This window comes from Phalangium opilio, unplaced genomic scaffold, assembly GCF_054372755.1.
Source record: "Phalangium opilio isolate 3A_F unplaced genomic scaffold, DU_Popi_V2 ptg000042l_1, whole genome shotgun sequence".
Lineage (NCBI taxonomy): Eukaryota > Metazoa > Arthropoda > Arachnida > Opiliones > Phalangiidae > Phalangium > Phalangium opilio.
Window position 1 is genome coordinate 8,694,785 of NW_028324166.1, and position 72,089 is coordinate 8,766,873.

The 72,089-nt window shown below is 36.0% G+C and overlaps 4 protein-coding genes and 1 long non-coding RNA gene across 9 annotated transcripts; all 5 read right to left on the reverse strand.

Annotated features, from left to right (window-relative positions):
* Positions 1–2,725: 2,725 nt before the first annotated feature.
* Positions 2,726–8,928, reverse strand: LOC149678999 (uncharacterized). The gene is made up of 6 exons (XM_089836962.1): positions 8,853–8,928; positions 7,780–7,849; positions 7,632–7,686; positions 6,809–6,831; positions 6,660–6,753; positions 2,726–2,962 (listed from the first exon to the last, which is right to left on the reverse strand). The coding sequence occupies exons 1-6, from the start codon at positions 8,926–8,928 to the stop codon at positions 2,819–2,821; spliced, it is 462 nt and encodes a 153-aa protein (XP_089693088.1). The 3' UTR covers positions 2,726–2,818.
* A 5,310-nt stretch (positions 8,929–14,238) lies between these two features.
* LOC149679000 (uncharacterized) lies at positions 14,239–15,146 on the reverse strand. Its single transcript, XM_089837220.1, has 4 exons — positions 15,040–15,146; positions 14,853–14,980; positions 14,697–14,797; positions 14,239–14,634 (listed from the first exon to the last, which is right to left on the reverse strand). The coding sequence occupies exons 1-4, from the start codon at positions 15,124–15,126 to the stop codon at positions 14,450–14,452; spliced, it is 501 nt and encodes a 166-aa protein (XP_089693346.1). The 5' UTR covers positions 15,127–15,146; the 3' UTR covers positions 14,239–14,449.
* Positions 15,147–25,719: 10,573 nt separating this feature from the next.
* LOC149679001 (uncharacterized) lies at positions 25,720–56,725 on the reverse strand. Of its 5 annotated transcripts, none has more exons than XM_089836830.1 (9): positions 56,432–56,725; positions 56,248–56,284; positions 51,336–51,379; positions 51,155–51,258; positions 49,875–49,980; positions 49,145–49,460; positions 32,600–32,814; positions 32,242–32,525; positions 25,720–25,942 (listed from the first exon to the last, which is right to left on the reverse strand). In XM_089836830.1, the coding sequence occupies exons 3-9, from the start codon at positions 51,366–51,368 to the stop codon at positions 25,720–25,722; spliced, it is 1,281 nt and encodes a 426-aa protein (XP_089692956.1). In that variant the 5' UTR covers positions 51,369–51,379; positions 56,248–56,284; positions 56,432–56,725. The 5 variants fall into 5 exon arrangements, with proteins under 5 accessions (XP_089692956.1, XP_089692957.1, XP_089692953.1 ...); XM_089836831.1 differs by having other exon boundaries at positions 51,331–51,379; XM_089836827.1 differs by having other exon boundaries at positions 51,315–51,379.
* On the reverse strand, positions 43,678–45,452 carry LOC149679002 (uncharacterized). The gene is made up of 2 exons (XR_016366192.1): positions 44,229–45,452; positions 43,678–44,154 (listed from the first exon to the last, which is right to left on the reverse strand). It is a non-coding gene; the product is annotated as an uncharacterized LOC149679002 (long non-coding RNA).
* A 12,759-nt stretch (positions 56,726–69,484) lies between the features above and the next one.
* Positions 69,485–71,468, reverse strand: LOC149679003 (speckle-type POZ protein-like). Its single transcript, XM_089836833.1, has 2 exons — positions 71,308–71,468; positions 69,485–70,600 (listed from the first exon to the last, which is right to left on the reverse strand). The coding sequence occupies exon 2, from the start codon at positions 70,552–70,554 to the stop codon at positions 69,610–69,612; it is 945 nt and encodes a 314-aa protein (XP_089692959.1). The 5' UTR covers positions 70,555–70,600; positions 71,308–71,468; the 3' UTR covers positions 69,485–69,609.
* Between the last annotated feature and the right edge of the window lie 621 nt (positions 71,469–72,089).

A 72,089-nucleotide genomic window follows, 5' to 3' on the forward strand; every position in this document is an offset into this window, starting at 1 on the left:
TGCATGAAATTTGTGAGACTACAAATCCGCGTTATTGAAGCCTTGGCATGAGCTGCCGACAGGCCATAGTGGAAGTACAACTCTCGCATATCATTATAATGTAACACTTTAGGGTCAAATTCTGAGTCGTAAATAAAGTTTGTCACTACATCGAGTCTCTTTACGGCGAAACCAAGACAATTCATTGTGAACTTGGTCAGCTCGGGCTCGTGCAGAGCGAGCCCAGTTCTAGAAAAGCCGAGCCGAAAACGGAGTGGGACAATAAATAAACAAGCGAGCTTTTCTGAGTCGAGCCAAAAGACATTGATGCACTGTAATAGTGTCCTAATTTTTCTTCACACCAATAGTGTTCCGTTGCATTTTTACTTAAAATAAAGCGTGGGGAAAATTAGCTTTCTCTCGCCTCAAACCACCGAAATATAACCATTTTGTCCCTTTTTACGGAACGATCTTTAGTAGCCCACTGCATTAATAAACAATGATAGCATTTCGAGTCGTTTTCAAGTCCTACGTATAGGTAGTAGCAATTTTACTTTAAACATATATTTGTTATTCGAGCCAGCTCCTCAGCGGTAGAGGACAATACAAACTAGGTTAGTAATGGATAAATATACAAATGAGACCTTGAATACCGTTTTGTGTTACGACTGAGAGAATTTGAAAATAAATACCCTCAGCCGTAACAAGCGGAAATCTGGTCGCTTGGAGTTGTATGACATGGCTAAAAGCCAATAAACACCATAGAAGGAAATAAAAAAAAACTAGTCGCAGTGCATCGAATGAAAATAATTCCAACACAACAAACGGAAAGCTGGTATTTTGAAAGAATCAAATGACCATCCTCGATATTTTTGCGTACTTGCAAAAACGGATTTATGTAAGAAGAACGTTGAACGTAGCAAATTCACTACCCATCTTCACATACTTTATTGTGAAACTTCGTCTGCTTATATATTGACTCCACCCACTAATTCTGTATATAGCGACTTCTAGAGATCGAAAATGTTATTCTTATCTCTATTTTCTGTTTCCGAAATTGCGTATGGTATGCGAGGATGGTACTAGAGGCTATAGCTACGATCCGACGTTCTTAGTTCATAAATCCGTTTTTGGTACTAGCACAAGGAGATAATCAACATCAAAGAGATATCTCTCCAGCCTACGAATGAGGGTATTGTGTCAGGTTCTCGCTGACGAACGTCTCATCTCGAGTGTTCATAAAAGTTAATCCAAGGCGAGTCTGAACGTATTTACTGTAGAGTAAACCGCAGTTAAACAGCCAAACCTTTTCTCTCTAAACATATTTTCTCCACCCCAACTAAAGCTTGCCACGGAAAGATGGATCCCCTAAAAAAATTTCGCCCCTCTCCCTAAAAGGCACGAGACTCCAATTTTTGGATTGGAGGTTTGTTCCGCACTTGATGAGTTACTCGTCCAATAGGTTTCATTTCTTAAATGGTTTTTATAATATGGATTTCCAATTTTGCTTTATCTCTAATCTCGTTAGCTAAGGCTTCAAATTTATCCATTATGTTTAAATAAATACAGTCTTTAAAAAAAATATTAGCACGCTACACGATACGCCTTCGCTGTAAAAAACGTAAACATCGCCCACATGGATCAACCCTCCATGCTTGAACTTACTCAGACTAAAATTAGACCCGCCTGTTTTACTTCACTCTCCAATGCTGTGGAGCGCCGCTTCAAAAGCTCGTACTCGGTCTTGGCTGAGGTTTTAGAATTTTCTCTTCATTCACCCGCGCTCCGTTGGAAACAAATAAATCTCAACGTCACAACTTTCAGAACTAGAGGCTACGGTAAAAGGTCTGAGATAAGACCTTGATGTTAGATTATTCTCCTTGTGGTACTAGAGAATATCCCGGTAATGTACTCCATGATTTATTTTCCTATATAGTTGGAATGATTTTGAAATTACTTTGATTCATTACAGTGTTCAAACCCTTTTCGAAACCGGTTTAATTCTACGAACAATGTGGATGGCTTGTTGGAAAAACAGTGTATGTTTTGACACGGATGCAATTCCACAGAGACCACTTACGGTGTCGAATTTTTGTAACGTAATTAACGTGCTTTACTATGGATACACCATCGCTTCACTTGTTTGCTTTTTCGAGTTTTTTAAGATAAAATGCATTACCAAACCATCGCGTTACATAACTGACAAAGGAAATGGTCGTGTTGTAACATGTCGCTAGACGTGGCACTAACGTTGTTTTAAAAAAGGAAATATTAAGTTCAAGTATTTCCTTGTCAGCTTAAAGCGTGATCATACGTCTCATACACAACGCTTTTCTGAAATCTCAATTCAACAAACATTACGATTACGGTTACTCAATATAAATAGCTACGTGTGTTGGCTTGATTTAAACAAAATAAATTATCGTACGCAAATGAAGACCTATTTTTCTGGTATATCAAAGTCACTCCCTCGACATCCAACCCCAACAAATATGAAATTTGTCTAAATATTTTTTTTAAGTAGATGTGTCTTGAATACATTTCAAGCGTCTAGATTCCTAAAAGGTTATAATCTGAAACTAAGTGCGATGGCACAGATATCTGTTACAAATGTTTACAACATCGTTTTTATCACGGATATGATGTGATCCTAATGTGTTTCTGAAAAAGGCACCTGATGTGAAAAGAAAATGACTCTCAACTGTTATAGCTGAAGTGAAGCAAACATAATTGATCATTTCGGATCACAATTCAGATATGCGTGTTCGGTTTAAAGCACTAATCATAAAAGATTGAGATATATTTTTCTTGTCTTCTATGAAGCGAAGTTTTTTTTTGTTCAAAATTCCAAGTCGTTCGATATCCCTCGTAGTTTGAAGTAACCGAGAAAAATCCAGTGATCTAGGAACTTGTAAATGGCTGGGATAGACATACCTAGACAAATGCCTAAATTGCCACCGATGAGTCCAAAAATCTCCATCGTCTATTAATAATAAAGTCATATAATTATGTAGAAACCGAAATCTGCAACTGTTGCAGTGTAAAATTTATAGTTATCTTTGCAAAACCAGAAGTACATAGCTCTTTTTTTATAAGCACATTTATTAGTTTTTCTAACGAAACTTCCATCTCTAAGCAATTATGTGGAGCATTGCATAACTCTTATGAAAAATGGGATGTCACAAAAACCATTCTATGAAAGTGTTCGATTAGAGTTTGATTGACTTTTATATTAATTTGTGATCAGCTTTTAGATCATATTTATATCAAATTATTATCTGCTCCTGAATCTCACAAAAACTCTTTTATGATCTAATTTGATTAAAACAAATTGGATCCTGAACTTATTAAACGTGTGAACAAAATTCCTTGATAAAAATACTTTGATCACATCGCAATAATCAATCACTTTAAGATTAAATATTTCCATTTTGACCCTACAATTTCGTAAGAAGAGTTGAAGGAAATCTTGTGCTAGAACGTTTTATTTTTCTTTATATAATGATAATAATGAATAATTCAATCTGAATAATATTAAAGAAGATACGAAAAATTAAGTTTTCTTATTGACCCAACGTTTTTGGCCTCTCTGAAAAGGACCCCGAACCATGGTCAACCCCTATCAGATGTATCGGCCAGGTGGTACTAGTCATCATATAATCATAATGGTGTTCTCCCATTGAACTGAGTTCCCATTGTACTGAAATTCCATTCAACCAAAATTTCCCGAAATATTATCGAAACAAGCGGAATTACGGATTTCGTATCAATTTGATTTTTTAAAATCCCTTTGCTCCGAATGCAGAGTGTCTGATTTCGAATCAATGAAAGATATGCACCAACCATAATTTCCATTGATATGATACGAATGCTAGTGCTGTTCACAGGATTATGACAACTTGTATGAATTTCTTCCAGTTGAGGATGGTCAATGTTTAGGGCGAGGGCAGGAACGGAGGTAAACGAAATATTAGTGTCCGAACGATAGCTCGTTCTGTATTTGAGCTGAATCAGGTTAGGTTAGGATATGCTAGTTTTGCTTATACCAGGCTAATCTAGATTACGCGTTGCTTGTTTAGGCTTAAGGCCAGGATAGGTTAAGTCGATGTAATTACTGATTTTGCTACAAAGAGAGTTAGCTTAAATTATAAAGTTTGTTTCTCCAATTTTCTTTCCAAAATCAATAACTTTCCGCAAGTTCCCGCCTACCCTCGGCCCCTTTAGAGGCCGCGCCGGCCACGGACGCCTTAACGATACTTCCCCAATAATTTGACGCCTTATCCGATTTTTCCAAAATATTGTTGTTATTCTATGCTAAAATAATCTAGGTTTGATTAGGTTTGGTTATTTTATGCTAAAATAATCTAGGTTATATTAGGTTTGGTTATTCTATGCTGAAATAATCTAGGTTTGGTTATTCTATGCTGAAATAATCTAGGTTTGGCTATTCTATGCTGAAATAATCTAGGTTAGATTAGGTTTGGTTATTCTATGCTGAAATAATCTAGGTTAGATTAGGTTTGGTTATTCTATGCTGAAATAATCTAGGTTTGGCTATTCTATGCTGAAATAATCTAGGTTAGATTAGGTTTGGTTATTCTATGCTGAAATAATCTAGGTTAGATTAGGTTTGGTTATTCTATGCTGAAATAATCTAGGTTTGGCTATTCTATGCTGAAATAATCTAGGTTAGATTAGGTTTGGTTATTCTATGCTGAAATAATCTAGGTTAGATTAGGTTTGGTTATTCTATGCTGAAATAATCTAGGTTAGATTAGGTTTGGTTATTCTATGCTGAAATAATCTAGGTTAGATTAGGTTTGGTTATTCTATGCTGAAATAATCTAGGTTAGATTAGGTTTGGTTATTCTATGCTGAAATAATCTAGGTTAGATTAGGTTTGGTTATTCTATGCTGAAATAATCTAGGTTAGATTAGGTTTGGTTATTCTATTAAAGGTCACGTGAGAGGGTGGCTATCTATGGCGGCATACATGAAATAGAGAATGCGGTTTATGTAAACAGAGAGAAATGATGTAAGATGTAAATACCGATTATCACTGTTACGGTATGGAAACAAACGGTGCTTATTCTAAACCATTTTACCTCAATAACGACGAAATTCCAATAATTTGAAGAAGAGTAACCAAGTGATAACGTTTTACGCCATTGGACTTCAAAAGTTCAAATATTATGCATTATTTGTTCACACCCAAATGGCGTTTAAAAAAGCGGAAATAACTGCTTCAATTTGTCCCTAATATTTTTTTTCTCTTTTGAGCTTCCATCACCCTCTTCTTGTTACAACTTGTGGAAGTCTCGGTTTGTACGTGCAAAGGTACGACTGTTAAGTCTTGGACTGTTCACTACTTCGTTCGTGATTTCGTTGCCTACGGGATGAGAATTAAGGCCAGTTCTCCGTAGGGTTTTCAGACTGTATTTCTGACATTTTAGTTCGCCTTTAATATCCGCTAGGCGCGCTCTTAGCTATCCCTTCGGTGACGCGACGCTACGATTTGAATTTTTTTCCCGCCGAGCCGACGCGCTACAGGCAGACTGACTTGAAGCAACCAGGGAGCACAAATCCAAAGGAGAGTCAAAGTTAGAAGGGGGAAGGTACTTTATAACGGCCGGGCACCATGGTTCTCACGCGCACCTACCTCGCGCACACGTGATCCTTTGAGAGGGAAATTCAAAAAGGGTATACCCGAAAATACGGTTAGAGAGAAAGAGAGAGGGGGAATTAGCACGCACGCGGCACGAGTATCGGAGTGTCGCCGAAAAACTTAAGCCTCGGCCGTAATAACGTAAACAAACTTCTCTGTTTTTTTTCTCTCTCGCTTGCGCCGATTGCGCATGTGCGCCACGCTCCTAGAGAGCCAGTGGCACTGGTAACGTTTTTTAAAGGGGGCTGACGGAGAATTTGGTCTCTCCGGCTCTCCTCTATTTTTGTGCTCACTGCTATCCTCTTCTCACCCGTTTTGACTGCCTTCCCCCAACATATCTGTGTTAACTATAAAGAGACGAATAGAATATAAAACCTCTCTGGTAAAACAGTTTTAAAAAAAGGTGGGGGGTCTTTCAAAAAGAAATTTCGGTTGGCGTTCGTTTCCTAGAAAGCTATTCGGCTTTTGTTCTCTCGCTGTGTACGATTGTCGATTCACTAGTAAAATTATTATATTAAAATTTCGTGTTATTTAAATCAGAATACATCTACATGTCTGCAATATAGTTCTGCAAGATAAAATCTAAGAACATTAATAAAATTCTTAAAACCTCAATGAACCAAAGCAAATTTAAATTTATGAATGACCCCTTTAAGGAAGGATAGCAAAGAGTGCCAGCACGCGAGGAAATATATCAAAGAACGATTCTTCCCGATAGGTTAAAGTCCCCCACCTTCAGCCAAGCTTGAACTGGCCTTAATTCTTATCCCGTAGGCAACGATGATTTGATAGAGGTAGGAATGGTGCCATTTGAAATATTCATTATTTTATTTGGTCTTTTGAAAGAAAACTAAAACGTTCTACAGCAAGGCTTATCTTTATTTAAAAGATAAAGACAAGTGTTGTTTTTGTGTTGACACAATGTTTAAAAACTGATGCCACTGAATTATATCTGAGAAATATACTACGTACTTCCGGTGTTAGTTATTTTATCATCTTTGAAAAATGTTCTTACACCGTATTTGGGCTGATGATTGTAAATTAAAGATCTATACGTAAGTAAATACATATGAACAATAACCTTGTCGTCTGTGTTCGTAAAATTGAAGCTGCCAAATAGGAGGAATCAGTCACGAGAAGTAAACTTCTAAAAAGAAAACTTACCAACTTTCACTGAAACATTGCAACTGAGGAAAATTTAAATATTTTAATTTTAGCTAACTCTTTCTCTTATACGACCTATTACACCAGCCAATAATCATCTCCAACTAGTTAAAAAAACTGGTCAAATTGATCAAATCGAAATCGTTTCGGTGATCGAACGCAATAAGAAATAATCCAATGTCATTTGTGCTTTCCCATTTTATGCAATTCATGCTTATAGAATTATCTCTTGAGCCATTGCATTATGTAATCTTATGGTGTCCAAAACAGTCTTGGTTGTGCACAATCAATAGAAGGGTTTTTGGTTCGCTTAGCATTGTGCAAAGACTAGATTATTATGGTTTCATTTTCAGTTGTACCCTCAGTGCCCATTACATGTAGTCTCGTTGATTTAAAATTTTTTAATCCATATTTACTATTGCAGCATTGATAAAGTCGTGTGTGACGCTAAATACGTCATCAATATATATTTTGAAAATAGTTAGCTAAAAATTAAATTAACAGAAATGACGTTCCTGCCATTCTGGCTAATTTTCTACACAGCAACTGCAAGAACGAATAAGAGCTAATATATGAGGGTGAATGTGGTGCTAGCCCTATAGCGGCAAGCTTAGCCAGCTGTGTTATTGAAAAATCATATTTCACGGTTCCAACGGAGTCATCCTTTGCTTTAATAAATTCGAACTGCGTGTCAATTGATTAGGCTGACCAACTAGTTGCGAATAAAAAATGGCTGCTGTAAAGGCTTTTAAATTTTAAAATCGCGCTCATTCAAAAACGGTCATTCATTGTTGAAATTTATGAGTATTGCCAAAACCATTACCGCTTGTGGTAGTCCCAAGTCGTACCGATTTGATCGAATATTGTACATTTCCAGGCTATTCGCAAGGACAAAAACATTGGTAATCATGTGAAAATGATGAAAATGGTGTAGAAAGAATGCAATAGAAACATAAACCATGCAAACTTACTCGCATCTATTGGGACATTCTTCAAAGCAAGAGTCGAGATATTTAGTGTCAGAATCGTTATAGCAATGGGCTGGATAAAAAATTTTTGCTATCACGTCTTACGAGTCTAACTCTAAATTATTTTCGTGTAAACTAATTATGTGAGTGGCATATAGTGTATCCCTTGTGTAATATTCTATAAACAGCGTTGTTTATGGGAAATTATTTAAACTCCTTCTAGAGCTTATTAGATTATTGAGAGGATAAAATTTGCTCTAGAATCATGCTAGTGTCGCTGATTAGTCAAGCTAAATTTTGTTTTAGTAAATACCCTTCAACTTCAGGTTCTCTCTGAGACAAGTACTGTACCAGGAATGGAAGGGGTTGGAATGGCTTAAGGGGCTCCCGGTGTTCCCTTGATGGTGGAAACATGGCGAGGCCTTTTTTTTTTTTTTTTTTTGAAAAGTGTAGCTCCTCGGCCATGTCTGCTTAGCCATCTCCTGAAGGCGGTAAATGTCTAGTTGTTTCAAACTAGGGACCGATAGGATAGAGGGTGGAGTTAGCGGAAGAATTTTCACTTTTTTGGCAGCCAACGAAAATATTTAAGCGGGAAATAAACGTATTTCGTCAGTCTATGTTGTCGCTAACATAAAATAAGCCACGCCAGATGTTTCCAAGATCATTTCACGCCTATTATGATTTGACCTTAGCCATTCCAATTGCCCTCCATTCATTCCTGCTAGTACTGATTCAAACAAAGTTTCTAGACTTTCTGCCCAGTCTTTGTTCACCAAAGTTCTGATAACACTGGGAGAAAACTACGTTTACTTAAAACATTAATAGAGCAATTACACGTAGGCTCTTTCATAATTATGGCGTCGTTTACTGTTTTTCCTTTTTCTGGGAATAATTGGAAATAATATTACTAAATAAAATATTCGACATTGTAATCTATATTTTCCCCTTTTCTGGCATTATTCTATTAGAAGTGAAATATAAGAATATCTTTTAAGGAAACGCTTTGAGAAGTGTGAAACAAAATTAGTTCTTAGTTATAACATGACTTAAAGCTTGAGAAAGCGAGAAATTCTTACAGTAATCACCGATGCATTTTTGAGTACTTTCAGTAAGAATTTGAAATCTAGCTGGTACGCATTTGCAACGCTCCATGAGTCGGCGTTGCCGACACTTCACCAAGCAATTCTACACGTTTATATTGTAGAAATAATCAAGACTACGTCGTTTAAGTTGTAGAAATTCAACGCTTACGTATTTCCCTAAAGGTTTGGTAAAGTTACTTTCGGCCCAAGCTTTAGAATAATTTCTACAAGCCGTTCTGTACGGTGGTTCCAACAAGAAAATTTGACTCTACACTGTTAAAAATAAAGGTATTTTGAAGGTACTATAAAATACCTCCGCGACCTTTTTAGTACCCATGAACGTATTTTATTAGTTGTCTCACAGTGCGGGTATTAAATGATTTCGAAAAAGGTATTTTGGAAATATAAGGTATATAATGAAACCTTTTAGAGTTTCTGCGCTTCTGCTGGTATGTTATCGTACCCTGGAAGTAGAAAAGGACTTAATAGACTCCTTTAGAGGGAGTTTTTAGTTCCGGCGTGCTGATTATAATTAACACTACTAAAGTAAAATACATGATATAATACTTCAAGCCCAAATTCTCTAACACAAACTGTTTACTTCACCAGTAGCACTAGTAATGACAGCGTAGAAGAAATCTCTGTAGGAATATTATTAATAACCATAAAGAATAGGTTCGGTAGGGTAGAATAGGGTAGTGGTTTTCTACCCGAGATTTCAATTTCAATCTCAAGTTTCCTAGCTAGTGGTTTTACTTAAATATATAATTACATATAATTAACATTAATTATTTTCTTTGACAGCTATGTACACTAGCATACGTTACATCATTTAAAGGCAATACAATTATGATATAAGGCTTACATAGTTAATATAAAGGTTTGAATCCGAGCTTACGCCTTCAGTCGCCATTCAGAAAATATCCATGTATATGTGACCCTGAATTACCTTTACACTATAACAGTATCACACCTTCCTTAACAAGGGGAAGCTAAATATAGTATCGGGAAATGTAGAGTGGTTTATCCCTTGCTTACTATGCGAACTCTCACGACCCCGCAAGCCTATGGCGCAGACACTTAAAGGCGAGATGGAAGGCAAAATTTTACCCTCATCCCGTAAGCCCACAACACAGACACTAAAAGTTGAGATGGAAGGAAAATATTACTCTCGTGTCTTTCAGTCTCATTTGCATCGAAGTGGTGTATTGCTTACCATGTCTGAAAATGATTCAAGCCCGCGGTAATAAAGGAAAGTTTACCAGTTTCAAATGTGGCGCAAATATTTTTGATGGCGCGAAAGTATAATTTAGACCTGTTTGTGGGTTTTATTTGACACCTTATTCGGTAGCACAAAATACCTTTAGAAGTATATTATCGAACCTTTTTGAGTGTTAACAGGTACCCTTTTCGGTAATAAGGAGTACCTTTCACAATTTGAAAGTTTTATTCCGACCTTTGTTGAGGTTTAAATGATACCCATTACGGGATTACAAAATACCTTGTAGTCCTCAAAAGTACCTTCTTCAAGAGGTATTTCATAGTACCCTTACACAACGGTATTTTGTAGTACCTATATAGGTACGTCTGGGGATGCATTGAAAAATACCTTTAAAGGTACTAGACAGTACGGTTATTTTTTACAGTGTATAGAAACAAAGTACCCTGTATTAAAAATTTTGAACCATTATAAGTAGTTGCAAGACAACATAATGCCATTCGCCCTGCAAGGCACTATAACATCGCATTTTGGTTTTTATCTACATGGGTCTAACTTCGATGTAGTTATAGGCTGCTCTTTCGTCTGTCAATCTTTATGTAGGCCTAGGGTTCGAAAATTACGGTAATTTTGGAAAATGGTAAATTACGCCGTAATTTACCGCGTAAATTACCGTTCGCGGTAATTTACGAAAACTCAAAAATTAAATTATATTGATCGTTTTTAAGCTAAATAATGAAAAATATCAATTGAACACAGCTATTATTTTTATAGCATAGTATCGTACATTATTTAAACACCGAGTTTTGATGTTTGCAGCTCCATGCAAATACTTTTGAACAGCAAGCACTTGCTTCTTCTTACCAATTTTGCGAATTTTTGCTATTTCACGATTTTAGAACAAAATTCTAGAGAAGGGCCGAAACCAGTTTAAACCGATACCGATATATCGGTTTAGTCAAATTTCGGTACCGATATTGGTCTTGGCCCATCTCTAGAAAATAGAAATTTCTAACAACTACAGCTTTCCAGCTGACGTAAACGAACTCAACAAAGAGAATAGACGAGAAAATCAATTTTCATTTCATTAATCAAATTTTTCCCTCGCTTGCCGTCCCTTACAAAAATCTTCTTAAGAACTCTTAAGAAAATTCCTTGGGAAATTTCTTTGGAAATCCTTAAGGCGTTCTTTAGGAAATTGGGGAATATTGGCCTCTTTTTCTTCGGAAATTACTTTGGAAATATCTTTGGAATTTTCTTGGGAAATATCTTTGGAATTTTCTTGGGAAATATCTTTGGAATTTTCTTGGGAAATATCTTTGGAATTTTCTTGGGAAATATCTTTGGAATTTTCTTGGGAAATATCTTTGGAATTTTCTCTGGAAATATCTTTGGAATTTTCATGGGAAATATCTTTGGAATTTTCATGGGAAATATCTTTGGAATTTTCTTGGGAAATATCTTTGGAATTTTCTTGGGAAATATCTTTGGAATTTTCTTGGGATATATCTTTGGAATTTTCTTGGGATATATCTTTGGAATTTTCTTGGGAAATGTCTTTGGAATTTACTTGGGAAATGTCTTTGCAATTTACTTGGGAAATGTCTTCGGAATTTTCTTGGGAAAAATCTTTGCAATTTCCTTGGAAAATATCTATGGAATTTTCTTGGGGAACATATAGAGAAGGTTATTGGGTAAATTAATTTGGCCACTAGAAACGAGGATAGTTCTCACATGCAGAACCATATCCCACTACTGGGAGTGCAGTTCTTATATGCTGAACAACACCCCTTATAGCGAGGGAAGTTCTCGCATGCAGTGTGAAATTGCTTATAAAGTCAGACATTTAATCGACTTAAAAACATCCGTAAACGGCAGAAAGTTTTAACCTTGTGCAATTGTATGGGGTACTAAGTGGGTTTTGGAGGCTTTAATGGCCAAGCAGTAGATACAAACGTTGTTGCTAAATTTAATAATGTATATTCACTGAGAGTTTTTCGAGTATCAGAGACGCGTTTAACCTAATTTTCTCTACAATATTTTAAAAAAAATATTTATTTTGGACTCTAATTACGCTCGAAATAAAGATAAAACATGCCATAAGAGAATTAAGCAAAAATTCCGACTGACAGCTTTGATTCCCTGTAAATCTAAACATAACGATTTTAATTAATCTTATTTTACTTTTAATCTATTTTATCCTTTACATAAACACCTCACGGATTATTAAAGGCAAAAAAATAAAAAAATAGGTAAATATACATTCCATTTCAGCGCTTGCTGAGCCTTAGCTACGGGACCAGCCTTCGTGAAACGTTTTTAAATTTTTTAACCATCAAGTTAATGTCTATCTAGGAAAACTTAAGCTAAACAATTTGGGTAAAAATGTTTTAAGATAATTATATGTAAAGCATAATTGCAATATATCTGGCCCTTTGAAATTCATCTCTAAAATTCTTAACTAATTTCGTTGTAAAATAAACCCTAGACCTTCTTTGGAAATATACCTCTTGAATTCCAAACGAATTTCTTTGGAAAATAAACCCTAGATCTTCTTTGGAATTTTATCTCTAGAATTCTTATCGAATTTCTTTGGAAAATAAACCCTAGAGCTTTTTTGGACATTTATCTCAATAATTCCTAACGAATTTCTTTGGAAAACAACCCCAAGCCATTCTTTGGAAATTTAGGTCTAGAATTCCTAAAGAATGTCTTTAGAAAAACACCCCAAGCCATTCTTTGGAAATTTAGCTCTAGAATTCCTAAAGAATTTCTTTAGAAAATAATCCCTAGACCTTCTTTGGAAATTTATCTCTAGAATTCCTAAAGAGTTTCTTTAGAAAATAATCCCAAGACATTCTTAAGAAATTTATCTCTAGAATTCCTAAAGAATTTCTTTGGAAAATAATCCCAAGACATTCTAAGGAAATTTATCTCTAGAATTCCTTAAGAATTTCTTTAGAAAATAAACTTTATACCTTCTTTGGAAATTTATCTTTGGAATTCCTAAAGAATTTCTTTGGAAAATAATCCCAAGACATTCTTAGGAAATTTATCTCTAGAATTCCTAAAGAATGTCTTCAGAAAATCATCCCAAGACATTCTTTGGAAATTTATCTCTAGAATTCCAAAAGAATTTCTTCAGAAAATAATCTCAAGACATTCTTTGGAAATTTATCTCAAGAATTCTTTAGGAAATTCCAAGGAAGTCTTTGGAAATAGTTTCTTTAGAAAATGATCCCAAGGGCTCCGTAGGGTTCCAAAGAAATTCCTTTAGAACTCTTAAGAAGATTTTTGTAAGGGGTTCGACCTTTTATGACTTACTCATGTCCGCTCATGTCTCATGGGAAGAAATGTGTGCATGCACGGGTAGAGCAAAATATGGAGCTTTTAGACCGTTTTCCAAGTGAAAGAAATGAAAATTCGGTGGTAAATTACCATCGTGGTAATTACCGTTTTCGTAATTTACCCGAGAAAATCGTAAATTACAGTTACCGTGGTAATTTACCGATTTAGAACCCTATGTAGGCCTCGATGCTGTGGCGTCTTAGCCATTGGACTAGATGAAAACCGTGATTAAGATATATTCACTTAACTATGATGAGAAGTGTACCACAGTGCCCAAGTGCCTGTTAAGGCGGCCTAGCGTCTAGGAACACAAAAACCTAAGTTCCTTTAGAAACGGATAAAAATGTTTTTGTTTCCAAGGCCGTCGTTTCAGCTTTAATAAGTCATTGGTACAATTATATCCATTTTTCCGGGTTTTTGTGGAGTTGAGCAAACCTTTCTCACATAAATCGAAGCTAGTACACTACGTGCTTCAAAGCGCGAGCTCCAGTAGAGCTGCCGGTTTTACTGTTAAGTTGTAAACGAGATTTCTCTGACACTAAAGTATGTTCACACTGACACGGGAATCGGTTGAGAACTGGTTCGCCCAACATGTTTTGAAACCCTCTTCATTAGCAGTTTGAAGCGAATTAAACTGCGTCGGTTCACACTTTAAAACGCTTCTCTTTGTGCTGTTTGCCTTGGCTTTGGCCGATGAAGATACCCTTAAGACTAGTCTCATTCCCAGATGAAATAACCCTGGAAACTTGAAACTAGCCTTCAATACGCATTAAGTTGGTTCGTGAAGCAACTTCAAGAAAAAGCGTTTGTAATTAGTATAAGTTTTGTTCACACTTAACTTTGGAAGCGTTTTGAATAGCTTCGAACCGGTTTCCCATGTAAGTGTGAACATGGCTTGGATGTGGAACCTGTTAATACCCGGTTACACGAATACTTTATGCGTAGGGTCGGCGCGGTAGTGATATTTATATTCCATCCGATAATACATGAAAATATATGAAGTTCAACGTTTGATCCGATATTTTTAGAAAACTATACATACCCTAGTTCCAGAAAGTTCGTACAAGTTTCCAGGAGAAACCCGAATTTTGAGTTCCGTTTCCAATGGAATAGCGAAGGGACTGTGTATGTAAATTGTGCCTTGACGCGGCCTTTCATCACCACCAAGGGTTTCATTTTCGCTGAATTGTATCGAGAAGTAGTAGTCAACTATGATGAAAAACTTTGAAAATATTTGTAATTAAATTGAACTTCTCCAAAATTTAACTTACGCATTTGTCTAACTCCTTTAACACGCCTTAATGGAGAAAAATGCCACTGACTGTTGATGGTATAACAAGACAAGAAACCTCTGTGAGACCACGTAGCATTCCTAAAGGAACATTGTCAAATCATATTCCGTTATAAGACCGTTTTTATTAAGTTACTTGTGTATATCGTTTTCTTCGTAACCAGCGTAGCCAGTGACATTCGCGAAATTAAATAAGAAATCTGGTGTAATACGAACATAATGAAGCTCTTGCGTGGTTAAATTTTGAAAAACACCGTATAAATCCTACGTATGTGTATATTGTAAAGGGTTTAGTGGTTTTTTTGAAGTGTGAGAAATCTTACGGAAAAGTCATTCTTTTCACAAGTATCCTTGTAACGCGGCAAATTGCACAATTTGGATTTCATTATTCTGATATAAAAAATATTCATTTAACAAAAGAGAAACGGTAAGAACAAAAGTGAAAACCACGAAATGCAGTCTTTCGATATTAAACAATTGAATGTCAGGATTTCAACCATCATTTACTAGATACTGGATATGCTTCAAAATTAGCACAGCAGTTTTTATTAACGAGCTAAATTCGTGAAGCAATAATTGATGAAACAGAATTGCCAGCAAAATAGACACAAAGGTAACTGGCTATACTTATTCCACACCTACTCAAGGCTAAATCGAATACAATACAGACAAATGCCAAAAACCTAATTAGATATCACGTTGCCAATATCATTTATAAGAGTCATTTATAGCATCATTATCAAATTTAGTATATAGCATAATTTATGGACAATTGTGCTTTTCGCCCTTTCATTAGAAATATGTCGTTACTCACGGATGATTGTAACAAACTGAAACAGCTGGTAGAAACACTTCGTCTGGGAACACGACTTCCACATTGACTACCATAGGATAGTCCATATACTGATAGTAAAAATCGACAGTTTGCTTAGCGAAGAATACTAAACAAAATACACAGAGAGATAGATAAACTGTTCTTCTTGCCTAAGGACATTGAAAAATAATTAAGTAATAATTTGGTCTTGTTCTCAATAGAACAATTTTAGTTATATTAATCACATATTTTCGGTGCTCGAGCAATATTTAATTAATTTATAATTACAATGTTTAGAAGTTTATGAAATCCATGTGATTTTTCTGTTTTTCGTAATTTCTTTTTAGATTCTTCTTTTTCAATTGCACCGCGGTAATTCTGGTTAGAGTTATAATGTAAGAACCGACGATAACGTCTGGGCGCGTAATCACTAGGTGAATCGTAATACATTGAGGACTTGAGTAACAACCTAAAGTTAATTCATCAAATCAAAGAACTTAAATGTCTTAGTTTTGATCAGTTACCTGCTGAATCTGATAAGATTCTGTAGCGTTTAAGAATCCAGGCTTCTTATTAATAACTCATAACCAACGTTCCACGCACCAAAAAGTATAGAGCCAGATGTTTTACAGTTTTAACTTCGTTCTATTTCGTTCTCATGGGTTAGAAACATCTGCTTCCGTGACAATCAAATTGACTTTTTTTCGATAAATACATTTTCTTCTGACAATTTTGAACTTTCACATTCGGTTCCGGAAAAATTTGGATTATGCCAGGCTTATTTGGTAGATTCCGAGACTGGCTTTATTTTGATAACAAAGTTCGGCTGCACGTGTTAACATCGTGGCGTAAACGGATTTTCTGATAATAAAATTACCTTTGACAGTTGCTAGTACACTAAATGTGATATTTTCTAGAAATTTATAACACTTGTGGTAAAATTTTGATTCTACGACTAAATTTGGTGAATTGAAGTTGACTGAGAAAAACGTGAATTACTTGCACCTGCAATAGCAATCGAAGTTTTATACATTGCGAATTTGGTAAGATAGAATAAAATTAGGAGTACGTGAATACACAACATTTAATCTGCTTATGTGTTTATAATAAAACCGTCTTCGTGAACAAAGATAAGAAAAAGTAAAAGCTAAGTGAACAAATTTGAATGACTGAAGTCCCAGACATAGAAATTTTTCAGTTTTGAGATATGATTATAAAACAAAATTTATTTTAAAAAATTGCTTATAAAAGTTTTTTCGCAAAGCTCCTATTTCCTCAAAATATTTTACCATGAAATTTGGCATTTGTAAGAGGACATTCATTTTACATTCACTTTTGGATTTTAAAAGTGTCAGCATGAAAAATATTAATTTTCATTCGTTTGTGGGTATTTATTGATCTCACATTTGCTCTCCTGCCTAGATCTAGCAGACACAATTCCAAGAACCGACTAAACAATTCAGTCAATGAGCGTCAAGTGAATCGGAGTGACGTAAAGTCGAAATGCACTATATTTTCTTGATGAGGCAATGTACTCTTGTTTTGGTGTTCCTGTGAAACGGCGAGGGTTTTCGCGGGCGCGTAAATTGACATTTGACTCCGCGTTTGGGGGAATGAATTTTTGGGACATAGAAAAAGACATGAGACTCCTGAAACAGTAAACAACGTACTCTTTGTATGTAGTATTATTATTGTAATATGAATGTGTATATTCTCGTGAACTATATGTATAGTTTTTTATATGCACAATAAACATCCTATTCATTCATCCTATTTATTCATTCATTCATTCATTCAATATTACAATTGCTGATAAGGGATATTTAGAGAGGGAATTTAAGAAAGTCGCGGAACGAAAGTACAGACTGTTAAAAAAGTCTTTGCGCGTTGCGTTTTTCGCACATATTTTACTATATTTCAAAAACTATTCAAGCTAGCGCTCTGGAATAAAGTGCGTTATAAAAGTTTTGCATTCCTCTTTCATATTTTACCCGTTCCACAGTTGTCCTTTGCATACTTATACCGGAAACCGGAAATGTCAAAATTATCAACTTTGAAAATATTGGATTCTCGAGGATATAAATGCGATTTTCGGATTTCTTGGGGTCGATTCATATTTGAAAAGTGTTAACCAAATTCAATTCGGATGAATAGGTCACGAGTAATCAGCCTTTATTCAAAATCTGGCAAACTTGGTTAGAGTGGCGATAATTCATAATCGAGTATCGAATCTTTGTCGTAATAATGCTTGTTAGATGTTATGGCACCTTATGCGAATATATATGATTGGTCTTGTGGCGCAATACTTTTAAACAAATCAGACGTTCATTAAAGGGATGGTGAAGTGGAAAATAAAGAAATTTTTTATTGATTTTTCCATTAGACAGCGAAACATCCAAGAAATAACACCGAACGATTTTTAAACTACGATTAGTTTGAAATTTCACGAATAATTTTAAATAAGGACCTCCGACCAATCGCGTAGCGCCCTGCCTTTTTATCAACAATTTTCTCTTGGCACGCTCAGTGTTGAATAAATTTATCACGAGACTTGAAAAAATTTGCGTCATGTGACAATTGTGGCGCGAGACATGGAGTGTGTCACGAGAATTTTGTTAACAAAAAGGCACGGCGTGACGCGATTGGTCGGAGTTCCTTTTTTGAAACTATTCTTAAAATCTTAGCCTAATTTGAATATTAAAATCAATGGGAGGTATTTCCTGAATTTTTCATTATGCATACTGGTCTCATGATTAGTAGAAGAATCAATAAAAAATCACTTTATTTTCCACTTCCCACTCCCTTTAAGAGAAAACTCGCGTCTTTTGAAGAGGAGAAGCGGTTTGAAAATATTGTTATTTGGGCCATGATATCATAATATTTAGAACTCACATTAATTACGTTTGGGTCTTCAGCCCAACTCATTGCAGCCCAGTGAAAATCTCATTCATGATGGCATATGCGCTGCACGAGATCCCTTCAAATAGATAAATTCGACTATCCTATACATGAAACAACTTCAGAGGAGAAGGGCTTCTATGCTAGGAATGTTCGCTACGCGATTGAGCTTCTCTAAACGGAGCCTGAAGTTGGGCTATAGCAAATGTGAGGCCATTGAAAGATTTTTATTTTAGAAGCAGAAATAGGGAACAGAGTAATCTGGGCGCGCGTCAAAGTCCCGGGCCCCCTTCCTCGGGACGGTGGGATATAAAAGAAGAGGGTGGTCATATAGTGACAAAGGTAGAAAGGAATTACGTATTTTTCGCCGATCCCGTCAGCAACGTCCGCAAAACGTAGTTTAAGTGAGCAATCAGAAAATTCAAACTTTTCATCACACGTTAGAGGGAGGGCTCTATACTGGGCTATGAGTCGGACTGAATTAAACACTAACCGTTCTCCAATCCTACTTCTAAAATTAAATCTATCTCTATTGAGGCTTAATAATATAGCTGACCGCAACTAAAACATGGGCAAAGGCGTATTTCACAACTGACGTTCAAAGCTACCGATGAAAAAACCTAAAAATTTAATTTTAAAACAAAAATGAATGCCGGTAACAATGATCACAACTGAAAATAACAGCTAACAGCTAAAACGAAACCGAACGGTAAACACTTGAAGTTGGTCTCTCTGCGCTGCTGGTCTGCTACTCGTTTCGTTTATTTTCTATGGCAAAAATACTAACTTTGGAAGGTATTGGGATATTAGGCCATTTTGTGATTTAAGATTCTTATTGTATAGGAAAGGAAACTAGCCTTTTTTTAAGAAATTTTGGATAACCACTGCCATCTCAAATTAGAGAAGGCAGTGGGATAACTATTAATATCATCATTGATAACTAGTTAAACGTTGAAAAATATTTATAAAATTTGTAGGAAAATTTTCAAATAACAAGACTTCCTTCGAGTTTCAAATTGAAGAATGCTCGTGTGCTTTATTGAACTATTTTATACAAACAAGACAGTCACTTTCAGCTTGAATTGCTGCTTGATATTTTATAGGACATACCCGAGCACTTAAAGCAAGGATGAAGAGGAAAATAAAGTGATTTTTTTATCGATTCTTCTTCTAATTATAAGACCATTTTGCATAGTGAAACATCCAGGAAATACCGTCTGCGTTCTTGAACAATTTATTACAAACAAGACTGTCACTTTCAGTTTCAATTGTATTTTACTTAACCTCTCTTAGCCCTTAAACAGATTTTTAATCTTTTATTAAATGACAGACATAAACGCTAAATCGGATTCAAGTCGGGCGAGAGAGCGGTTTAATCTTAGCGTCAATTCCTTCGACCTCCAGAAATCTTGCAACGAGTCGGGACGTATGGGCTGGGCAATTGTCCTGCTGAGCCTGAAACCACACACTAAAACAATGTTTTAAGTTAGTCAAGAATAATTATCAGGTTATACCGGTCACGTCATGGGCTGGTTAGTCATACGGAGAAAAAAATACCAGCGAACAGGGCGGATCTCTATTTTTTAACATTACAATGCTTTACCTCCTAATTTCATTAGAGTTTATTTCTGTCTTTTAGAATACGACTAGCTGTTACCCGCGGCGTCGCTCGCGTGTAATAAGAACTACCATCAAAATGATACAAAGAATGTGTAGATTTTACTGATGACTAATATTTTTGTAGCATCCTAGGAGCGAAGGCACTCGGCGTTGCCGGTCAGCCCGTCAGGACATTTTATATTACTTTTCACGCGGACATTATCCCATAAAGAAGGGTTTTTTAGTTTTTGGCCGCCATTTTAAAAGATGGCAACAAATCGAACCCAAAAGAGCATTTAGTCTGTCTATAGGTTAAAGGAAACCCGTGTACTAAATATCTGTGAAATCGGTTGAAACGCGCGGATTTTGTTGCATAGAGAAGATTTTTTACATTTCTGGGCGCCATTTTTTAAGATGGCGGCGGATTGCAAAAATCTTTCTTAGTACGCGCCTACTTCTTATGAGTAACGTTCCTGCAAATTTTCAGCCTTCTAGGGCAAGCGGTTTGGGCTGGGCGTTGATTATCTGTCAGTCTGTCAGTCAGTCAGTCAGTCAGTCAGTCAGGACTTTGATTTATATAGATATAGATTAACAATGTGTTTAATGGGAGGGTGAAATGGAAAATCAAATAATTTTTAATCGATTCTTCTACCATTCTGCGTAGTGAAACATCCAGGATATATCTCCGAATGATTTTGAAATTCCAATTAGGTTCAGCTATTATGGATAATTTGAAATAATGACCTCCGACCCATCGCGTAACGCCCTGCCTTCCTATTGACAAAATTCACGTGGCACGCTCCATGCCGAATGAAATTTATCGCGAGATTTAATAAAAGTTGCTTGCGATGTGACTATCGTGGCGCGAGATATAGAGCGTGCAACGGAAATTTTGTTAACGGGAAGGCAGGGCGTTAAGCTATTAGTCAGTGGTGCTTATTTCAAATTATCTTTAAAATCTGAACCTAATTTGAATTTTAAAATCATTCGGAGTCTTTATTTCCTGAATGTTTCACTGTGCCACTGTGCATATAATGGTCTTATAATAAGAAAAATCTATCAAAAAATCACTTTATTTTCCTCTTCATCCTTCCTTTAACGACTTGGGGATGTCCAATAAAATATCAAGCAACAATTGAAACTGAAAGTGACTGTCTTTTTTGTAAACAATAGTTCCATAAAGCACACGAACATTCTTCAATTTGAAACTCAGAGGAAGTCTTGTTATTTAACAATTTTCGTCCAAATTTTATAAATATATTTCAACTTTTAACTAAATATTAAAAATTATCCAAAGTTTCGTTAAACAGGGTCGTTTTCTTTCCTACACAATAAAAGTCTTAAAACACAAAATGGCCTAATATCCCAATACCTCCCAAAGCTAGTAATCTTGCCATAGAAACTAAACGAAAGGAGTAGCAGACCAGCAGCGCAGAGAGACCAACTTCAAGTGTTTACCGTTCGGGTTCTTTTTTTAGGTGTTAGCTGTTATTTTCAGTTGTGATCATTCTTACCGGCATTCATTTTTTCATTTAATTTTTAGGCTTTTCCATTTGAACGTCAGTTGTGAAATACGCCTTTGACCATGCTTTGGTTGCGGTCGGCTATATTATTAAGCCTCAATAGAGATAGATTTAATTTTAGAAGTAGGATTGGAGAACGGTTAGTGTTTAATTCAGTCCGACTCAGCCCAGTATAGAGCCCTCCCCTCTAACGTGTGATGAAAAGTTTGAATTTTCTGATTGCTCACTTAAACTACGTTTTGCTGACGTTGCTGACGGGATCGGCGAAAAATACGTAATTCTTTTTTACCTTTGTCACTATATGACCAGCCTCTTCTTTCATATCCCACCGTCCCGAGGAAGGGGGTCCGGGACTTTGACGCGCGCCCAGATTACTCTGTTCCCTATTTCTGCTTCTAAAATAAAAATCTTTCAATGGCCTCACATTTGCGCTAAACGCGGGAGGCTATAGCCCAACTTCAGGCTCCGTTTAGAGAAGCTCAATCGAGTAGCGAACATTCCTAGCATAGAAGCCCTTCTCCTCTGAAGTTGTTTCATGTATAGGATAGTCGAATTTGTCTATTTGAAGGGATCTCGTGCAGCGCATATGCCATCATGAATGAGATTTTCACTAGGCTGCGATGAATCGGGCTTAAGACCCAGACGTAATTAATATGAGTTCTAAATATTATGATATCATGGCCCAAATAACAATATTTTTAAACCGCTTCTCCTCTTCAAAAGACGCGAGTTTTCTCTTAAAGGGAGTGGGAAGTGGAAAATAAAGTGATTTTTTATTGATTCTTCTACTAATCATGAGACCAGTATGCATAATGAAAAATTCAGGAAATACCTCCCATTGATTTTAATATTCAAATTAGGCTAAGATTTTAAGAATAGTTTCAAAAAAGGAACTCCGACCAATCGCGTCACGCCGTGCCTTTTTGTTAACAAAATTCTCGTGACACACTCCATGTCTCGCGCCACAATTGTCACATGACGCAAATTTTTTCAAGTCTCGTGATAAATTTATTCAACACTGAGCGTGCCAAGAGAAAATTGTTGATAAAAAGGCAGGGCGCTACGCGATTGGTCGGAGGTCCTTATTTAAAATTATTCGTGAAATTTCAAACTAATCGTAGTTTAAAAATCGTTCGGTGTTATTTCTTGGATGTTTCGCTGTCTAATGGAAAAATCAATAAAAAATTTCTTTATTTTCCACTTCACCATCCCTTTAATGAACGTCTGATTTGTTTAAAAGTATTGCGCCACAAGACCAATCATATATATTCGCATAAGGTGCCATAACATCTAACAAGCATTATTACGACAAAGATTCGATACTCGATTATGAATTATCGCCACTCTAACCAAGTTTGCCAGATTTTGAATAAAGGCTGATTACTCGTGACCTATTCATCCGAATTGAATTTGGTTAACACTTTTCAAATATGAATCGACCCCAAGAAATCCGAAAATCGCATTTATATCCTCGAGAATCCAATATTTTCAAAGTTGATAATTTTGACATTTCCGGTTTCCGGTATAAGTATGCAAAGGACAACTGTGGAACGGGTAAAATATGAAAGAGGAATGCAAAACTTTTATAACGCACTTTATTCCAGAGCGCTAGCTTGAATAGTTTTTGAAATATAGTAAAATATGTGCGAAAAACGCAACGCGCAAAGACTTTTTTAACAGTCTGTACTTTCGTTCCGCGACTTTCTTAAATTCCCTCTCTAAATATCCCTTATCAGCAATTGTAATATTGAATGAATGAATGAATGAATAAATAGGATGAATGAATAGGATGTTTATTGTGCATATAAAAAACTATACATATAGTTCACGAGAATATACACATTCATATTACAATAATAATACTACATACAAAGAGTACGTTGTTTACTGTTTCAGGAGTCTCATGTCTTTTTCTATGTCCCAAAAATTCATTCCCCCAAACGCGGAGTCAAATGTCAATTTACGCGCCCGCGAAAACCCTCGCCGTTTCACAGGAACACCAAAACAAGAGTACATTGCCTCATCAAGAAAATATAGTGCATTTCGACTTTACGTCACTCCGATTCACTTGACGCTCATTGACTGAATTGTTTAGTCGGTTCTTGGAATTGTGTCTGCTAGATCTAGGCAGGAGAGCAAATGTGAGATCAATAAATACCCACAAACGAGATCAGAAATGAAAAGAAATAAAGGTATTATCACGATTTAGTACGATAAAACCAGGAATACATAGATTTCTTCTTCTTGGGATCTTTAAGAGGCCATAGACCCCATACTAATTACTGATTGAATGTAAGGGGAAGGGCTTAAACATTTGTCTAACAGCCCGCGCTGCGTTTCATTGGCTGTTCACATGTATAAGAACAAAAACAAATTAAGAAAACCACAGGAACAAAATGACACCTAATCAATCAAACAACAAAATAAATCCTCTCGCAACAACGCTAAATAACTCATACGCTTATACAAAAAACTTCTGTTGTCAATGTATATCTAGCCATTAAAAACAAAAATAATAGTAAAAAAGTAGCTCAAACAAATAAGTTAGATATTTACTTAAGGCGAACCCCAACTTTAATTCCAAAAATTAAAACTTCAAAAATATCTACAACCCTACGTTCAGCGCACGCAAAGAAAATTTGTTTACATTAGGGTTTGGCGCTCATAGGTCGAGGGAATCGCGGCGCAGGTCGTTAGCTATGTCAATATCACGTGGTTTGAAAGTTCAAATACATGATGCATGACGTCAGGGGTGACGATTTCCACACCTCCTCCCCTTTAAGTCAAGTAGAAAGACCCAGAAAATGACCAGTTAAAGATTCCAACTTTCCAAGTAGAAAAATCTATGTATTCCTGGTAGTATTTATATAAATCCATGATGAAACCTTTCTCTTGAATATATGGAATCGGTTATTTAATACAATTCTCATCAGCCTACATGACAGTTAATTGAAGAATAACTTTCTGTTTTTGTTCAAGAAAAGAAAAGTCGGCTGACTGTGGGGCGGCTAGGACATTTTGACTCGGCACAGGACTCCACATGACCATGAGTAGACACATACCAGTCGTTGGAAAGTCGGGTAGACTGCAAACCGACAAGTCGACCGGACTTCGTTGTGCTGCTAGTCATGAACCTAAAACATCGTGAAGGAAACTTGAAAATGCAAAGACTAATTTAGCAAAGCTTTATTTAAATGCACTATTTCAAATGTTCCATCGAAATGTTAGAAAACCTTAAAATGTAAAACAGTATATTTAAATAACACTCCATTGCAAAAGCACTTGATTTAATAGCAGAAGCCAGTGGTTTACAGAAAGAAATCTAGATCAGGTACGGCTGAACATGATCAATGTCCATGAATTACCCTTCGAATAATACTTTCTACTATTCTACTTTCTACTTAACTAATATTATCCTCATATTTCCCTTATTTTCTGATTCATTTTCATGTTGATACTAGTTGATTTTCAGAGATTATCTACGTGAAGCACATCTACACTTCGAGCACTTTGATAACCTTTAGGTAGGAAGTTTCAAGTGCGGCTTGCGCCGGTGTTTTTGTCGTTTTTCCAGGCATCCAGTTCCGCGAATGACAACGCTATCACTGATTCGACGGAAGGAGGGGCTTGGAATTGACCTTCAATATGTCTTTCTTCGTTTTACCCAATGCCAAGGCTTAGTGCTAAGGAGCTACTTTATACATGATATATTATTAAATTGTGGTTATCAAAATATTTTACGCGACATTTGAATTTTTTTTAAATAGGTGTTTTATATAACTGTTTACCGTTAGTTTCTATTACATATTTATTTATTTCAAATAGTATTATCAGTGTCGCTAGCAGAGCATTATTAAACACCAATTAATGTAGCGGAGTTTAGTGCTTTATCAATTTGTGATGTCGTTTTAAGTGGCGATCTTCTCGGCTTGAGATTTCTTTAAGAAACATGTTGAGTATGTACATGGTTTACAATAATGTAACGAATAAAGCTTAAAACCTTTCCTTTCATTGTTATCCTAAATTCAAAGCCAAACAACGACAAAATTATAATGACGTAATGAAGTTGCTGAGTTTCATTCAAAACTGAAACGGTGCCACTATTATTGTACGAGTACAGTTCGTATACAATCCCTAGAAATAACGCCACGGTTTTCATGTATTTTGCATTAAAAACGATGTAAAATTTTCCAAATCCATTCCACAAGAAATCCAAAAACTGAGAATAATATTCCATAAAAGTACACATTGAAAATTGGAGACAGAAATCGCAGGCTCAATCCTTTAGCGTCTTGTACATATTCTTTTTCCGTGTGAAGAACTTTTCGAAAAGCGAAGGAAATCGCTCTCTTTCTGATGTCCATTTGTCGAGTTTCCATTATTCGAGCAAAGCTGTTAACAAGAATAATGCTTATTACAAACCAACGAATATTTTAATATTCAAATTATCTGCATACAAAAATCTGACTTTACCTAATAATATACGCAACATTAAAAGAGGAAAAAAGAATTCCTTAGAAAAATATACGAAAACGTTTAATTATTAATAAGAAAATAGAGATGATTTTAGCAGTCAACAGATTGATGGTTTAGTTAGTTAGCTATGTTATCAACTATCATTTCTGGATTATCGCTAAATTGAAAGCATTTTTAAATAAAAAGAATTAGGCTTGTACTTTAAAAGTGTATAATCTCTTTACTCTTATTAATCAAAACGCGTCTTGGATTTAACCAAGACCTAAAAACTATCGATAAGAAGAAGGTTAATCACTTGAATGATGTTATTGAAACTTTTTTTTAATTAAAACTTACATGCTTAAGAAAGTAATGTTCCATCACCCTATTCCATTGAATAAACTTATTTTACTGGTAGTAAATTTTTTCCCTCTCAATAATTTAAAAAGTTTACTTATCTCGGGTTTTCGAGCATAATTCCATTCCCCGAAAACATTTTATAGTTACATGAATAAGTTTTTGAAAGAGTACGTGTATGACATTTCGTCGTATCAGGTTGCTAACATATCCCTGTTCATGTTCTGAACGGTCCATAATGAGACCTATTCTGTGCAAATTTGATCAATATCAGCAAATTTAATAGGAACGTTTAATTTTCAGTGTTAATTAAAATTAATAATGTAATAGACCATTTATTTGATTTAACTATAAGGGAAATACACGGGGGTAAAACTTTATATCTCGCTGTTTTATTTCTGAACTTGAGACACTGAGAGTTTTAAACTGTCAGCTGGACTTAGCGGAGGCAGTCTAAAAAATCTTGCAATATCGCCCGCGTTCACCGAATCGCGTGATCTAGGTGGCCGTGACTGGACTATGCCACTCAGTCTGTAAAATTTCATAGAGAAAGATAATGCATTAACGGTTTTTAAAAGGAATTTATTCATTAACATTTTCGGACGTCACGCATACTAAGCCCCTCCCATCTCTGAACATGTAGTTAAACTAGGCAATGGACATAATATATATATATATATATATATATATATATATATATATATATATATATATATTATTCGTGTTAATGAATAAATTCATGGTTATGTTTGTCGCTGCGAAGCTAACTATAGTGAACTGTAGTATACCTAGAAGCACCATAAAATGCTGGTAGCGCTCTCTATGCAGAAACCTATTATTTCAATGTCGCTAGTTAAAAAGTATGGCAATATCCACTGTAAAACGAGCATGGAAGCAGCCTATTTTAGTTAAAAAAACTGCTTTGTTTCAGTTTGTTCTCACGTGTTATAAGGTATTTTACCTTGTAACATCATTTATAAGTTTTATATTTGGTAGAATAGTTTTGAAGTTATTGAAATTTGGTAGAATAGTTTTGAAGTAATAGAAATTTGGAAGAATAGAAGTTGAATTTTTCGAATTAGTAGGTAATTTTCCTATTCCGAGTCGAGGGATGGCTCTCAAAAACACTACTATATGGTGAGGAATTCGTTGAAAAGTTCTATTCACACAGCCTTAACGAACAGCCGAACGCACGATCAGGTGACGAGGCCAGCAATAGAAAAATGTTATTTGTACCAAGGAGTATGTATCCTCCTTTATCGTAAATTCGTAATGGGTTAACGTTTTAACTGGTTTTGGCAGAAACTAACAGTCGCCGCCCTATCGTTTTGCGTAGTTTCAGGGCGATTTTTTAACACGAAATCTTTCAAAAACTAAGTATTGTAATTATAAAATGTTTTCGGGCAATGGAATTGTAATTTTTTTTGAAGTAATGGCTGTTCAATAATTACTTTCAAATCATTAAAACAATAAATTGCATTAAGAATATTTTGGTTCTTTTAAATTCACATTTGGTTTGATAATTGCTACGTTTATTTATAGCATGCAATTTGGGCTTAAAATTCCCTGGCTGTTATTTAAATATGGTATTCATTATAATTTTTCGTCAAGTAAAAAAAATTTGTTTTTCTCGTTTAAAACTAATAGTTGCATATTTTAAAGTGTTTTATTCGTAACTTTGCAAGGAAAATGGTTTATGACACCAGGAAGGTTTTTCAAAATAATTAGTGACTAGCTGTTACCCGCGGCGTCGCTCGCGTATAATAAGAACTTCCATCAAAATGATACAAAGAATGGGCAGATTTTACTGACGACCAATTTTTTTGTAGCACCCTAGGAGCCAAGGCACTCGGCGTTGCCCGTCAGCCCGTCTGAACATTTTTTTACTACTTTTCATGCGGACATTATTCCATAAAGAAGGGTTTTTAAATTTCTGGCCGCCATTTTAAAAGATGGCAACAAATCGAGCCCAAAAGAGCATTCAGCCCGTCTATAGGTTAAAGGAAAGCAGTGTACTAAATATTTGCGAAATCGGTTGAAACGCGCGGACGTTGCTGCATAGAAAAGATTTTTATACATTTCTGGGCGCCATTTTTACCTCTCCGAGTGACGTATGTCACGGAGAGGTATTACACCGGACGTGCGTGTGTGTGTGTCTGTGTGTGTGTCTGTCACGCCCCACGTGACCGCGTTCGCAGTTTGCGTATCGGAGCAAACGTGTTCCCAATTTCCGGACTGCATTGACAGTTCACGGAAATTTGGGTTTGTCTCCTCTGGCTATTCTACTTGAGTTCCAACACCACCAGCTTTGGTTTTCGTCCACTCCACATGGACACTAGTCTGTACTTCTAGCTTCCAAGCACAACCATCTTCTGTTCTTCGTCAATTTCACCTTGACACCAGCTTCTATGCACCACCATCTTCTGTTCTTCGTCAATTCCACATTGACACCAGCTTCTATGCACCACCATCTTCAGGTCTTTTGTCCATTCCACATGGACGCCAGTCAGTACATTCTGGCTTCTTTTCCTCCGTCATCGTTTGGTTTCAAGATATACGCGGCGATCGGCTAGGGTTACGAGAAACGTCTAGCCTCCCAATGGCAGGGCTTCCACCATCGGTTCACGCGAATGCGTTTTTATTTAGTTTTAAGATATACGCGGCGAGCGGCTAGGGTTACGAGAAACGTCTAGCCTCCCAATGGCAGGGCTTCCACCATCGGTTCACGCGAATGCGTTTTTATCTATTATTATAATGGAAACAATTGGTATATATACCCCAAAATTTGAAAAAAGCAGGCAAGAGGGGTACCCTTCACTTTAAACGTCAATATTAGCAAAGTTTCGAAAGATAATAGGAACAACTTTATTTTAAACGATGTAACTATTTTTAAAGTTATTTACTGGCGATTAAAATAATTAAAAATAATTTTATTTATTTAAATATTAAAGATAAACCTCTCAAGTACTGAAGTCGATAAATCATTGCCTCCTATATCTATCAAGGCCCGTGCATTGCGTTATATTTCCTACATATCCTCCTATATCTATTTAGGCCCGTGAATTGCGTTATATTTCCTACATTGCCTTCTGTATCCATAATAATTTATTTTCTTAGTTATATGAAATGAAAATATGGATAATATTTTCGGCAATTCGATTTGAATGGCTCTTTCTGATGTATCATTCTCTCAGCACTGTTCATAATGGACAGGAACGTAGAGATTCGAGACACTAGGAATTACAATAGTGTTTCAAATCCTCTGTATTGAGGGCTTAAAGGCTTGGAGTGAGTCGAAAGATAGATACACATCCTATTTTTTAGTTGTACCATGCGTACCACAATGTTGCCAGGCGTTTATTGAAGGATGCTTGGGTACTTGGTACAGACTGTTACGTCTACCAAGTTTCCTAGCATCCAAGAATAAATAGGATTCATAGAAGCCAGTGTTATGGGCATGTCATGGGTCAAGTCGTTAAATATATCGACGCAGTTAAATAGCTGATGGCATTATTTTATCCACTTTCTCATTGCCTTTCGAGTGGAAGTTCAACTTTGGCACGGACGACAGATGGCGCTCTTAACCTTCTACCCCCAAAAATCGTTGTTGTCTGCTCGTTTTCCCCTTCCGCGTTTTTTCGTTATAAACTTATGATTTAACGAACTGTTAAGATAAAATTTCATATTTCCTAAGACAGATAAGCTTCTACTCCTTTCATATTACTCCCAGTTAGATTTAATGCTTAAAAAATATATTTTCAATAAAAACACCGCTTCCACTAGTGGATTTATACTCCTTGTTAGATTAGTGTAGGTGTAGAGAGTAATCATTACAAACGCTAAAAAATATATTTTCAAAAATGAAGAACATAGAACATTTATTCTATATCAAAAAATATTTTGGTGGTAAGATTGCTTTAGAAAAATCCAAACGGCTAGATATTGGTAAAAAAAGACATGTGTAAGCTATTTGTAGATGAGATAATTGTTTTACATGTTTTAAATGAGACTAAAACTTCCACTATTGTGTCTAAAAAAGTGTTGGCAATGTATATTTTTTAAATATGACGGAATTGCGGTTGATATGATAGCGCCCAATTTGCGAAAAAAACCTTTTTTTAAACAGTTGAATCATTCTTTGATAGAATTTCGAAGGAAGAAGTTAAGTGTTAGATTTGCTCGATTAATTTTGTTCGGCAAATAATATAATTAAGCCTTACGTATTACTGAAGGAGATTGATTTTGCCAACCTTTGTGAGTATTTAACTGTTTAATAATTATTTTGGTTAAGTGGGAGCCTAGCTTATGTGTGATTGGGTTGTGGCTTCCATGATTTGGGCACATTTGCTTTTTGTGTGGCGAGGTATGATTCAGCTTTGATATGGACAAATGTTACAAATCATACTGGTAGACTAAGAATGCGGTTGAGCTATAGCGAGAGAGTAGAGTTTCCACAGCAATTGAGAGATATTGAAAAGGCTTGAACAATAGACTATTTTAAAATTCAATTCCTGCACTTGCAAAGAATTAAAAAAAGCGATAGATGCATTTATTTAGGTTGTTTAAGGGGTAGTGATAGTCATCTCCACTCGGAGAGGTAATATTTTGGCTTTCCCAACTTGTTTAAGATGGCGGCGGATTGGAAAAACCTTTCTTACTACGCGTTTACTACTTATGAGTAACGTTCCTGCAAAGTTTCAGCCTTCTAGGGCAAGCGGTTTGGGCTGGGCGTTTATTATCAGTCAGTCTGTCAGTCAGTCAGTCAATCAGTCAGTCAGGACTTTGATTTATATAGACATAGATTGCGCCCGGGCTGGTAAAAAATATACCTTAACAGGGGAAAGCTAAGAGTAACTAAAATTAATTTTAACTGAATCGAAAATGTAAATTTCACTATGAATACAAGAGAGGGATTAAAAAAATGTTCAAAGACAGTCATACGTGAAGGTTGGACTTAAAAGTGTGATAGAGTTCAACATTAACATTTGAATGCCCATAATTATTTTGTTAATCTCTCAAGTGAACAATTCAGTGATGAAAAAATATTTATACACATTTAATCCTTGGACTGTCAAATTGAGAATATATAATTGCCAGAAAAATAGTAAGCATGGGTTTTAATATTCAATTTTTTTAGGTATAAAAAAGGGAAGGGGGAGTTCGTTAAATTACTTCTAATATGCTTAAAAAAAAGGTTACATCCAATCAAAAAACCACCCTTATACATTACTTCGCAACAAAAATATTTAATAAACCATGTACATGTACCTTGTTCTTAACAGTGTTGATAAATATACTCATTTGAGTGTTTATTTCCAATTACACCTTTAAAATCAAACCAAAATAACAGACAACCACAGACAGCTACTTATATGTCAACAAACTAGCTTGTTTTTCGGGAGAGACGTTGAAATAATTCCAAGCAGTGAAAGAGGAAAGAAGGGGTTGCTAGGGGTCGAAAATGAGGGTTGGGAGGGAGTTGCAGTTGCAGTCATAGAAAATACATTGTCTAAGTACTGCAGCTCTCATCGGCTACCCCAAAAAATTAGAGTACTTGAAGGTACCGTAAGTCATGTTACGTAAACTTATCCCATTTAGTTCAACGAACTGAAAAACGGTTGACTTGAGGGTAGATTTACAGCAGGCGGCTCTGTGTGCAAGCTATGGTTGTATGCTACGATGTCGCTCAGCAGTGTCGATAATGTTACATCTCGAGACAACACTTCGTTTTTCTGCTTGGGACTAGTCCAGACGATCGTTGTTTTCAACGTTATACTACTAGTATAAGCATTTGAGGGTTGGCAGACATACGGTCTTTTCTACTTAAGTAGATACGTATCCAAATTCTACTTTACATGAAAGATTGATCTTGAACTTACATATATTTTAGATTATTACGGATCTTCCCATGCAGTTTATTGTTCATTATCACATGCGTACTAGGTAATTTGTAATCGATGTCTCCTTCGTGCAACAACTTTTTTTGTTTAGCCAAAATTGGACCACAATTCAGGAGAAAGTTGTCAATGTAGTGCCTTGGATAAAATAAAACGAACTTTCCTTTCAAAGCTTTCGTGAAATGCTGTGTTGTCATTCTGTCAAGGTAATGTCCGTTTAAAGCCATTCTCTTTCGAAGTTTCATGTATGTTGAATCTTCTGATTCCTGAAATAAATGAAGAAAAAAATGTGCGTAAGAAGTTTCTCTTACATTTGTATCGTTACTCTTAATAACCGCACCTTCACTGTATTCATGAACGAACCGTATAAAATATACGGCTCAATATCGGGTTTAGTTAACAAATCTTCAATACTTTCCACATAATTTGAACGTGAAATGACCATTTCTAACATCATGGAACTATAATAGAACTCAGCTAGGAAAAATGACGCCAGAGTCCACGATCCAGTCAAAATCCGCATTGGAATTCTGCGTCCCAAAGCCGATAAATCCGCTAAAATCATTTAATTGAAGTCAGTTATTTAGAAAATCCCGCCAGATCTAAAAAGCTTGAGACTTGGTCAGAACTAAATGGTTTACCTTTTAATGAACGAAAGAAAAAACAATAAAAAAAAAGTGAATCTGACCCCAATCTCCGTCCCCGTACTTTCTTTCAGGCCATAACATTCAACGAGTCAATGAGTGTTGTGACCTTGAAATTCAAGTCTCACGCGACCTTACATTTCATTCTTACTTCAAAAAACATGCGGTCGTGCAAATAGCCTACTGGCAACAATCAAAGCTAACTTTCCTAAACTTTCTAGCACCCTCCTCTCTCGGCTCTTTGCATGTTATGTCCGTCCCCTTCTAGAATTTGGTAGTCGGTTTTGGAATCCTTGTTGAAAATAAGTGTATAAGGTTTAAATTTATGTGCATTTTATATGAATGTTTTTTAATAATTCACGCGCGCGCAAAATATTCATGTTTTGTATTCATTTGTGTTTTATATTTTTTTTGTAAACTTTGGATTAATAATGTTCCTTGTAAAAACAGTATAGATAGCTTTAGTCGGATATTTTGTGTAAGAAAGATAAGTTTAACTGCTTTAAATGGAATCTTTGACCAAAGAAAAACAAAGTAATAAAACTAGTTAGCTTGGATAGGACAGTTCAAAGATTCAGGGTATTATATGACATGCATGTGCACTAGAAAAAGTTAAAGTTAAGATAAACACAAGTTGGAAAAACCAAAATATTACCTCTCTGAATCAAGAGGAGGACTACTACTAAAAACTTTACCTAGATATGGAATTATTTCTCTTCTTTGAAGTAAAAATTTACAAACTATTAAAGCAGTATTCCAAGCATAGCAAATATACAGGAAAGCAGACGACATTTTACATCCAATAAGGACATGTCTTGGACACATGGAAATCAGTCAATGGGGGGAAAAACAGGAAATGAAATGTATAAAAAGGCCCAATTTTCTACGCTTCAACTGTTTACCCTATATTCCCATAGCTACATTCACAACTGGTTTGCAGTGTAAACACTATCGTCTTGTTTCACCTCAACGATATTCTAAGTTTGAAAACATGAGTGTTAACGTTAAATATCACCAAAGCTGATTTGTGGTTAGATGCACTGAAAGTCAATGCGTACCATAAAAAGAATGTAAACTCAGTAGCTACAACCCGATTAGCCCTTTCACTGATCTAATTGCCACCATGATCTTTTTACCTCTCCGTATGACGTAGTCCAGGAGAGTTTCTGTAACGGCCGTATCTGTCTGTCTGTCTGTGTGTGTGTCTGTGTGTCTGTCTGTGTGTCTGTCCGTCCGTTGTTACACCCACGTGACCGCGTTCGCAGTTTGCGAATCGGAGCAAACGTGTTCGCCATTTCCGAACTGCTTTCACAGTCACGGAAATGGCTCCTCTACTTGAGTTCTCACACCACCATCTTCCGGTCTTTGTCCATCCCACACGAACACCAGTCTGTACTTACTGGCTTCTAATCACCCCACCATCTTCTGGTCTTCGTCCATTCCACTTGGACACCAGTCTGTACATACTGGCTTCTAATCACCACCATCTTCTGCTGGTCTTTGTCCATCCCACTTGGACACCAGACTGTACATACTGGCTCCTCAACACCACCATCCACTGGTCTTCCGTCTACTCCACATAGACACCAATCTGTATCATTGGCTTCTAACACCACCATCCACTGGTCTTCCGTCTATTCCACATAGACACCAATCTATATCATTGGCTTCTACTCCATTATCATCGTTTGGTTTTAGGATTTACGCGGCGATCAGCTAGGGTTACGAGAAACGTCTAGCCTCCCAAGGTGGGATCGCCACCAAAGGTTTTCGCAATTGCGCTTTTTCCTTACTATTATAATGGAAACGAATCGTATATATACCCCAAAATTTGAAGAAAGCGGGAAGAGGGGTACCCTTCACTTTAAACGTCAATATTAGCAAAGTTTGAGATGATAATAGGTATAACTTTATTTTAAACGATTTAACTATTATAAATGTTAATTATTGAAGATTAAAATAATTAAAAATAATTATATTTATTTAATTATTAAAGATAAACCTCTCGTGCAAAGAGAGAGATTATCATTGCCTCCTATATCTACCAAGGCCCGTGCATGCGATATATTTCCTTCATTGCCTCCTATATCTTTCAAGGCCCGTGCATTGTGATATATTTCATTCATTGCCTCCTATATCTATCAAGGCGCGTGCATTGTGATATATTTCATTCATTGCCTCCTTTATCTATCAAGGCCCGTGCATTGCGATATATTTTTCAAAACAACAACAAAAATGGGAAGCTCCTCTCAGAAACATAATAATTTCTTTTCTCTGTATATGAAATGAAAATATGGATAATATTGTGCTCCTTCTTCAACGGTATGAATCCTTGCCTGTCTATTAATATTTTACGTAGGAGTAATACGTTTTTAGCGAAGTCTAGAGAGGATAAACATAAGCGAAATTGTTTCGAAAAAAAAATACTGCTTCCACTAATGGGTTTATACTCCTTGTTACTGTTGTATAGAGTAATCATGATAAAAGCTTAAAAAATACGAGAGGACAGACCTTTTTTATCCTCTTGTTTTATTCTTAATAAGAATATAAAACATTTATTTTTTGATACTAAGATTGCTTTAAAAAAATCCAAACGGTTAGGCATTGGTAAAAAAGACAAATGATATTTTTCAAATCTAATGAGATAACGCCCACCTAGTTGAAAATTGGCCTTTTTTATCCGCGGGAGCCATTCTTAATGAGAATTTCGATGCTAGTAGGTTGTCAAACTACCGGTATATTATTGTTGTTGGAAATTGGATATTAAGTCAAATTAAGTGGTTGTAAAGAGCCAGCAGGTTTTTGCCACTTCTTTTTGTGAGTATTTGATTTTTGTATGTAAAATGGAGGAAGATAATGTTGAGAGTAAGGATGAAATGCGGAAGCGCAAAGCGCGGGAAAGGATGAGGGCAAAAAGGTCGACGTTTTCATTGGATACTTAAGTTTATATAATCTTCTCGACACGGAGAGGTAATATTTTGGTTTTCCCAACTTGTCTTTTTATATAAAATCTAAACCTGATTATTTAAACGTGTATTTAACTTTCGGATCAATCTGAATCGTTAATGCCTCTTCATTACAGACACGAAAATCAAAACCTATAGTTTTCTTGACCTATAGCTTAAGTAATATATAATCAGCCATTTCAAAAATAATATTAAACAAGGCGACCCAAGGGCTCGTAATAGTAGCCACATCGTACGAGTGAATAGCCCCTCTATACCTACCCTAATGAATGGATAACCCCTCTATACCTTACCTAACCTACAGTGATTGTTCAATCCTTTACTCCTCAATTCGAACTAGGAATCGATAAAAATGTACTGCGCACACACGACAATTTAAACGAACGTCAACAACAACAAAAAATTATTAATTATAATAAGAAATTACTAAATAATTGTTAAAAGAAGTTAAAAAAATATTCCGCAATATCTTAGCACCAAAAAAATAAACGTCTCTTCGTTTTGAAGCTTTTACAAGAATGAAAGGAAAGGAATGCTGCCCCAAGCTAGTACCTTCTTTTAAAACTCTTCTCGATTTATGGAGAAACGACGTAACTTCTAGTAATAAACACCACCTTTCCAAATATAACGTCGGTATATAGTTCCTTTTGCTTTTTAAAAATCCCCCTCGATTTCTTTGAATTTTGAAATCGGGGGGTGAGATGAAAAGCGTGAAACCCTTATTGTTGACGGGTGACAGGAATTTTAAAGGGAGTATTAAACCTTCCATTTAAATTAAGCCAATACTAAATTCCTCTCTCTCTCTCTCTCTCTCTCTCTAGCTTTAAATATATGGAGCAAACGTAAACCACATTTCACAAAGCTTAACCTTACCTGTACAATTAAATGTATGCTTGCACTTACTATTATAATCCCCATCCTTTTAAAATACACGAACGAAAAATATCACCTCACCACAATTCTCTCACATTCACTCTCCCTTCAATGTCGAACGAAACGTTTTATACTGCCAAAGCAATAAAATAACCATTTCTTCGGTTAGCTCTGACTAACTATTTCTTTGGGTAACTCTGACCACATTCCAAATCGCGAAAAACCACTACGACCACCACACCCACACCCACAGGCTCGCGGGACAAACTAATAGCCTCATCGTATATATAAGATGTGGCTAAAAATGCCCTAGGAATATCAAAATGAAACAGAGCTTTAAAGCTACAAAACTACTAAAGGCATAGTAATTACGAAAAATATTTCCACATATTCACTTTATATTATGGAAAAGGGGAATATTTAGATTTTGTAGGACAAGGCAAACTGCTAACGCAGCGCACTAGTGTAACAACCGACGGGGACACAGAGACAAACACATAGACTACTTTTTAACGCTTTCCGTATTAATTTTAATTTGAGAAACAAGATTATCTTAAATACTAAAACAAGTTGGGAAAACCAAAATATTACCTCTCCGTGTCGAGAAGATTATATAACCTTAAGTATCCAATGAAAACGTCGACCTTTTTGCCCTCATCCTTTCCCGCGCTATGCGCTTCCGCATTTCATCCTTACTCTCAACATTATCTTCCTCCATTTTACATACAAAAATCAAATACTCACAAAAAGAAGTGGCAAAAACCTGCTGGCTCTTTACAACCACCTAATTTGACTTAATATCCAATTTCCAACAACAATAATATACCGGTAGTTTAATTGACAACCTACTAGCATCGAAATTCTCATTAAGAATGGCTCCCGCGGATAAAAAAGGCCAATTTTCAACTAGGTGGGCGTTATCTCATTAGATTTGAAAAATATCATTTGTCTTTTTACCAATGCCTAACCGTTTGGATTTTTTTAAAGCAATCTTAGCATCAAAAAATAAATGTTTTATATTCTTATTAAGAATAAAACAAGAGGATAAAAAAGGTCTGTCCTCTCGTATTTTTTAAGCTTTTATCATGATTACTCTATACAACCGTAACAAGGAGTATAAATCCATTAGTGGAAGCAGTATTTTTTTTCGAAACATTTTCGCTTATGTTTATCCTCTCTAGACTTCGCTAAAAACGTATTACTCCTACGTAAAATATTAATAGACAGGCAAGGATTCATACCGTTAAAGAAGGAGCGCAATATTATCCATATTTTCATTTCATATACAGAGAAAAGAAATTATTATGTTTCTGAGAGGAGCATCCCATTTTTGTTGTTGTTTTGAAAAATATATCGCAATGCACGGGCCTTGATAGATAAAGGAGGCAATGAATGAAATATATCACAATGCACGCGCCTTGCTAGATATAGGAGGCAATGAATGAAATATATCACAATGCACGGGCCTTGAAAGATATAGGAGGCAATGAAGGAAATATATCGCGTGCACGGGCCTTGGTAGATATAGGAGGCAATGATAATCTCTCTCTTTGCACGAGAGGTTTATCTTTAATAATTAAATAAATATAATTATTTTTAATTATTTTAATCTTCAATAATTAACATTAATAATAGTTAAATCGTTTAAAATAAAGTTATACCTATTATCATCTCAAACTTTGCTAATATTGACGTTTAAAGTGAAGGGTACCCCTCTTCCCGCTTTCTTCAAATTTTGGGGTATATATACGATTCGTTTCCGTTATAATAGTAAGGAAAAAGCGCAATTGCGAAAACCTTTGGTGGCGATCCCACCTTAGGGAGGCTAGACGTTTCTCTTAACCCTAGCTGATCGCCGCGTATATCCTAAAACCAAACGATGATAATGGAGTAGAAGCCAATGATATAGATTGGTGTCTATGTGGAATAGACGGAAGACCAGTGGATGGTGGTGTTAGAAGCCAATGATACAGATTGGTGTCTATGTGGAGTAGACGGAAGACCAGTGGATGGTGGTGTTGAGGAGCCAGTATGTACAGTCTGGTGTCCAAGTGGGATGGACAAAGACCAGCAGAAGATGGTGGTGATTAGAAGCCAGTATGTACAGACTGGTGTCCAAGTGGAATGGACGAAGACCAGTAGATGGTGGGGTGATTAGAAGCCAGTAAGTACAGACTGGTGTTCGTGTGGGATGGACAAAGACCAGAAGATGGTGGTGTGAGAACTCAAGTAGAGGAGCCATTTCCGTGACTGTGAAAGCAGTTCGGAAATGGCGAACACGTTTGCTCCGATACGCAAACTGCGAACGCGGTCACGTGGGTGTAACAACGGACAGACAGACACACAGACAGATACGGCCGTTACAGAACCTCTCCTGGACTACGTCACACGGAGAGGTAAGGACTACGTCACACGGAGAGGTAATAGCCGCGTACATCTTAACCTTAATGATGATGGAGCAGAAGCCAGTGTGTACAGAATGGTGTCCATGTGGAATGGACGAAAGACCAGAAGATGGTGGTGATTAGAAGCCAGTAAGTACAGACTGGTGTCCATGTGGGATGGACAAAAGGCCAGATGATGGTGGTGTTTAGAAACTATACAGACTGGTGTCTAAGGGGGATAGCCAAAGGGGCAGGTGATGGTGGTGTATGGAAGCCAATAACTACAGACTGGTGTCCATATTTGATGGACAAATGACCAGAAGATGGCGGTGTTAAACAGGCAATGGAGTAATAGCCATTGTAAGTGGAACACAATTTTCCAAATTTCCGGGAACTGTAAATGCGGTCCGGAAATTATTGAGACCACGTTTGCTCCGATTTGCCAACTGCGAACGCGGTTCCCTGGGGTGTAACAACAGACACACAGACACGTTGAAATTAGAACCTCTCCGTGACATACGTCACTCGGAGAGGTAACAATCAGAGAGTATGGACTGAGGAATCGGAGCCTCCGGGATGAACTAGGCCCATGCGTGTGGCGAAGCGAGAATATTTTTTTAACTAATTTAGTTCGCCGTGTTTTCCCGTTTGGGGGTGCTGATACGACCGAAAAATAAACAAAGTTCAACCCCGTGACCCTGTCGACTGCTTAAGTATTTGGGCCAAGGTCGCGGATTGTAAGTATACGTTTTTATAACTCTTACTGAATTATTTTAATTGAAATAATTTATTTTGTTGTCATCAATACCATCTAACCGAAAGATTCAGTAAAAAGTGAATAGCCCCAAAAACATTTACGTTAATTTTAGGATGAAACTTTTCTCTATCATAAAAAGTTTATGACTGACCCCTAAAATATCAACGATAATTTAAGGAAGACCCCTGTCACAACGGAAAAATAAGCGCCATCTATGGTGAAAATATTTTTTCTAACAAACTGGATATTTCCCCACATAAAATTTGACATGCATGGGCCTAGTTCATCCCGGAGGCTCCGGAGGAATAAGCTTCACCCTTTTTGCAATGTGTTGTATGATACATTTTGTTGTTGATTTCCTGTATTATGAAAGACGAACCGTTTCCGCTCATTAGAGTGGAAACGGTTGGTGTTTCATAATATAGTGTCACAATAAAACCTGCGCTTGACATTTATCCCAAAAATAACTTTGCTACATTGAATTTCGTATCTAAGGATATTAATGTAAAGCACTCGTTTCTAGCCCTAACCGTATTTCAGAGAGTCACGCTTTAAATTAATAACAAACGCTATCAACACTCGTTCTATATTAACTTTGAAAAGAGTTTCTGGATTTGTAATACAGAGGAGTATTCTTAATCACTCGTCTTATATTATTAACTGTGAAATGTGTACACAGTGCCGTCTTATCCATTGGGCCCGTTGGGCACTGGCCCAGGGGCCCCTTAAGAACAGGGGCCCCATAATTGTCAAATAATACTTATTTTAACTTTCTTTTCATAAGAAAACCACAAGAAAATATAAACTACTTTCCATCGGTCATTAAGTCTTTTCAATAAAAAATTTCGCCTTCGAACTTGAAAATTTCTAAAACTAAAAATCTGAGACCTATGAGGTAGTCACCCATTGCCTTGGCTTTTACATTATCCTCCTCCCCATGGCCTGAATTCTAAACCGCACATCGGCTTATTTATTTAGTTTGAAACCTTCACTCTAAAACAGTTTCAGTCTATACTGTCATTTTGCTCATGCTCAGAGAGAAAACCTGGAATTTTCTCGATCATTCTCGCTCTTAGGTGGCACGTGGGGTACAAGTCTATTTCTCTCCCTGCTGAAAGTAGACAACTCTGTTTAAAATATAATGCCTGTTAAGAATAAAATTATGGCTGAGATGTTAGACAAACCATAAATAGAGATTATTAGTGATCAAATCAAAAATTGAACGTAATACTTTGAGCGGTGCTCAGAAGATTAAACGAGCTGCGCAGGAGAAAGAGAAAGCTAACATCATGTTTCCATCAAAATGCTATGAGAAGTGCTGAGCCTGGTAAAATGACTCTTTCAACAATATCACCGAAGCCCTCAACGACTACCACAGTTCCAACCGACATTGCAGTGGAGTCATCACTTAATTGTTCCTACAACTGATCCAGATGAGGATATTCCACCAGTGGAAGTGCTTAATTGTGAAACGAAAACATCTTCCTTCCAGGAAACAGATGCAGGGCTATGGGTAATCCTAACTCAGTTGATTGCTGGATTCGAAATGGGCCGACATTTTGTCAGAAACATGGAAGCGACCTTTCCAAGACACGCCGAGTGTATAAAGCAGATGGAGAAAGCATTAGAATTCCAAGACAAGATATTGGTCAAAAAATGTGTTCAAACGTGAATTACGTAATGGCGATCCAAGAAATGATCGACTTCGATCCAATTGTAAAGGAATTTTTAAGGAAGAAAGTGCGCAAATGTTTCTGACTTTGCGTTGACTGTTAATTTTGTAGACTTTAGTTTGAAGGAAATAATAAATAGTTTTATTTCTCGATTATTGTTTTGTATAGGGGATTAGGGGGCCCAATATACTGCACTGCCCAGGGGCCCATATAGCGCTTAAGACGGCCCTGTGTGTACAGTGTATCGACTTCATACGCCATCTTCGTTACTCGTCCCATATAAACGTTGACTATAGAAGTTTCGGTTAAGAGAGGCTTTTGCCACATAATTTTAAAAATGTATTTGTTATTAATTATTTTATCGTGAGTTACTTATTACAGTTCTGCACACATGCAAAAGAAAAGTTGAAATAAAGGAACAGTTTGAAAATAAAAGATGTTGAGTTGATTGAAATAAATAAAGCGTTGAATTCGTCTAAAGCAAACCGAGTGACTCTGTTATTATTGGAGTGATTCTTATAAGTTACGCGACGAACGGGGAATTTAGCATTTTTATTTCGGAGGCATGGTTATTAAGCCTTGGCTTTTACAGAGAGCAGAATCTAACAAGTTGGGAAACCAAAATAAACCTGTCCGAGTGTAGGCGATGCTAACATTTTCAACCAAAAAAAAAATTTAAACAGAGGTCAATCAGCGTATAAGAACAACCGGAAATGAATAGCGCAAATTGGCGAAATATTGCCTAGTGTATTTGTGAAGGTTAAAGTGACTAATCCTTTACTGTGTTTCCTCCATAATTTTATTAAAGGACCTATTATCTATCATTTAAATGTTTATTTAACTTTCGTCTCAATCTGAACCGTTAAGTTCCCCTTAAGGTGGGGTGGCCTGGCGGTTAGCGCTTTCGCCTCGCAGCAAGAGGATCCCGGGTTCGATCCCGGACTGTGGCACCGGGGTCGCATAATAGTATCGAATTGATTAATGTCGAATAGAGAGTTGCTCCTTCAATTTACTAATTTAACCTAGAGTCGAAAGGAATTGTATCGAACGTCCTTAAAGTCGAAAAAATTCGCTTTCTTAGGATTAGCAGCGAACCACATTTTGACAAATTTGATTAGTATCGAATGGAATGAGGATGAAAATAACAAAATCGGAATACGGTCGACACGGAACTATGTCGAACGTCATTATAGTCGAAACGTAGCTTGTGATGGGTAAGTGGCTTATTAGGTTTGGTTAGGTTGAGGTTAGGCTTGGTTCGGTTAGTTTCAGATGAGGTGAGGTTAGGTTCAAGTTATTTATTCTCAATAATGACGTTGAGTCCTCATTAAACAAATGAAAGCTTGACTAAATTACCTTAAAAAGTGACGTAATTAGACCAAGAATTGGTAGGATTTTACTTCATTCTGATTAATTAGACCACGAGGAGTTCGAAAAACGAAGAGAACAAATTCTAAACTGGCCGAAAGTTGATCAAAAACGTTTTGAAATTTCAAAATTGCATGTACTTACCACCATTAAGACCGCTGAGCGCCTAAACGCGTTCTGCTCACAATCTTGAAAAATTCTAGGGGGTAAACATAATAACAACAGACTCGCGACGGAAATAAATCTATGAAATTTTAAACACCTGCGTAAAATATTTTGAAAGGTAATGAAAATAAACAACAAAATTTTGCAAAGGCGTAATATTATTTCGAAAAGTAAATGAAGATAAACAAGAAAATTTTGAAAAAGGTGTAATTTTATTTTGGAAAAATATTTCAGAAAAATGTTTCAATTACTTCCCAAACAATATTATGCCTTTTGTAAAATATTGATGTTTATCTTAATTTATTTCCCAAATTATGTTTCGCCTATTCCAAAATATTGTTGTTTATCTTCATGTACGTTTCGAAATAATATCACGCCTTTTCCAAATTTTTTTTTGATCTTCATTTACTTCCAAAATAATATTATACCTTTTCCAAAATTTGATATTATCATTTATTTAGTTTCCTAAATAATATTATACCTTTTCCAAAATTTGATATTTTCATTTATTTAGTTTCCTAAACAATATTACGCCTTTTCCAAAATATTGTTGTTTATCTTCATATATTTCCCAAATAATATTATACCTTTTCCAAAATTTGATAATTTCATTTATTTAGTTTCCAAAATAATATTACACCTTTTCCAAAATATTGTTGTTTATCTTCATATATTTTCCCAATAATATTACGCCTTTTCCAAAATATTGTTTACCTTAATTTACTTCCCAAATTATGTTACGCCTTTTCCAAAATATTGTTGTTTATCTTCATGTACGTTTTGAAATAATATTACGCCTTTTCCAAAATTTTATGTTGTTTCTCTTCAATTACTTCCCAAATATTGTTATACCTTTTCCAAAAATTTGATATATTCATTTATTTAGTTTCCTAAATAATATTACGCCTTTTCCAAAATATTGTGGTTTATCTTCATATATTTCCCAAATAATATTATACCTTTTCCAAAATTTGATAATTTCATTTATTTAGCTTCCTAAATAATATTACGCCTTTTCCAAAATATTGTTGTTTATCTTCATATATTTCCCAAATAATAATACGCCTTTTGCAAAATATTGTTGTTTATCTTCATACATTTCCCTAATAATATTACGCCTTTTCCAAAATATTGGTTACCTTAATTTGCTTCCCAAATTATGTTACGCCTTTTCCAAAATATTGTTGTTTATCTTCATGTACGTTTTGAAATAATATTACGCCTTTTCCAAAATTTTATGTTGTTTCTCTTCAATTACTTCCCAAATATTGTTATACCTTTTCCAAAAATTTGATATATTCATTTATTTAGTTTCCAAAATAATATTACACCTTTTCCAAAATACTGTTGTTTATCTTCATATATTTCCAAATAATATTACGCCTTTTCCAAAATATTGTGGTTTATCTTCATTTATTTCGAAATAATATTACGCCTTTTCCAAAATATTGTGGTTTATCTTCATTTATTTCGAAACAATATTACGCCTTTTCCAAAATATTTTTGATTATCTTCATTTATTTCCCAAATAATATTATGCCTTTTCCTAAATATGGATGTTTACATTGAGTTAGTTTTCCGAATAATATTATGCCTTTTCCAAAATATTGTTATCTTCATTTACGTTTCGAAATAATATTACGTCTCTCCAAAATATTGTTTACTTTTCAAAGTGGAGTTTTCTTCAAAATATTTTTCTATCCTGATATAGGAATTGTAAATTTTTCAGCGGTGTTTAAAATTTCATAGCTATATTTCCGTCGCGAGCCCTTGTTATTATGTTTTTCCCCTAGTAATTTTTCAAGATTGCGTGCAGAACGCGTTTAGGCGGTCAACGGTCTCAATAATAATATGCAATTTTCAAATTTTCCAAAACATTTTTGACCAACTTGCGTAGGGTTTAGAATATTTTCACAATTTTTGTCGAACTCCCCGTGGTCTAATTAATCAGAATCAAGTGTTGGTTGTGTTAAAATCCTACCAAAGAGGTACACATTGGCCCAAGGTATTCTAAAACCCTGCACAGAGGGGATTTTTACGCTGGAAAATTGAATCGGAGAGTGGTCGTAAAAGCTTATTTTTCATTGATGAGCAAATGTCAAGTATTGGCTTACTTAAATACAAATCTTTTCGATACTAATCTCAATCACATAAATTCGACGATATTCCTTTCGCCATTAATCCTAATTTTATAAAATATTTTCGACACTATTCCAATGGCAGGCTTGACGCCCTCGATGCTTTTCCTTTCGACACTATTCTATTCGATGCTAAGATTTTCGATTCACTTCCATTCGGTGCTATTGCTCCAACATAAAATTTTCGACGCTATTCTCATTCGATGCTAATCTTTTCGACGCTAATAGTACGCCCCGAAACAGAGCTTTATAGCTACACAACTACGAAAAGAATCGTAATGCCGAAACATATTTACCATATTTTCATTTAGTATTCTGTAAACAGAAAATGTGATGGTTTTGTAAAATTTTCATTCTACTCGCTTTATATTAACTTTGATACGCGTATAGTGTTTCGGTTCAGATGCAATCTTCATTATTCCTTCTATACAATCTTTTATTTGCGTCTTTCCGAAAAAAGAAGATTATCTTTGGGAGTCTAGACGTTTCTCGTAACCATAGCCTAAGCCGATCGCCGCGTACATCTTAACCCGAACGATGATAATGGAGTAGAAACCAATGTAGCATATTGGCGTCTATGTGGTAAAGACAAAAGACCAGTGTATGATGGAGCTGTTAGAAGCCAATAAATACAGATTGGTGTCAATGTGGTATTAACGAAGGACCGTATAGATTGGCGTGTATGTGGTATAAATGAAACACTAGTTCATGGTGTATTGAAGTACAATTTTTCGAATTTCTGTAAACTGCGAACGCGGTCCGGAAATTGCCAACACATTTTCCCCGATTTCCCAACTGCGAACTCGGTGACAGACATCCACACACACAGACACGTCCAGTGTAAAACCTCTTCGTGACGTCATCGTCACTCGGAGAGGTAACAAGTTTGGAAACAAAAATAAACCTCTCCGAGTCGAGACGAATTTACTTTCCAAACACAGGTCCACCATGGACGAACTAATACTGAAGGACGGATGGCAGATGGAGAAAGTTTAAAAATACTTGTTGATTCGCCTTCTAGCGGCAGATAGTAGCAAACCGGATAGTGGGGGAATCAACGTTCTAACGAGGGAAGCAGCTAACGTCTTATTTTGTCTAGATGGCGCTAGCGTTTTCCGGGATTTGACTCCGCATTTTCATAATCCCCTCCATTTTGGAGCTGTAAGCTTTATATTGGTTGTTTTGTCGCTTAGTAATGGGGGCAGTAATGGGCTGCCATTGATTTTTCAGTATGAGAAAAGCCAATGAGAAAACCGGAAATACGTAGCTCAAATTGGCGGGATATCGCGAAGACCATTTGTAAAGGATTGATTAATCGTTTAACATTTCCCTGTGTATTCTCATAAGTCTAATGAGGACCTAATATCTATCACTTGAGTGTGTATTTAACTTTCGGCTCACTCTGAACCGTTAACACCTCTTGTAAGAGGACACGAAACAAGTTCAATTCTAGTTCAATTCTAAGGTATCTTGTTTCATAGGCTCAATCGCTTCAACACTTACAGAGAGACGAAGTATTGAAATCCTTATTATGTAGTGAAATCAAAAGTTGCGTTTACACTATATATAAATGTAGTAAAGCTGAATTCAAAAGTAAACACCAAATTTGAAATGTTAATATCAAAAGAGGTTCTTGGAATATTGAGATGAAACAGAGCTTTATAGCTACACAACTACTAAAAGAATCGTAATGCCGAAAATTATTTAAAATATTTACATTTAATATTCTGCAAAAAGGAAATGTTATCGTTTTGTAAGAGATCTTATCATCCTACTCGCTTTATATTAACTTTGATATGCGTGTAGTGTTTCGATTCAGATGCAATCTTCATTACTCGTTCTATATAAACTCTCACTTGTGTCACTTCAAAGAAATAAGTTTATCTTAAATAATTAATTAAATATAAATGATATTAATTATTTTAATCGCCAGTAAATAACTTTAAAAATAGTTAAATCGTTTAAAATAAAGTTGTTCCTATTATCTTTCGAAACTTTCCTAATATTGACGTTTAAAGTGAAGGGTACACCTCTTGCCCGCTTTCTTCAAATTTTGGGGTATATATACGATTCGTTTCCATTATAATAATAGATAAAAACGCATTCGCGTGAACCGATGGTGGAAGCCCTGCCATTGGGAGGCTAGAGGTTTCTCGTAACCCTAGCCGATCGCCGCGTATATCTTGAAACCAAACGATGACGAAGGAAAAGAAGCCAGAATGGACTGACTGGCGTCCATGTGGAATGGACAAAGACCTGAAGATGGTGGTGCACAGAAGCTGGTGTCAATGTGGAATTGACGAAGAACAGAAGATGGTGGTGCATAGAAGCTGGTGTCTATGTGGAATTGACGAAGAACAGGAGATGGTGGTGCATAGAAGCTGGTGTCAAGGTGAAATTGACGAAGAACAGAAGATGGTTGTGCTTGGAAGCTAGCAAGTACAGACTAGTGTCCATGTGGGATGGACAAAGACTAGCAGATTGTGGTCCTTAGAAGCCAGTTAGTAAAGACTGGTGTTGGTAGATGAATGGCCAAATTTCCGTGAACTGCGAACGCGTTCCGGAAATCGGGTATTTGTTTGCTCCGATTTGTAAACTGCGAACGCGGTCACGTGGGGTCCGACAGACAGACAGACACACAGACACACAGACAGACAAACACGGCCGGTGTAATACCTCTCCGTGACATACGTCACTCGGAGAAGTAAAATTAAAATTGAAGGTATGGCTCCTTCTCATTCGTTGAAAAATGAATGATGTCAAGCGATTTTTTAAAGCGGAGCGATAAAATCAAACTGAGATAGATGGGCGCGATATTTGATTTTGCGCTTAATCTTTACTGATTTTGAGCTATCGCTGTTTAAAATCGCTTTTACATCGAAAACAAAAAAATAAAAATGTCAAACTAAACTCTCAGTACATTTCTAAATACCATTTCAGTTATATTAGTTGTTCCTATGCCGCAACTATCCTACTTCCCTTTCGCAAATTTTAAAACAACTTATAGTAAAGGAGAATATAATCTGTGCAGCACTGGCCCTTAGAAACTGCCACTGATAAGCTTGTCATACTCCACTCTGGTATACCCCAATATTGAAAAAGTGCAAAATGTCGCTCTGTTTGGACAAAATCCCCTGATCATTTTCCCCATCGAAGGAAAGACTAATAAATCCTCCACTCTCTAGACAAATTCTCCCGGTCATAATCCCCCATCATAGTGAAAACAAAAAGGTCGTAAAAAATACAATATCAATATAATGTAATGCACTGAAGCCTTCAGCGATCTGGTGGTGTAATTACAGCGGAGCGAAGAATGGTGGGTTCGAATCCGTGAATGGGCGTAAATGATATTTAAAATTTAGTTTGTTCACTTTCATTCGTTTCAAGGGAAAAATACGTTTATGTATTAATAACGTAAATTACGGAGAAAATGTGCAAATATGAAACCATTTTTAATTTAGAATTGTTAGTAGGTGGTGTCTTTTGATCATTTAAGTTTGTAATATTTCTTCTAGTAGTGTACGAATGTTTAATATGTGGACAGACGCGAATATTTCTAATATGTAATTTTGGCATGTATTATGGTAAATTTTGCGCATGGATAGGAGCGTATGATACTCAACTCTTTGTCTGTGTATTATAAGGGGGATTTCGTCCCACATGTAAGGGGATTATGTCCTTTTTGGCTCTGATGGGGGATTATGTCCAAGGGGATTTTGTCCTACATTCCCCCACTCCAGTGTTGATCGATAGGATATTTTCTTCATGAACATAACCTAAATATTATAAAATTGTAAAGGATACTCTAGTAGCAGTTTTTTACTTTTAGAGAAGCGACTCTTCTTGGCGATTTTTCCTCTAGCAGAAACCTGCTGTGAACTCTAGTTTTAATTGTTTACCATTTTTCAATACTTAACAATTTAAAATTATATGAAGCAAGATGATCCACACCGTCCGAAATGCCTTTGAATAGTTAATTTTGTGGTTTTTCAACCCTGGCCTTCGAGTAATGCAATGATATGCGAAGGATACCAGCACAATAGCCACTATGGTATACAAATAAATGGCTGGGTCCAGCGTTAGAAGTTTCATCGGCTCACTCGTTGTTATATCTTCGTCGTGAGAACCGATACTGTATATGACCATGCCTGATTGAGACATTGGCAACGATTCGTCATGATATAATTTAGTTTCCGAATGAAAAGTAGATAATTTCAAATATATATCGAAGATCTGAAAAGGTTTTCAGGAATATTTTTTACAGTAGTGGTTCTTTCAAACTACGTACAAAATTAGTAAAATAAGGCAAATTGGTATACATTGCGCTCTTTTTTCTACCAAGTTTCAACCATTACTGGTGATGTGTAAAATAAAAATCAAATTACTTAAATAGAGGGAGAGAAAGTGTGGATTCAAATAAATCATTTGACTCGCTACAAATTTTATTTGCAAAAACATTCGTAGAAGCGACTCCTGAATAGGGCCAATTCTAATTGCAATTAACTGAAAGGGGTTGGCCTAATACCTTTCATCGTGGAATTTGTTTTTTTGTATTTGCAAATATTTCTTACTTATATCATTTGTACAAGCCTTCCTAAATAATTTTATCATAACCACCTTAAGAAATGTCATAAGATCTATACGTACTCCAGCCAAAATTCCCATAGAATAAACGTATCCCTCTGTAAGTGGGAAATCTTTCTCCGTTCGTCGGATGGCGCTTACTGTGTCGTCAAAACTGATAAATTTCCACCTATTTCAATTTCAGAAAGTTTGAAGGTTTTAAAATTTACCCGACACTATACTGGTGTGCAAACAAAATGATTTTTAAAAGTAACTCTCGATTGAAAACGTGTTCACAAATTTTCAACTATTTCACTATAAAGTTCAAATTATTAAAATTCCATTTATTTGAGAAATTTGAATATACATAAGATCTGAAGTCCATTAAATTAGCCTAGAGAGTAACCAAAAGCGGGGTTTGGGACTCCGCTCTCTTGTGTAGCAATACTGAAGAAGGGCGACACATTCGCCACTTCGCGATAACTTTTCTCAGCTCTCCGGTTTAGGTGCGACTCGTACGCCAAAATTTGCCCTATTGGGTGAGAAACAGCTATTGGCTGGAAATGAACGCTGGATCTGTAACGGGACTAGAAAACGCCCCCCTTCCACTGCAAAAACCGAGCCCTCTCTAGCATAGCATCAGGAGAGGGGAGGGGATGGGAATTTGGGAACAGTCAAGGCAAATCGGTTTTTTATGACTCTTCATAAACCTATAAAAAATAGAAGAAAAAAAGGTATTTAACGACCGTGGCCGTTCCTTTTTAAATTTTTTTAAAAGCAAACGTGCTATATTGAGGGTCCGGATCTACCCTGTTTCCCGGCCCCTTTAGAGATCCAGCGTTGACCGGCTGAAGAAATCACACCCCGCTCTCGTGAAGAAAGACTTTTCTAACAGAGTTAGGAAAGGGGGAAAAACTCTCACCCCCATCCATGGAGGTAATAGGAGTTCTTACCCCAGCAGAGACGTACGCTATACCAGCTATTGTAATTGGTTACTTCCTGGGCTAATTTAATGGACTTCTGGTTTAATATTTACGACTCGCGAACTTAAAAGAACAAACAGTTTTAGTTTCGTTTTCTCTCGCATAGAAATGAATTTGTGCCACCCAAAGCCAAATTATCAATTTACCCAACTCCAACTCCGACCAAAAATGAGGGAGTCCCATGGCTTTCTATGGAGTTGGAGTTCTCCCAAAGCCTTTGCAGTACTCCTCTACAAGTTTTTGGATATTTTCTTTTTTATTTATAATTATTTGATCTATTGTAGAATAATCGTTGGTTTTCAAGAATTTCAAATTTGATTAAGTTCTCGATTGTTTGCATACTGGTGCGCTACACACGCGAATTACACAATAAAAACTTACGTGACATTTTTCGTATACGTTAGCAAAATTTTTAGCATCAAAATTACATCTGCATCATAGGGACCATAGACAAGATTTTCCATAAAGGTTGCCGTTTCATACACCTGTATAATGTATTATATATATATAAATTGCGAATACGATAAATTTTTACAATTACCGGATCTATGGCGAACCTTACGCAGGTATTGTTAGCCGCAAGTGTTCCGCACATTTTCTGTTAAACTTGAAAAAAAAAAAACAATTGTTAATTTCGCCAATAGCTGTTCCCAATTTCAAAGTATGTTCAGTATTGCGGAATTGAATCGTTAGGTTGCATTTTTGTTTCATTATAACTGTATAGCATAAGGGAAAGAGTATTTTGTTTTTAGCTTTCATGAGCAATAGAGAGAAAAAAATATTCGCCTACTAGTGGTTTATTCCGCAATACACACCGTCTCGAGAGGCACAAAAGTGTGGTCGTTCATGATTGGTCAGAATATGTGGGCAACTTAGTAGAGCGTTTTATACTAATAACCCTATGACTACTTGGCCGCCAAAACAGGGATAAGGGAGGTGGAATGGATTGGAAATGATGATGGGCGACCTGCGGCACCTTATCTCTCCCAGTGTACTTCGCGCACGCTCCTACCCTTCCCTTTCCGTAGGCGATTGCTAAGTGCTGCCACGTAGCGCCATTTTATTTGTTCGAGAACTAGCTTCTATTTTTAAGATAGGAGCGTCCTTTACCATTTCGTCCGGTACGACCCTACCTAACCGGGGGTACAGACAGAGGCAACTACAGGTATGGGGGTTTCCACTCCATTATTCTGTCCTTCAAGGTCAAAAACCACGTGTTGCCATATGTTTTTCAACGTTTTACGATCAGGCGAGGAAATAAGGTTGGTAATTATCAACTTAAATAACAATAAAAAAGTTGCTTAGCCTTGGCGAAATTGTTGATAATAACAAGAACTCTAAGCAGACGACAACTGAAAATAATAAAATCTTCGTAGTTCTAGGATTTCAAGTAAAATCAAGAATTATAAGAACCGAACTGAACTGACTTCAGTTCCAAAATCCAGTACTACTGAGGGAAAAACAATTTACAGGCGGTTTTTTTCGGTCTATTGAGAACAGCGCTTGATTGAGTTTTCCAAATGTTATGGTTAGATTGACATGAATATTTTAAAAGAAATGTTCTTTATAATTATTGTAAATACTTTCACAAACAACATGTGTAAAGAATGTAAAATAGATTTTCATTATTAAATTCAAAGTGTCTAAGCCTATTGTCTTATACTATTTGCGAGTAATCAAATGCCCTTGAAACAGGAAAGCTTAGTTGTTTGAATACCCTATGAATATTTTCATAGTATAGTTATGATAGAACATCGTTATTTTGGTAAAACTTTATTACCTCACTTTATTACCCCACGAAATGGGAGATATGAAAATAAGCTGTTTTCAAACGGGAAATCCAAGATAGCCGGACTTATCTCGCGTCTTTCAATTACCTCCGATCAGAAATTGAAAAAATTGAAGAAATTTTGAATAATATTATATTTACCCTAGATTTGGGTACGGTTTTATTCGCTTCTGGTACGCGCAGTAAATTGAGACTTGAGAAAAAGCATTTCGCTTACTGACTTGTGACGCGATAGCTTTTAAATATACGTGTGCATTACATAGCGAAATTATACCATAATTTGCATTATAACGAGCTGTGAGTAACGATAAACCATCACTCTCGCAGTAAAGTCTCACTAAACATTTTTATTCCCTTCGGGTACATGAATATACGCCAATTCTGCCTTGAAAAATGCTAATTTGTTCGCAATTTTAAAGGAAGTTTGGAGAAACGGTTTGATACATTAGAATGTCGTAAGGGTTAACCGAAGAAAAGGAAATTAAATTCAACCACATCGGGGGCTACTCACAATTAAGGTTTACGTTTAATAATTTTGACATTGTTGGGCATCGCGGGGATATTCACCCAAATTTTCCGTACACTTATTGAAGTTTCACTGCCCTTAGATTATCTTTTTTTTCAATCATACTTTCGTTGGATAAACGATATTTAAACGCAAATATAAGCCGTGTAAAATAAGTATTACACGCCCAGTCTTTAGGACATCTCGGATATTTTTTCATTTCAGTCAGTAAATGTCTTTACTTTCGTAAATTTAAAATTTTTTTAGTTGAATGTTAGTGTTTGGTGGAGATATGGATAGCTACATTGAAGTTATTGAACCCCGAGTCGGCGGCCTCGGCCTTCCCCAGGGACAATTTATAGTGGATCTTGGGAGTTGTTTCTTTTAGTAATAGAAGTGGTAACGGTTTGTTAACTAAAAACGTTACACTGGTCTTAAATTTCTAAATCGGAAATATACGCCTGCTTCTGATAAGAAAAAATTAGATTATTGTTTCAAGTTGACGGTTTAAGGTTACGCGATGCTCATTACAAAGTGCCTTTGCGCAACTATCATCAATCAGCAATGAATTTCCTTACAAAGGTAGGTCTTAACATTAACACCGTACCCTAGTTGCGGACAAAATTTTGCAAGAATAGCTTGAACTATTATTTGGTAAAAAAGTAACTCATCGTGTGAAATGGCTTCGCTTTGACACCGTAACAAAAGTCAAATATAATATATGAACAATAGTTTTGAAGAAAGGAAAATTTTAAGTTGCGATCGACTATTCATTCGAAATTCACTAAAATCAGCCTTTTATTCAATGGTTTGATAGCAATGTAGAGAAAATTTTGCAGTTCATTCTCCAGAAGGCGAAAATGAATGGCAGGATCCGTACCTAATAAATTATGGTACTTGAAATAAGGCGCTATACTCTCCCTTTAAAGGTGCCTGATCTACTGGGTTTGTCATATAGTAATGCTTTAACATGAGCGCCTTGGAAATAATTGCAAAATCTTATTTTCAAATATATTCGGCTTGCGAGGATGACGAAAAAGTACTACAGGCGAATCCGCCAGGTTATTTTTTTAAGAAACTTAAATAAAACTAAAAATTTATCGAGCCTGGAATTTTCAATAAACCCTTTGCAGACCCTATCAAGTTAACAAAATTTAGTCTCTAGAGAGCTTGCCGTGCACTTACGAATTTACAGTAGTTTGGAATAGTTGTAAACTATACAATTTTTGACTTCTCTCCTACATGATTATCCTCCGAGAAGTGGAATTAACCAATAGTGGTTGGCAATTTTTCCAAAACTATCCAGTATTTTCTGTGTGAAAATAAATTCGTTGATTATGGTCCGCTTCGCTGGAATTGTGTGGTATAAAACCCTTTCTGTGTCTCAAATTGTATCCAAAAAAATCGCAAGGACTCCTTTAATTGTTTGCCATAATCGAAGAATTAAAAATATTCTTATAATTTTTGTGCTATCACTAAATTTGAAGAGAATTTGCCTTTTTTACAGTAAAAAAATATAGATAATCAATTCGGATTTTTCAACAAAGTTTTAGAAAATAATTATCAGTACCTGTTGATTTTATTTAGTTTTCACTTTTTTCCTACTTCTTCGGTATTTTCCTAAGTCAAGTGATTAGCCTCACTTTTCTTCTTTGCCTTAAGCTTTAAACTAAAACCGTTTATAACTAAAGATTTCACGGATTTATTTTGGCTCCTGTTTCATCTGAGCACACTGTCATCTGTGAGTTTATAAAAGAAGATGTTCACATTTTAAATACATATATCAAGCGTTCGTCCAACATGGATTACCCAATCCATATTCGTTTAATTTTAGCATCAGAAAAATAAATCTTGTTTTCGCTGTATTTTAAAGCAACAGGCTACTTATTTCCTTCACATCAATTTTAACTTGCCCAAGCTGCGGGAAACGATTCGGGCGCCAGTTGAGTCGCGTGTAGCAAATTCATCATAATATCACGAAACTTTCTCGTTATAAGATCGAATTATTATGTAAATTTTGATCATTACTCGTAGTTTTCTGTATATTTTAAATAAAACACGAGCGATATGCTGTCGAATTTCGCAATATGAAACTATATTATTTCCTAATTTGCAATTTAACAAGCTGTTTCTGACAAACACATTTCACCGAAACTTTTCGTTGTACGAACGAATCATAAGGAAGATTTTGGTCATTATGCACATTTGATAACGTATCGCGCGAGTTGTTGTAATTATATCTTATTTACAACTGGTTTTTGTTTTGTTGTTCAAGTATACTATAAAAATATAAATTATGTCTGTATTTGCAATTTTATAATCTACTTCTAGCGAAACATCCCAAATCCACAATTTTTTTAAAGAACGAATTATTATGGAAATTTTCCGTATTACTCGTGATATTCTCTATTTGAAAACCCTCTCATTGGTTTGGAAATGTAAACTGGTATGTTATTTATTTCAGGGGGAAATTCGCCCATAAGGGAAATTGTAATTAAAAAGCTCTTAATAAATTACCGATTAAATACGGGTAATTAAACTAGATTACCGATTAAAGGAAATTAAGCTAGATTACCGGTTAAAGGAAATTAAGCTAGATTACCGGTTAAAGGAAATTAAGCTAGAATTGCGATTACAAGCTATTAAGCTATGGTTCGCACGAAACTTTTACGGAAACCAGGTAGAGATGTCGACTTGGGATAAATGACAAACGACGTATCTCGTGTTAATTTCTCAATTACGGTAGAGTGGGTTCGGTTTTCATTAGAGCTCTATCTATAATATATGTAAAGTTATCTTATAAAACCTTATTATTTTCTTTTTCACATTATTTGTATAACGAAAATGTAATATGCAAAAGATGGCTTTGTTATAGTATTTTCAATGGTAAAAGCCTTGCGTAAGTGAAATTTCAGTCTCATTTTTACCCTTATCAAACAACTTTCGTACATCTAACTGTCATCGGAATAAATATATGAATTTTTTATGAAAACTATGCTGTAGAACAGGTACAGGTCCGTCATCATTTCAGATATACTTTAAATTTTTTTTTTTTTTGGTATTTTTTTTGTACGTTCCAATGTATTTAATCAAATATCTTTAAGTACAGTGTACATGCAGTTGTGACGAAGAAGTGATTTATAATTATAAGTCTAAAAAATTAGAATTTATAGTACTAACCTTTATTACTTTCCAGCCGTGGGCTCCTGAAGTGTCGCTGCAACAGCAAAAACAGAGCAATCACGATTATAATCAACCTTATAAAAACTAGGGATGGTTCTGCATCCTTCTTTTAAATTCTATATTGGTTATAGCCTTTCGGGATTTTACTTTAACATTATATTACGCAGAATTTAAGTCTCGCTTGAATATAATCTGCTTACTGTGATTTCTCTCTACTAACAGCGACTATAGGTGCTTAGCTTAGGAAAAGCGCCCTTTAAAACTCGTAAACATTACAATAAACGTTTCCGAGCATATAACAAAGTAGTGTTATTGACTTTTTACTTTTACATTTAATCAAGTAGAAAGTATGCCAGCTAGATAATTATCTCTATTTTTCTCAGTATGAGTGACAACAAATGGATCTTCGGGCTTGATTACTCTGGCTATTTTCCGCAGTATGCGTGCATTCTAGGAGAGCGGTAGCTCTCGTAGATAAGACTTCATACTGCTCTTAATGTATAAGGAGGGCTTTTTGCTTGGATGTAACTTTTTTTGTATTCTTTCAACTGTTTTGACAAAATTCCACAGAACTACAATTCGGGCCCTCAATATGTGGTTAAAAGTTCAAAGAGATACACGCATTAGTTTATTTTATAAAAAATAAAGTTTCTAAGGGTGGTTTTCATTACCGCAAAATTAGTGTTTTTGTTGAAAACATACAAATTTTCCCATAGAAATAACATGGAAGTTTTTCTCCATTTTACCAATTTTGCCGCGACCGTTTTGATGAAATTTTCGTTTGTTACGTTTGGGAACGGTTTTATATCAAAATATAAACCTTTTTCTAGGAAAAAATATAAGGTTTTTGAGAAAAATTAAGTTTAAGTGCTTCATTTTGTTTTTTAATCATGCTTTGACTTACGTTGTTGCACCCTATATGTCATACTGTTGGACTTACAGCGTTTTACCGTGGATAAAGCCGAGGAGAAAGCAACTCTTGCACATCCGTAGTTTTAACGCGGAATTTTATCTGATTTTACTCTCTTTCATGGCAAAAACTAAATGATTTTAGGTAATTAAGCTAGACTAACGATTACTGGTAATTAAGCTAGATTAACGATTACAGGTGATTAAACTAGACTAACGATAACAGGTAATTAAGCTAGATTAACGATTACAGGTAATTAAGCTAGACTAAGGATTACAGGTAATTAAGCTAGACTAAGGATTACAGGTAATTAAGCTACATTAGCGATTACAGCTAATTAAGCTAGAAAAGCGATTACAGCTAATTAAGCTAGATTAGCGATTACAGCTAATTAAACTAGAATAACGATTACAGCTAATTAAGCTAAATTAACGATTACAACTAATTAAGCTAGATTAACGATTACAGCTAAATAAGCTAGATTAGCGATTACACCTAATAAAGCGATTACAGCTAATTAAGCTAGATTAACGATTACAGCTAAATAAGCTAGATTAGCGATTACACCTAATAAAGCTAGATAAGCGATTACAGCCGATTAAGCGATTACAGCTAATTAAGCTAGACTAACGATTAGTGCTAATTATGCTAGATTAGCGATTACAGCTAATTAAGCTAGACTAACGATTACAGCAAATTAAGCTAGATTAACGATTACAGGTGATTAAACTAGACTAACGATTACAGGTAATTAAGCTAGATTACCGATTATAACTAATTAAGCTAGATTACCGTTTATAGCTAATTAAGCTAGATTATCGATTACAGCTAATTAAGCTAGACTAACGATTACAGCTAATTAAGCTAGCTTAACGATTACAGCTAATTAAGCTAGATTACCGATTATAGCTAATTAAGCTAGATTACCGATTATAGCTAATTAAGCTAGATTACCGATTATAGCTAATTAAGCTAGATTAACGATTACAGCTAATTAAGCTAGATTAACGATTACAGCTAATTTAGCTAGATTAACGATTACAGCTAATTAAGCTAGATTAACGATTACAGCTAATTTAGCTAGATTAACGATAACAGCTAATTTAGCTAGATTAATTATTACAGCTAATTAAGCTAGATTAGCGATTACAGCTAATTAAGCTAGATTAACGATTACAGCTAATTAAGCTAGATTAACGATTACAGCTAATTAAGCTAGATTACCGATTATAGCTAATTAAGCTAGATTAACGATTACAGCTAATTTAGCTAGATTAACGATTACAGCTAATTTAGCTAGATTAACGATTACAGCTAATTAAGCTAGATTAACGATTACAGCTAATTTAGCTAGATTAACGATTACAGCTAATTAAGCTAGATTAACGATTACATATAATTAAGCTAGATTAATGATTACAGCTAATTAAGCTAGATTATCTATTACAGCTAATTAAGCTAGATTATCTATTACAGCTAATTAAGCTAGATTATCTATTACAGCTAATTAAGCTAGATTATCTATTACAGCTAATTAAGCTAGATTAACGATTACAGCAATCTAGCTTAATTAGCTGTAATAGATAATCTAGCTTAATTAGCTGTAATAGATAATCTAGCTTAATTAGCTGTAATAGATAATCTAGCTTAATTAGCTGTAATCATTAATCTAGCTTAATTATATGTAATCGTTAATCTAGCTTAATTAGCTGTAATCGTTAATCTAGCTAAATTAGCTGTAATCGTTAATCTAGCTAAATTAGCTGTAATCGTTAATCTAGCTTAATTAGCTATAATCGGTAATCTAGCTTAATTAGCTGTAATCGTTAATCTAGCTTAATTAGCTGTAATCGTTAATCTAGCTTAATTAGCTGTAATCGCTAATCTAGCTTAATTAGCTGTAATAATTAATCTAGCTAAATTATCTGTTATCGTTAATCTAGCTAAATTAGCTGTAATCGTTAATCTAGCTTAATTAGCTGTAATCGTTAATCTAGCTAAATTAGCTGTAATCGTTAATCTAGCTAAATTAGCTGTAATCGTTAATCTAGCTTAATTAGCTATAATCGGTAATCTAGCTTAATTAGCTATAATCGGTAATCTAGCTTAATTAGCTGTAATCGTTAATCTAGCTTAATCAGCTGTAATCGTTAATCTAGCTTAATTAGCTGTAATAGATAATCTAGCTTAATTAGCTGTAATAGATAATCTAGCTTAATTAGCTGTAATCATTAATCTAGCTTAATTATATGTAATCGTTAATCTAGCTTAATTAGCTATAATCTAGCTAAATTAGCTGTAATCGTTAATCTAGCTTAATTAGCTATAATCGGTAATCTAGCTTAATTAGCTCAAAGATTATTTAAAATGTCTAAGGATAAAACGCAGAGAAGGAAATATCGAAGGTAGATGTTCCAAACGGTACCTAGCGGGCACAATCGGCAAACCGGAAAGCCAATATTTTGAAGCGTCAACACGTGACCGGGTTCTTGAAAGTTTTGCCGCTCTCTGTCTGCTCTAGCAGATCTACCAAAACCTAAGCCTTGCCTATTGAACTAAATTATTGTAAACTCACCTCGTATATTCTTGAACTGAATGTTAGCTTTAATCAAGGATTATTGCTTTAATCTATTATTAAAATTAAATTATGATTTTTAGGAACTAACCTCATTCTTGAATCTTGAACTAAATGTTCTTAACGACCGTTGACAATTCGAAAAAGAACTCTATACAGCATGCTTTCGCGAAAATAAGATAGGTGGCGCCATATTTATATTTCTTTTCCGTTTGACGCACCAAAACAGCAGGTGGAGAAGAGGGGGATGGGTTAAAATTTCGGAACAACTAGAGAACATTCCCTTACTATAGAAATCTGTGTGTGCGTTTTATCCTTAAGGCGCGTTCACAAAGACGCGAGAAATAGCAGATCACGCTTAAAGATGACGCTGAAAGTCGAAACCATTTCTCGCGCGATGATTTTCAGCTTTCAGCTTCAGCTTCCTCTTCTCGCGCCACCGTTCACATAAAAGCGCGGAAATTTAAAAATCGCGGTTTCGCGGCGGAGGTGCGCATGCTCGTTGTTCATTAAAAATCAAAATGGCGTCGACTATTAAAACTCGTCGTGTCCATCTCTTGCTGTTATTGAAAATGAGATTACTTTTGCTGAAAAAGAAACGGGAAATCGAAAATAAAAGAATAAAACGTAAAAGACAAGCTCGCCGTTGGTGGGTTCATCCAATTTGGGAAGAGAGAAAACTTGAGGGATTCTTCTCTACTTTGGTAATCAAATTCAACTACTAATGTGTATCTAAAACCAGAGATAATGTAGCGTTTTTTTAATTACAGCTTACAAAAATGAGAATGCATGACCATTCTTATTTTCATAATTTTTTGAGGATGACTCCGGAGGTTTTTGACAATTTAGTCGAATTACTGAGTCACTCCCTTCAAAAATGTCCACCTTCAAGGGAGCCACTTTCACCTGCCCATCGCTTGGCAATTACTTTAAGGTAATTAAAATCTAATTTAGATAGTTTTAGAAGATTAGTCCACACGTAATTAACATATTTACGTGTCTGACAGATTTTTAGCCACTGGAGACAGTTTAATGAGTATCGCGTATGGATTTCGCGTAGGAAAATCTACCGCGCATTCTGTAATTAAAGAGACATGTGAAGCATTATGGACTATTTTACAACCATTGTATCTTCCAGTAAGATTCTGGTAGTCTTTTAAATTTCTTAAAAATTAAGGTGATGAGCGTTTTTCTATTAAGACCCCAACTACGCTAATTTGGAAGGAAGCCTCGAAACAATTTGGTCGTCAATGGCAATATCCCAATTGTTGTGGGGCGGTTGACGGAAAACATGTTGTAATACAACAGCCTTCGAAATCTGGATCAATGTATTATAATTACAAAGTAGGTATAATGTAGAAACTGACAGAATATATGGTCGTTGAACTGAGATCATTTTTATTAATTAAAAACTGCTTATTCATGGAAGCAAATAAAGAAACAAGTGTCATCTCTTTAGGGTACAAATTCCATCATTCTTATGGCTGTTGTCGATGCAAACTACAAATTTTTAGCAGTAGATATTGGAGCTTATGGGTCAAACTCAGATGGAGGAGTCTTCAAATCGTCAGCTATTGGCCAAGCATTAGAAAAAGGAACTCTGGGATTGCCAGGCCCTTGTTTTTTGCCCAGAAGCAGCGTTCAAGCCCACCATGTATTATTGGGAGACGAAGCTTTCCAGCTCAGGCCGGACTTTCTTCGACCTTATCCAGGAAGGGATTTAAACCCAGAAAGAAGAGTTTTCAACTACAGGCTAAGCAGAGCTAGGTGTGATTTCTTTCAGGGATCTTTTTTCCCCAACTGAAACTCTGACAATTATTTCCAGGCGTTGTAGTGAAAATGCATTTGGACTACTAGGTGCCAGATGGAGGATTTATCAACGTACCATGACAATGGCACCAGATAATGTGGACCGGGTTGTCAAAGCCACAGTTGTCCTTCACAATTTCTTGATGACGATGGAAAAAGGACAGAAAAAAAACAAGCAGGTTTATTGCCCACCCGGATACGCTGACTTCATAGATTCAAATGGAGTGTACCATTATGGAACATGGAATGACGAGCCTGCAAACTGTTTTGGCAATATTTCGAACACACCCGCTCGTAACCCAACCTACGAAGCTACATTAACTCGTCAGAAATTTGCCAAATATTTTTGGAGTGAAGAGGGAGAAGTGCCCTGGCAGTGGGAAATGCCAGGAGTGACAAATCCACGAGTTTAATCACAACAACTTGAATTTTTTGTAAAAACAATAATTTAATAAAACATTTCGTAGTCTTGAACAAATATAGAAGTTTAAATTAATTATTAATGTTTGCAGCTACGTTTTCAGCTTCGTTTTCAGTTTTTTCTACAAATTCATGTAGAGTTTGAATCAATTTAAATTCACAACGAGACTTGTATTTGGGCCCCACACGTCGCAACAGAACAGCCAAATACTTGGAAAACTTTTCTTCATCATCTTCCTCTGAGACACTTTGTTTCAATAACCTAGAATATAATTTAGTTTCAATCACCTGAAAACTCAGTCCCAAATATTGATAGATATCATTGTTAATTTTGGCAACCAATTAGCTTTGTGGTTTCCATTAGTGTGTATTTAAAGCAAGTCTCGGCTGTGGTTTAGTTTAAACGAATGACACTAGATGCTCCCATAATCGAGGGGTGGAGTTGACTGGCTCTCTAAGCTTAGCAGAGGCTAGTTTTAGCTCAGCACTCATGGACGAATTCTGATTGGCTTTTGCCTTTGGCAAGGTAAAATTTGTGCGTAGAAGACCAGCTAGAACGTTAGGGGTGCCACAGGAGCCGACATTTGCTTTAAAAACAAAACTCACTGTTCAACAGCTGATATCTCTTTGTCCAATTCATTTGGTTGTTCTGCAGTTTTTCTCTTTTTGGATTTGGTGTAGGTAGTTATATTAGAGGACGTTGGTTTGTCACTCGTACTTGGTTGCTCACACCCTTCATCATCATCCATTACTTCCACTTCATTATCAGGCAATTCTCGTCCAAGATTAGAGAGAATCTAAGAAAAACCATCTACATTCAGCCACCACTGAAGATATTAAGCTAACTAGACTGGTTTTAATAAAGAAAGTTTAAGCCAGGAATGGGGGTTTAAACTGGGTTTTAACTCTTCTTAAAGTTTTCTTTCCCATAAATTTTAAATTTTTATGTAAATGTAAACCTGAAACGCGAGTAAATCTTCCTCCACAGCCTTTTCATTTGAAGATTCATCAACTTTTGTTGCTTCTGGTTCTGGCTCCACGTTTGATGTTGTGCTGAAATTAAAACTAGTGTTATTCCACATTCTTAGCTATTTCATTTAATATATTTACTTTCTCTTAGTGACTGTATCTTTTAAAAAGAGCATTTGTTTAAAAAATGGCCATTTCACTAGTGAAATATCACCTTCTTCTAGATACTCTTGGCCAGATTTCTTCACTGATATAGCATGAAAGTTTACCCGAAATTGGTCTTTTAAATACTTCCAACTAGACTTTGCGTCTTTCTCTATCAAAGACAGTTCGGTTAGAAAATTAGCTGGACATTAAATATAATGAATCATTTATTTACTGTTTATGCCGGTTTGGGAGCTAACGTCATTCCATGCAGCTTCAACGCTATCCCTTTCTTTGTGGGAGGAAAGAAATCTGTTCCATATAACAGGGTTATTTCTCACGCATTCAATTAATTTTTCTTTTCTCTCAGTTTCTTTGTTCTTTTCTTCCCGTTTTTGTTGTTTAGCCATTTCTCTCATCGATTTCATATTTAAAACTTTGGCAATAGTAAACACTGCTATTTGACTTTTCGTATTCGATACTGATACTCGTTTGAAATAAGGCTTAGCGAATTTCGCGCCTATTCAGAAATCTACCGCTCTTATTGGTTGTTGCTATCACGTGATAGGTGCGAGAAAAAAAAGCTTGCGAGAAAATCAAACAAGTTTGATCCGAGCTTAAAACGAAAATCAGCGTCATCTATCGGCGGAAAGCGAACTAAAGTAATCTTCTCGCGCATTTGTGAACGCCCGCGCGAGAAATCATTTCAAAAATCAGCTTCAGCCATCAGCTTTCAGCTTCGGCTTTTGCATTTTCTCGCGTCTTTGTGAACGCGCCTGACATTTTAAATAATCCTTGATTAGCTATAATCGGTAATCTAGCTTAATTAGCTGTAATCGTTAATCTAGCTTAATCAGCTGTAATCGTTAATCTAGCTTAATTAGCTGTAATAGATAATCTAGCTTAATTAGCTGTAATAGATAATCTAGCTTAGTTAGCTGTAATCATTAATCTAGCTTAATTATATGTAATCGTTAATCTAGCTTAATTAGCCATAATCGGTAATCTAGCTTAATTAGCTGTAATCGTTAATCTAGCCTAATTAGCTGTAATCGATAATTTAGCTTAATTAGCTGTAATCGTTAATCTAGCTTAATCAGCTGTAATCGTTAATCTAGCTTAATTAGCTGTAATAGATAATCTAGCTTAATAATTAAGCTAGATTAACGATTACATATAATTAAGCTAGATTAATGATTACAGCTAATTAAGCTAGATTATCTATTACAGCTAATTAAGCTAGATTATCTATTACAGCTAATTAAGCTAGATTAACGATTACAGCTGATTAAGCTAGATTAACGATTACAGCTAATTAAGCTAAATTATCGATTACAGCTAATTAGGCTAGATTAACGATTACAGCTAATTAAGCTAGATTACCGATTATAGCTAATTAAGCTAGATTAACGATTACATATAATTAAGCTAGATTAACGATTACAGCTATTTAAGCTAGATTAATGATTAAAGCTAATTAAGCTAGATTATCTATCACAGCTAATTAAGCTAGATTAGCGATTACAGCTAATTAAGCTACATTAACGATTACATATAATTAGGCTAGATTAATGAGTACAGCTAATTAAGCTAGATTAGCGATTACAGCTAATTAAGCTAGATTAGCGATTACAGCTAATTAAGCTAGATTAGTGATTACAGCTAATTAAGCTAGATTAACGATTACATATAATTAGGCTAGATTAATGAGTACAGCTAATTAAGCTAGATTAGCGATTACAGCTAATTAAGCTAGATTAGCGATTACAGCTAATTAAGCTAGATTAACGATTACAGCTAATTAAGCTAGATTAGAGATTACAGCTATTTAAGCTAGATTAGTGATTAAAGCTAATTAAGCTAGATTATCTATTACAGCTAACTAAGCTAGATTAGCGATTACAGCTAATTAAGCTAGATTAACGATTACATATAATTAGGCTAGATTAATGAGTACAGCTAATTAAGCTAGATTAGCGATTACAGCTAATTAAGCTAGATTAGCGATTACAGCTAATTAAGCTAGATTAACGATTACAGCTAATTAAGCTAGATTAACGATTACATGTAATTAGGCTAGATTAATGAGTACAGCCAAAAGCGCATAGATCAGAAAGTGAAGAACATTAAACCTTTCCAGCCTTTAGCAACGGTATTCGTGTAAAATGAGAAGCAAGGGGGGACACAAATGGGTGGTTGGTGAGCCTCGTTTTCAACTACCAATCGAATCAGAGATATATTAGGTCATCGTTAATGTCACGTGACAAGCGGAAAGTAGTTCGCGATGGTAGCGGCTCCTGGGGATAGTGGGGAATACTATTGAGAAATCGGCTGCTTAACTAGGCTTAACGGTTGTTCTTTAGCGCTCTTTCGGTTCAATCGTCGTGAAATTTTCAAGTTTCGTTAAGTTGAATTTTGATATTGTTTTTCATGCATTCTATTGCACCTTTAAGTTTTCCGTCTTTATCAATCAGGAAAAAGTCATCCTTTTCGTAGCTTTCTAAAATGGTTGCTAAATTCAAATCTGACATTTTGACAAATGTGCCGATTCCCGACTACCTAAATGACTAGATTATATTAAGCCTTGGAATTAAACTATAGCAGACGACATGAAAATAAAGAAATAAGTGAACTATATTTTCGAGCCAACTTACGCATGTACCTTGTGTAAAACTACGCGAAAGTAACTCTCCGCCGCGGCATAAGACCAACTCTTCCCGTCGCTCTGTAAGGGGGACGGAAATCTTGAATCGACTATGGGGGAACTCATTTTTCACGTTGCGGTTTAAGCTTCTCGTTCTTCACTTTCTGGTTATCTATGCGCTTTTGGTACAGCTAATTAAGCTAGATTAGCGATTACAGCTAATTAAGCTAGATTAGCGATTACAGCTAATTAAGCTAGATTAGCGATTACAGCTAATTAAGCTAGATTAGCGATTACGGCTAATTAAGCTAGATTAGTGATTACGGCTAATTAAGGTAGATTAACGATTACACGTAATTAAGCTAGATTAACGATTACACGTAATTAAGCTAGATTAACGATTACACGTAATTAAGCTAGATTAACGATTACACGTAATTAAGCTAGATTAACGATTACAGGTAATTAAGCTAGATTACCGGTGGCAAGTAATTAAGCAGGATTACCGGTGGCAGCTAATTAAGCTAGATTACCGGTGGCAGGTAATTAAGCTAGATTACCGATGGCAGGTAATTAAGCTAGATTACCGGTGGCAGGTAATTAAGCTAGATTACCGGTGGCAGGTAATTAAGCTAGATTACCGGTGGCAGGTAATTAAGCTAGATTACCGGTGGCAGGTAGTTAAGCTAGATTGCCGATGGCAGGTAATTAAGCTAGATTGCCGATGGCAGGTAATTAAGCTAGATTGTCGATGACAGGTAATTAAGCTAGATTGCCGATGGCAGGTAATTAAGCTAGATTGTCGATGGCAGGTAATTAAGGTAGATTGCCGATGGCAGGTAATAAAGCTAAATTGCCGATGGTAGGTAATTAAGCTAGATTGCCGATGGTTTGATTTGGTTAGATTGTGTGGACAACAAAATTAATTATTAGATTTTAACATTGTTTTTTTTTTAGTAAAACAAACTCCATTTACATTACCAGCTTAGAACGGAGCCTCCGAGATACCTAGGCCCGTGCGTGTCAATTTTTATGTGGGGAAATATCCAGTTTCATACAGGAAATATTTTCACCCAATATGTGTACTAGATGGCGTTCTTATTACAGTTGCAAAGGGGGTCTTCCATAAATTGTCGTTGATATTTTAGGGGCCAATTATAAAAATTTTATGAAAGAGAAAGGTTTCACCCTTAAATTAACGTAATTGTTTTAGGGGCTATTTATTTTTTATTGAATCTTGTGTGGACAACAAAATTATGAGAATTTAAAATTGTTGTTTTTTAGTAAAACAAACCTTCTAGAAGTTGCTAATTCACAGTTTTATTATACCATAAGAAGAATTTTTTTACTCCTTCGTAACCTTTAATTTTTTTAACCTTAGCTTTTTTATCCTTTACTTCTTTGGCATGATTGTTTAATAGAGGTCTTTGGAAATTTTCTAAAACATTTTTTACTATCCGAGACCTCGGTTTCACCACTCTACGTCTATGCCTTGCCCTAATATTGTAGCAGTCGACGGGGTCACGAGGCTGAACATATTTTTATTTTACGATACTAAAAGCACCCCATGTGAGAAAACACGGCGAACTAAATTAGTTGATAAATATCCTCTCTTCGCGATAGGCACGGGCCTAGATATCTCAGAGGTTCCGGTCAATATTTTCAAACATACAAGGTGTTTTTGAAAAGTCTGGCCAAATTTAGGTAGCGTGTTCTTGGAGTCACTCCGAGTGGAAAATTCCAAAGAACCATGTACCTAAACTACGCCATTTCAGAGTTATGAGCTTTCAAAAGTAGCCCCAAAATCAAAAAAGTTGTGATACTAGCATTATGGCTTGCTTATCTTGTTTTCGTTAAAACGCTCAATTGCATAAGCCAACCGAAAGAAATGAGAGACTAACAGTTTGGAAACAGAAGGGGGCGATTGTGTGTAGAAGTGTGCTGTCGCTAAGAAACATGTTTTCATTTCATTAACACAGGTTGTTTTAATGGTCATTAACACAGGTACTTCTAATTGTTATTAACACAGGTACCTTTAATGTTTATTACCACAGGTACATTTAATTCTTATTAACACAGGTACATTGGTACATTTAATTCTTATTAGGCTCTCGAAGTTGGGGACGCAGCTAGATGGAGTGTTTTCTCTCCCCCCCCCCCTTGCTTTGGCTTCCCGCTAGCGTTCTTAACTTTACACAAGCTAGCTTGGGTCCTCATCGATGCGAAGTATCACACCTCCTCGGTGGTGAGAGCTGGTAACCACTACGTTGTGTGGGCTAAGCGGATACGCGTCCTTCTCAAGCCAAGGTGTTGAGGCATCGTGCCGAGGGGTGAATGGTACTGGGGTACTACTACGGTATCGCTAACAATCCCCTCGGGGCACCAGGCTACACTCCGTTGTATCTAGCCTTCCATCTGGGTGGGGGACTACCGGGTGGTGACCTTTTTCTTGCCCCCTTACTCGTGGGATTGTTATGGATTCTATAAACAAAACTAACTCTAAATCTACCAAACCTACGGTGCAGGGGTCTGCTCAGGGCAGAACCCTCACTGATACCACTACGTCGTCTCAAACGACAGATTGCTCGGCAAAAGGCTAAATCGGGGTCTGAAACGGTCTCCACCCCCGCTGGGGGTGAGGCGGCTCGTGACAACCCAATGAAGAGGCCTAGAGCGGAGGATTCCACTCCCTCACCCAGTATCTCGCAGGCGGCGTCGAAAACGAGTAAGTCCTATAGAGACGCCGCCAGCTCAGAAAAGATGGCCATTGTTGAAAAAGGCTATCCGACGGCGGTCATCGCGGAGGAAGACGTGGGCCCAATCCAGAAGGCGATTCTAGGGGCGCTGGATGGGATACCTTCGGGGAGCCCTCTACCGCGCTTTGCGAATTTTAGCCTGACGGCCGGGGCCCTAGTATACTACTGTGAGGACTCGTTCACTGGGCAATGGTTGAATGATAACTTAGCCTACTCGGTGGTGGGGGATGCGGTGCTCCCAGTAATGAGAGCTAGCGAACTCAATAAGCCGTTTAAGGTAATGTTCCGCACCAGGGACCAGATCACCAAAGAGTAGGCGGTGCTGTTCCGGCGTCTAAAGGCCCTTAACGATGGTTTTGCCACTGAACGTTGGAAATGTATCCGGACGTACGTGGACATGGCCGTACGGTACTGGGTACTGTCCATCGATGGTTCCTCATTGGAAGCCATTAAGAATGCTGGTTTCGTAGGCTTTACTGGAGTGGACAAGGGTTCCTTCAAACTCCTACAGCATACGGAAACCACCAAGGTTATTCCCAAGAAAATTCATAAGTTATTTCCCAAGAAAATTCATAAGTTATTTCCCAAGAAAATTCATAAGTTATTTCCCAAGAAAATTCCAAAGTTATTTCCCAAGGAAATTCCAAAGATATTTCCAAAGCATTTTCCAAAAAAAAAAGAGGCCAATATTCCCCAATTTCCCAAAGAACCCCTTAAGGATTTCTAAAGAAATTTCCCAAGGTATTTTCTAAAGAGTTCTGAAGAAGATTTTTGTAAGGGTTAGCCAAGGGTGATTTCAGCTCCGCCCTCATGGACGAGTTCTGATTGGCTCCTGCCTTTGGCAAGGTAAAATTTGTGTGTAGAAGATAAGCCAGAATGCTAGGTGTGCCTCAGGAACCGACATTTGCTTTAACTATTGTAACTTCAGAGGTACATTGATATCCATGCAATAATATCCACAATTACCCACATTCTTACTTAACCAAGGAAGAAAAATCACACGCTGGTTAAGAAAAAAACCTTTAATCTTTAAAGGAGACCGTTGACAATAAAAGCAGCGTTAAAAAGCTATGGTAAAGGCTCTTTTAATTGAACTGCTGAGATAAACTTCGTTGTACATAGATAGCTGTAACTATGAACTCTCAAAAATGTGTTTCGCTGCTAATTTTTGAAGCTTTTTGGCGCCATTCTTCTCAGCAAAAGCCAGTAAATAAAAAGCACTCTCAGACGTTATTTTCTTGATCAGTTCCGCTTCGCAAAGATTTTTTAGAAAACCAAGACTGTAAACATCCGCCACGTGGTACAATGTGTAGCAAGTTTGAAAGAGATTAGTGGTTTTCCCCTTATAGATGAAATTGATCAAATCGTTTAATTCAGAAGCGTCCATCTCATTGCCCAAATCCACGACATTTTCACGATTTTCTTTCATGTCGTGACTGAACATGGCTCGAAAGTAGGGTGAACGAGCAGATAGAACGCTTTTGTGACAGTGAAATTCTGTATCAGCAGTCTTCAAGATGACGTCCGAGCAAATTTTATCTTCCAGCATTTGTGCCATGGTCTTGCAAGCGAAATCAGCTTCAAAGTCGACGCTAAGTGGCACGGAGTTGCATTTATACTTGAATGTGGCTTCAATGTGGCATTCGACAGTCAGATGTCCATTTACCAAAAGACAATTACTCGGTTTTTTCAGTTCTTCGTGGCTTACGAATAAAGTACATCCCCAACCACGAGCCTCGATTTTAAAGACGCGTTTTCCGATATTAAAAGTTTTTCGCTTTGTTCCGTTGACATCGATTGAAAAACTGAAAGAAGCCAGTACTAGCTCAATGTCATTGGCTAGTGACTGAATCCTTAAATATAATTCGATGATACCCTCCGAATTATTGGTTTTACGTCCGTTAGGGTACATATACATTTCCCATTGAACAATTCCCTTGGCTTTACTCGAAGAAAATGGAGCACTCTTCAAGATTTCATCTTGATCAGAAACGGGGTACATCAGAAAGTTCTTCACTGTCCACAAAGCATTAAACACGTAGATTTCATTCTCAGTACTTAAAACAGCGTTATCCATCTTTCAATGAGTGTTGTTCTTTACTTTTGTCAATGGAAGACAATAACTGAAATAATAATTGTTGCTTTTCTTTAATGTACTGTGCAAGGAAAAATAACTAGCTCCTATCCAATGTGTCTCAATCATTAACCAAGTACCATAAAGAGATTCTAAAGATACGCCACAAATTGCAACAATAGAAAACTTGTAAAGACAAAAAAGAACATTGGAAACATGCAATCGACAAAGTAAACTTAAATCCTGTAGGACGACATGGAGATATCTGACAAATACCATAAAGAGTTTCTAACCAGTTGAGAGGGAAAATGATAAGAAGATATCAAAAGCGTCCACAGACGGTACGCCACAAATTGCAACAGTAAAAAACATGTAAAGACAAAAAAGAACATTGGAAACATGCAATCGACAAAGTAAACTTAAATCCTGTAGGACGACATGGAGATATCTGACAAATACCATAAAGAGTTTCTAACCAGTTGAGAGGGAAAATGATAAGAAGATATCAACAGCGTCCACAGACGGTACGCCACAAATTGCAACAGTAAAAAACATGTAAAGACAAAGAAAGATAATCGACAAAGTAAACTTAAATTCTATAGGACGACATGGAGATATATGACACGGCCCTTAAGGAAAGAAGTTACTCTTTTTCGCCACAAAACTCACAGCGTAATAAATGTATTTTAGGCTGGCTATTAATATTATGTTTGTTTAAATCTTAAAGTTTCGAAAATTTGTCATCAAAGTACTTACTTCGGCACCTTCGTTCTATCACGGTTCTTTTGACGCGTATAGCAGAAGCAGACTGTGTCTGAAGAATATTGTGGCGTTTTCCGCGGGAAATTATGACCACGTGATGGGCTGCCATTTACGTGTACGAACTCAGCTCTCCGAGGGGACCGTCACTCCTTCAAATCTCGTACACCTAGGTTTTCAAATCATTCAAATCACCTAAATCACTTTCCAAATCTAGCAAATCACTAAAATCGCTATGATATCAATAAAATCTTTCAAATCGCTGCACAAATCAGTGAAATCGCTAGTAAATCATTCAAATTAGTGATATCAATCGTAAATCAGTCAAATAACTATACAAAGCAGTTAAATCAAGAAATCATCAAATCACTATCCATCAATGCCAAATAACTCGAATCACTAGCAAATCGTTCAAATCACTATCAAATCATTCAAATCACTAGCAAATCGATCAAATCCTCGACATATCATTGAAATCCTCGACAAATCATTGAAATCCTCGACAAATCATTCAAATCCTCAACAAATCACTTAAATCGAATCATAATCATTGTAAAATCGTGAAAATCACTCTCAAATCATTGCAATCAGCTCCAAATCAGCAAATTAGTCAAATCCTTGAAATCATCAAAATCGATAGTGATTTGAAATCTCGTACGCTCTGATGCGTAGTTACGGCCCCCTCGCAGCTCTCTCTCTTTCTATGGAGGGATGATTTTACTTTGGCATAGCTAACTCGATCACGTTAGTGAAAGTGTGGGATACTGGGAAGTACTCCT

Coding starts and splice junctions, on each gene's coding strand:
- LOC149679000 (XM_089837220.1), bottom strand. CDS start 15,126: ATGAATATTTTTTATATCAGAATAATGAAATCCAAATTGTGCAATTTG. Junction 14,798..14,852: donor GAAGAAAACGATATACACAA/GTAACTTAATAA, acceptor ATGTTCCTTTAG/GAATGCTACGTGGTCTCACA. Junction 14,635..14,696: donor TAAAGGAGTTAGACAAATGC/GTAAGTTAAATT, acceptor TTTTCATCATAG/TTGACTACTACTTCTCGATA.
- LOC149679001 (XM_089836827.1), bottom strand. CDS start 51,368: ATGTGCGGAACACTTGCGGCTAACAATACCTGCGTAAGGTTCGCCATA. Junction 49,981..51,154: donor ACGTATACGAAAAATGTCAC/GTAAGTTTTTAT, acceptor AAATTGAAATAG/GTGGAAATTTATCAGTTTTG. Junction 25,943..32,241: donor CGTAATAATCTAAAATATAT/GTAAGTTCAAGA, acceptor TCTTGTTAACAG/CTTTGCTCGAATAATGGAAA.
- LOC149679003 (XM_089836833.1), bottom strand. CDS start 70,554: ATGGATAACGCTGTTTTAAGTACTGAGAATGAAATCTACGTGTTTAAT.
- LOC149678999 (XM_089836962.1), bottom strand. CDS start 8,928: ATGGAGCGTTGCAAATGCGTACCAGCTAGATTTCAAATTCTTACTGAA. Junction 7,687..7,779: donor GAATGTCCCAATAGATGCGA/GTAAGTTTGCAT, acceptor CCTTGCGAATAG/CCTGGAAATGTACAATATTC. Junction 6,754..6,808: donor CAATGTTTCAGTGAAAGTTG/GTAAGTTTTCTT, acceptor CCTATTTGGCAG/CTTCAATTTTACGAACACAG.